The sequence below is a fragment of the Rosa chinensis genome, chromosome 4 (genome assembly GCF_002994745.2).
Source record: "Rosa chinensis cultivar Old Blush chromosome 4, RchiOBHm-V2, whole genome shotgun sequence".
NCBI classification, from domain to species: Eukaryota; Viridiplantae; Streptophyta; class Magnoliopsida; order Rosales; family Rosaceae; genus Rosa; species Rosa chinensis.
In genome coordinates this window covers 17425606-17496954 of record NC_037091.1, presented here as the reverse complement: position 1 = coordinate 17496954, position 71349 = coordinate 17425606, and the positions used below count along the sequence as shown (strand labels likewise).

At 41.0% G+C, this 71349-nt stretch overlaps 5 protein-coding genes across 8 annotated transcripts; 4 read left to right on the top strand and 1 right to left on the bottom strand.

Moving 5' to 3' along the window:
- The first annotated feature begins 2267 nt into the window (after positions 1-2267).
- On the top strand, positions 2268-3294 carry LOC121052644. Its single transcript, XM_040518012.1, has 2 exons — positions 2268-3053; positions 3158-3294. Exons 1-2 carry the CDS (start codon positions 2727-2729, stop codon positions 3263-3265), a joined length of 435 nt encoding a protein of 144 aa, XP_040373946.1. The 5' UTR covers positions 2268-2726; the 3' UTR covers positions 3266-3294.
- An 890-nt stretch (positions 3295-4184) lies between these two features.
- On the top strand, positions 4185-5061 carry LOC121052631. Of its 2 annotated transcripts, none has more exons than XR_005809678.1 (3): positions 4185-4303; positions 4450-4520; positions 4684-5061. XR_005809678.1 is itself a non-coding variant. In XM_040517981.1 (3 exons), exons 1-3 carry the CDS (start codon positions 4206-4208, stop codon positions 4942-4944), a joined length of 420 nt encoding a protein of 139 aa, XP_040373915.1. In that variant the 5' UTR covers positions 4185-4205; the 3' UTR covers positions 4945-5061. The 2 variants fall into 2 exon arrangements, 1 of the variants encoding a protein (XP_040373915.1); XM_040517981.1 differs by having other exon boundaries at positions 4694-5061.
- Positions 5062-14054: 8993 nt separating this feature from the next.
- Positions 14055-21804, bottom strand: LOC112198911 (ninja-family protein AFP2-like). Its single transcript, XM_024340005.1, has 2 exons — positions 21655-21804; positions 14055-14567 (listed from the first exon to the last, which is right to left on the bottom strand). The coding sequence occupies exons 1-2, from the start codon at positions 21802-21804 to the stop codon at positions 14055-14057; spliced, it is 663 nt and encodes a 220-aa protein (XP_024195773.1).
- A 3295-nt stretch (positions 21805-25099) lies between these two features.
- LOC112200102 (polyketide synthase 5) lies at positions 25100-27455 on the top strand. The gene is made up of 2 exons (XM_024341119.2): positions 25100-25383; positions 26232-27455. The coding sequence occupies exons 1-2, from the start codon at positions 25206-25208 to the stop codon at positions 27230-27232; spliced, it is 1179 nt and encodes a 392-aa protein (XP_024196887.1). The 5' UTR covers positions 25100-25205; the 3' UTR covers positions 27233-27455.
- A 7505-nt stretch (positions 27456-34960) lies between these two features.
- LOC112196016 lies at positions 34961-49078 on the top strand. Of its 3 annotated transcripts, XM_040518845.1 has the most exons (10): positions 34961-35148; positions 35863-35990; positions 36483-36557; positions 36626-36730; positions 38020-38079; positions 38148-38210; positions 46833-46895; positions 47573-47999; positions 48829-48897; positions 49017-49078. In XM_040518845.1, the coding sequence occupies exons 1-8, from the start codon at positions 34983-34985 to the stop codon at positions 47756-47758; spliced, it is 846 nt and encodes a 281-aa protein (XP_040374779.1). In that variant the 5' UTR covers positions 34961-34982; the 3' UTR covers positions 47759-47999; positions 48829-48897; positions 49017-49078. The 3 variants fall into 3 exon arrangements, with proteins under 3 accessions (XP_040374779.1, XP_040374780.1, XP_040374781.1); XM_040518846.1 differs by lacking the exon at positions 46833-46895; XM_040518847.1 differs by lacking the exons at positions 48829-48897; positions 49017-49078 and having other exon boundaries at positions 47586-47721.
- The last annotated feature ends 22271 nt before the right edge of the window (positions 49079-71349 follow it).

Here is a 71349-nt window from a genome sequence, read left to right as displayed (position 1 = left end):
CGTTAACCTTAAGCAAATAAATAATTGCCATTCCCAAACAATTTGTTTCTCAAACTCGTTTCGGGATATGGTAGCTATAAAATACTTAATTCAAACTTTTGACCCATTCTCAATAATGTCATTCACCACACTAATTTACTTGTCATAACTGGTAGATTTTTATTCACCACTTTTCTCGAGTATTTGACCTTAATAAAATATATTCTTAAGTCAAATTTCATTTGTATGTAGTTTCTAACCATTCAATCAAAAATGATTCAAACTCAATACTTTCAATCGATAAACCACACCTACAAGGTACAATTTGAACAGCACTACACCAACATTACTCAGGCAGCTAGTGATCCAAACCCTTACCATGTTCCTTAAAAAAGAATTCCTCGACTTGGTGCAGTGGTGGTTTCGATTTACTGTCCTTCATCCAAACCTCAGGTCTCCATCTCCACAACAGAACAACAACTTAATTAATGAATCCCAACGTCCAAACAACAATCAAACTCATAACTCAAAGGCCTGCATTCCTTACCCATTTTCAGTTATGCCGTGACCACACCCTTCACCTTGTATCGCACCCATTTCCCATTTCAATCGAAACTGACCCAGGAGCTTCTTCTCTCCAGAAATCCCAAATTTGCAGACTCCACAAAACCTCACATAATCCAAATCAAACAACACAAAATCAGGGTTTACTCTATTCACACCAGAAGCTCCAGCTAAAGGGGAAATCATGGAAATTACCTAATCGAGAAGTCCTGACGATTCCGGCGACTGTGAGAGACGGAGCTACGGTGGTCCACGCGCTATAACTGGCGTGTGCGACTAATCTGGTCAGAGTCATATGTCAAAACTAGGGGTTTTGGCGGATTGCGAAGTGGTGGTTCCATCTATGGTAGTGTTGTAGCTCGTACCTAACTGGAGGTTAAAGATTGAAGACATGCAGAGGCAATAACTCCAGTGACAGTGTGTGCGGTAGTCTTCCGGCATCCATCGTTGCAAGGCTTCGGGGTTTGAGTGAGTGGCTTGTTCTGAATCAATTTGTGGTGGCAATGAATGGAGAAAGTGATCAGAAGTAGCCTTTCCGGCTAGGCATGGTGGGGGAAACTATGGTGGTTGCATGCGGTAGCTGGAGACGGTGCATGCCAGTGGTGAGGCTCGGGCTGAGGTCAGATTTGGGTGCTGGATCGATTGGTGGTGGCGGTTTTGAGAGGTGGTGGTCGGAGATTGTGTTTTCTAGTGATGGCAGAGAGAGTGAGAGGAAAAAAGTGTTCGGGGAGAGAGTGAGAGAGAGAGAGAGAGAGAGAGAGAGAGAGAGAGAGAGAGAGAGAGAGAGAGAGAGAGAGAAGAGTACGGTTGAGGGAGAGAGAAAAATGAGGGGAGTGCTAGGTTTCCTCAAGTTTATAACCCGTGTGCATTGATGATTTTACCCTTTCGCGCCGAATTATAAAACTCCTCTAACAAAATGCTTTCGGTTTTGAACTCGTAACTTTTCTTTTATTCGTTTTTCGTCGGAAACTTCCTAAATTATTTCTTAACTTCGTCCTAGGCCCAAAACTCGATCTCGTAAAAATTAAAAATCTAAAACTTTGTTACAACTCAATTTAACGTATTCGAAACTTCAACAAACGGTCGCCTCACTAAACTTCGGTAACCTTCTAGGCCCAAATGAAAGAATCTCGGCCAAAACTTAAATCATAAGGCCCAATAGGTGGTCTCGATACCAAAAAAACCTCTAAAATCGATTTCTTCACCTTGCGAAAATCATATTGGCAAGAAATTACTTTAAGAAATTAACTAAAATTTTTAGGGGCTCACAGTATAAGTATGATATGATATTTTTATTTTCAATGTAGGACGCCTTCGTGGTGCATAAAGTATGGAAGAAACTGGTTATTACATCAGCCGCAAATAAATGAAGAGAGTTCAAGAGCAAATTAACCAACTGGTGCATTATGCCTTATTTGGAAACCCCTGAAATGTTGGAGTTTCCACCAGATGATTATTGATCCATTGACAAGGATGATTGGGATATCTTTGTTGCTGATAGGACTTTAGCAGCATTTCAAGTTTGTCAACTATCTTGGCTCTTAGTCAAAGTTGATAATGCTATTGCATTCTTGGTTCATTCAATCCAAACCTATAATATAGTATATGTTATTGCATATGGTCTTGTAGGAATTGTGCGATAACCAAATAAACAAGAGGAAGAGAATAAGTAGCCTCATAGAATGGCGTGCAAAGGATACACTAATTTACAAGAAGAACTTATTAGTATTCGTGTGAAATTTAATGTACCTTATATTTGAAAGCATTGGGTTTAGCATGATGGAATGATGAATTTACATTCTTTTCATATAGGCTGAAACAATACTTATTGAAGATTTGGATCGTGCTATAATGTGGGTAAAGGCACGACAAGACAAGGCTGGCAACTTCAAAGGGCTAGCAGTAATGCAGGCTGCTTCCAAAATTTTAAGTTCTAAATTGATGTTCTCACTTTGGCTTTGGGGAACCATGAGGCTCCTGGCAAGGTACGAGGTGTTGGTAGCTTTGTCAAGCCGGCTACATACTTTAATCTACCAAAACGCCGAAAGGGTAGTGTAGAAGAAACTGTGAGGGCAAGTGTGAAGAGGACATTAGCAGAGGAGAAAGAAAGTATCATTGCGAGCGAAAAAGCTGAGTGGAGGCAGGAGCAGGAGAAGGAACAACATATTGAGAGGGAAAGAGCCATGTGGGAGGAAAGATTTAGGAAGTTAGAATCAAGGATTTATGGGAAAGATTTGCCGGATGATTCACCTAAACCAGTGACAACGTTTAATGATAATGGTTCTGGACAAGGCAGCTATTCCCAGCAAAATGAAAGAACTTTAAAGGTTTTTGACGTTGAGACCAGCAAAGCTGTGAAGAAGTTACTTTTGGGTCATGAAGCTCCGGTTGTAGTTGAAGAGGAGGTTATGCTGAACAGTAAGGGGAGCAAGAAATTTATGTCAATTGTTGAGGAGGAGATTAGGCCTAGAACAGTTCCCATCAAGTTTAACTTTTGGGAAGAAGTTCCAGTAAACACCCTACTACCTTACTTTACTTGGTGATATAGTTACACTTAGCTTTGATAGACTATGATTAATTAAGTCTAAACCTAAAATGTTCATGATGGTATTAGGTACTCTCAAGTAATCTCAAGTCAGAATTTAAACTGGCAATAGATTCTTTGGACAACATAGTTGCTTTTGGAACTATCATCCAAGTCGATGTTGAAGGCACACAGTAGACTATACATGGTGTTCTAATGGGAGAGGAAAATGCACGTGTCTTAGTCACCAAAGCTATTGTTCCTGATGCCTTGCTACCATTTTCAATCAAAGATGAGATTGTAAGAGTCGGCGATCCGATTGGTACATGTGTTGCTTGGCCTAGGAACTGGATTATACCCCCTGAAGTTGATTAAAAAGTAATGTCTTTTGCTTATTAGCCTATTTCATATTGACCTTTGCTTTTACCTAATAATGCATGTGAGTGCAACACAATGATTTGATGTTTAGAAACACTAAACATGCCATGATGATAATGATGACCTTCACACCCTGCCACCCAACCTGCGCGTACCACTAAAGATGTTGTGCAAATGAACGAATACATTCTTGTATTCTTGAAGAATGGGGTCACCATCCACACCACTTTTGGCGAGGAAATTTTCAGCCAGCCAAGGAAGGTAGCTATCTTCATGAGGGATGTGTATGCCATGACCAACATGAAGGAGATATCTAGCAGCAGCATTGTCATGTATATGAGGTTCGTAATTACATTTAATCTTTTAATTTTATTATATTGTATGCTTTCATATTTGAAGTTATAATAGAGCTGATTCTGCCTTAATACTGTTATATTCCACTAGCTGCCTTTATCAACTGTTGAAGAATTCCAAGATGCTGGACATGATTGCATTCATAGACCCTGCTCACACCGGTGTGCTTGCATGTGGAAATCCAACAGAAAGGGCACGTCATATGTCAACTCGTTATGCAAAAGGAAAGCCTAGTCAGATTTTTTGTTGCCCTATAACTCGGGGTATTCAAGCTTCATTTTGATATTTATGTTTATATATATATATATATATACGTATTGTTTCCTACTCAGACTATAGTATATAGGCTGCATACATTAGTTTGTTTTGGTACTGATTCGATCAATTTGATGTTAGATGTCATTAGATGTTAACGGTTGTGAATCCCACTGAAAAAGTTGTGCAGTTCATGGATCCATTAAAGAGGCGATTTATCATCAGTGAATGGAGAGCTATTGTGGACAAGTAAGTGACTTAAACTTGCATTTTCAGTTGGTAGGAGGTAAAAATTGCTATTTTACTAACATTTTTACTGGAACTATCTATTGGTCGCTAAATTTTTTTTTTCATCTGTTTTCTGAAAGTTTGTTGTTGTCATCATGATTTTGTAGCTCCATCAAAATATACAATGCACAAAAACATAAAAAAAGGCAGAAAATCAGTTATGTGGAACAATTGTGCGGTACGTGTTTTGGATCCAGCTAAGTGTGTTATTTGATTTGATTTTAGCTAAGTGTTTTATTTGATTTGAATTCAGTTAAGTGTGTTATTTGATTTGAATTCCAGTTCATGTATTGATTATTCCACAGTACTAGCTAGGTAGTTGATATTTTTATATGTGTCAGGGCATTCCAGAGCAGCGAGGTGGTAAAACCTGTAGGTTATGGATTATACATTACATGAAGGACATAGTGGAGGACAAGAACCAAGAATGGAGTGCTAAGGTAATATATGTCAACTCATTTAAGTTCTTCATACTGGTTAGCATTCCAGAAAACTTAAGGCTAAACTATAATTTAACTTTCACATTTTTTATTGTTGCACTGGGAAAGAAGTGTAGATATACCTCCACTAGCATGGCTCATTCTCTATGTCACCATGCATAAGCAACACCCTCTTAGTAGGCCCACAAGCCATGGTGGGGCCCAACCATGACATACAAGCCGTAACCCGACATACAACCTACCCCGTGGTAGTCGGAAGCGGCCAAGTCCTCGCTGGGAAGCAACCTTCCCGGCCTTGCCAAGTTACCTTCACAACATGCTTTCTAAGACTTTGTGGTTTTGCAACCCACATTGAAGAAAATGTAAAGGAGAGGGTTCCTTTACCTATAAAATGGACCTCCACCCAATTAGATAGACATCCCATTACAAGACTTGTAATCCTATTGGGTCGCAAGGCCCAATACACTAGTTAAAGCTTTCAAGTGGACATAGTCTCTCGCTAAGGCGGGAGCCGAACCACTATACATCTAGTGTCACATTCTCTCTCTCTCTCTCTAAAGCTAAATAGAGCCTTCATTTCTAACGTTAACATTGGCACCGTCTATGGGAAGCCAATACAATGGCTTCGTCACTTACCATGCGTTAAGTCACCTTAATGGAAGTTCAAAGAAATTTTCTTTTCTTTTTTTATTTGAGTTCATCACCTCCTTTGATGTGCAAACCCATCATTAGCGGTAACAAAAAACAATTTTGGTTCTCTGCACAAGAAGCTTGCTCCGCCAAACTCAAAATTCAAATATCTTCTTGCTCCACTAGGCGGAAGCTCCTATTTCAAAAAAAAAAAAAAAAAATAGCAGCATGGGCGTCTAGCCTTGCACCAACCGCCCCAACATTCAGCGGCACACTAGCCTCTAGTGGCAAAGGGTACCCATCTTCAGCGGTAACCCAAAAAAAAAAAGCAACTTTGGGTGCCCATTTACTCTGGACACCTATTTGTAGAGAAGCTTGCAGCACAACACCGGCAATCCTCAGCTAGGCAAAGACCCGCTTCTGCTGAAGAGTCTCCGCCGAGCGCTAGTTCTCCGCTAAGCACCAAGTTTCCGCTGAGCACAAAAAAAAAAAAAAAAAAAAAAAAAAACTCCACTACCACTGGCCAAAGCTCTGCTCCGCCAACCGGCAACTGGTGGCCAGCCGCCGCTAGCATCCTCCGCTGGGCAACATATACACTAGACATCCCCCGCTGACAAAGACTCCGCTGGCCAAAACACCATTGGCCAAAGCTCTGCCACGGCTAGCACACGCCCTCGCTTAACAAGCCTAGCGGCCAATACCCGCCAACACTCTAGCCTAGCTCCAGCAAGCCTCTGCTTAGAGAGGCTAGCACCCACTGCCAGCGCCGACATCAAGTGCGCAATTGCAGTAGCCCCCCTAGGATCCTCCGCCAAACAGTTAAGGAACGCTCCGCCAAACCGCCAGGCAAGGCTTCGCCAGTCCCCCATGAAGCTAATGCTCAATCTGATCGCAAAAAGGCTCACCTAATCACTGGTTGTCCGCTCATCAAGCGTCAAGTAACTTTAACGTTGTCATCAAGCATCAATGGTAGCAGCTTTAACGCGGTCGTCACCTTGTCTACACCTTCACTCGGTCCTCGATCAGTTCCGAGCATAAAAGAAAATCTGCGGACCATTGGGTGCCTGCAATCAACCTTTCATTTTGGGCAATCACAACTACTATGGACACCCATGACTCAATATACGTCGCCGCAGCAGCGTCACAAGCAACTAACTTACTCGTCACTTCTTGAGTCCCACTTCACCCATTTGCTTGACGAGTCTTTCAACCGCAATTATAAAACAAAGAATGATCAAACACTAGCTCCTACAGTCATAACTCAGCGAGCACCGACAAGCTAAGCTTTTCTTACTCTTTTCTTATTCCTTCATTGAGCTGTCATGAACCATGTCAAAACTAAACGTACATGCTAATCATCATTCACACAAGTGCCCTTGTATCTAATAGGGTGATATGTGTGTTGCCATATACGTGTTCAGTTAACCGCTCATGCATGCTAGCTCTGCTATATATGAATACATATAACATTGGTTAATTACATATGGTTGGCTGCATGCACCAGTTTTATTAGCTATCGACACATATGGCTACATCATTGAATTTAATATGTGCATTCTCTTATCAGGATATCAGCCAAGTCATTGCACAACGAATAATCAATTGACGTGATAATTATTGTATATATATGCTCGTTGAATTGACTATGGACGATGAACATATAAAAGTCTGCATGTCTCTGTTTTCTAATGGGCTTAGACCCTTTGCCGCTTATAGACTCAATCATACACATTATTTGATTATTAAATAGTGAATACATGCTCCATGCTTCACTTTTTAGATTATATATGAACGTTGTTGATATATGATTGCATATATACTAGAACTAGCTTGCTCAGACCAAAATGAGTCAAATGCTCCAAGTTCTTCACAATTACCAGCTAGTGCCATGTATTAATTATATGCCTATATACACTTATCATTACTTACTCCACTTGCAGCACACGTAACCTTTCTATTTTGGTATACCACGATAAGGTGGATCCATGTATAACCACATACAAAAATGTCTATTAATCAATGGCAGCGTGCATATAGTTAGCTTGATACTAGTTTGCAGCTTGTCTACACGATAAAGTTGATTCTCCACAATTTCATTGTCAATTTGAATTCATATCAGTGACACACAATCACACATGTCATCTGTCAACTAGATATAAACATGGTTTGTACACTTTGCTCAATTGATACATATATTCAAATAATTTGTCTACCTTATCAAAGTACATACGCAAGGTATTAGTGTTGATTTTACATACTCATCACCTATTTTATTTCAAGGAGACATAATCACCGATCATCACTCCAATTAACGAAGTCATCATCCTTCTACTAAGGTGCTTTGCCAGAGCAATGGAGCGTTATGCTTGGACATCTCCAATATGATTTGGGTACTTATATCAATTCCAAACTCCAACTCACTCCAAATCGGCATAAGATAAGTAAGTATATCTCAATACACGCTCTTGCGATTAGAGCTATTGTTATGCCTTTACATGCTTTTACTACTTTTAAACATGCCCACAATATATCACACTTGATATGTCTTTACATGCTTCCATGAATTTAGGCATGCTTACAATATGTATCAATTTAATTAGCACACCTACGAGGCTTACATACTATTGCCATGCCTTAATATGTCTCCATGATCTCTAAGCATGTTTACAACAATTCAAAAATGTTATTAGCAACTTTACTACAAGTACTTGCTATACACATTTCATGCTTAAATCAATTTAATGTGACACTTACTTAAACAAACTATGCCATATCTAGAACCTTGTGACACTCATGACTTAATTCAACAGGCTCGGATAACGACTTTCTTGGGTTATGACTTGCTTGGATATCTAGCATGGCCATGACTTGCTTGGGCCACACCCCACATGCTCGCACAGTGCCTACCCGCTCAACTACACCCAACTTCCTCAAACACAACCTAACTCGCTCAAACATATCCAACATGCTTTCGTTAAGCTCTAGGTTCACAACACTTCATAGCTTTCATCGAGAGCTATTCCCAAAATTTTATATGGTCACCCATCACACTTGTAATTATCTAATATGCATGTCACATGGCCATAAGATCCATATATTACTTGCTATACTTATTTGTCATTGTTCATACAATTACAAACTTTACATGTACTCCATATGCAAATATGTTGTCCAGCCTTTGGGCATCATATTTTGTCAAACTCTCCCCAAGGGAAAGAGACCTAAATGGGTCTAGACTCCACGAGTCTATGGTCTACGACCAGCCGCTACGACCAGCCGCTAAGCAGTAAGGCAACGCCTCACAAAGACAATGATCTCTACACGGCATTGCAGCCGAACTTTTGTTGTCTGAGAAAAAGTAATGGGAAGGTTAACACAGCCCACCGCAGCTATTGATCCGGTAGTTAACCCCAGACACTTGGGTATCAAAGATTTGGTTCGCTACCTAATGAGCACTGCTTTAGGGTTTAGCTCCCCTCATCAAACAATTTTCCGACCATGCGGAGGTCTATAGCCAGGAGTGGGGGACTCCTTGGAGGGCCTAGCAGGGGCCCACCCGAAAGGGCATAAGCGTTCGCTCCAAAAAATTCTAGATGAACGACACACTTGCACTAATTATGCTTGTTATACGACATAAAGCCACGCTTTAGTATCAACCCCGGCCCGCAAGAAAACCTCCTTGATTGGGGACTTCGGGGACTTGTACATATAGCCCAGCATAATTAGCAACTGTCAATCTCACGCCTCCGCGACACCCCCGAACTTCCTATTCATGAGCTTTAACGCTCACGCCTTCGAAGCACCCCCGAGCTTCACGCTCTTACCTTCACGGCGCCTCCAAGCTTCCCACTCACGAGCTCTAACGCTCCTACCATCACAGCATCCCCGAGCTTCGCTCTCTTGCCTTCACGACACCCCCGAGCTTCACTCTCATGCCTTCCCGACACCCTCAAGCTTCCCACTCCCGCCTTCCCAGCATCCCCGAGCTTCGAGCTCTTGCCTTCACAACGTCCCCAAACTTCACACTTACGCCTTCCCGACACCACAGAGTTTCCCACTCATGCCTTCCCGGCACCCCGATCTTCCAGCTCATGCCTTCCTGGCATCCCCGAGCTTTACACGCACGTCTCCTCGATATGATACACATTAATGGAATATTGAATTCTTCTACCATTTGTCGTTTGCCACAAATTTAATTCTTTTCACTTTCCATTAATACGAGCAAAAACCAAACAAATACAAACGTTTGCGTATTTATTGTTCATGAGTTACAAACTCTTGCCTTCACGGCACTCATGCAACTTACACCTCACGAGTGTAACCTCGTCAACTAGACCTCATCAACTCGACCTCGTTCGTTTTCTTGTGCGCATCACGCATTCATCATATGCAATCCATATGCTTATTCTTGGTATGCTCACACAACCACATGCGTTCTCGAGTTTATACGTCATACTCGATCATACTTGGTGCGATTCACATATATACATCATAATATATCATGCACCTCGTACATTCGTATATGCCAATGCATATCAATGCAACTCACATACATTTCCCAATACAACAAGCATTCTACATATGCGCGCTTTTGTGTTTGTTGTGCAGGTTAACAAGTCCCTTCTTGCTTACGGAGTTCAGGGACTTGTAGGGGCTAGGCCCCTCTCGGACATTACTTATGCTTGATGACATCATGTTTATAACTGCCCAACTAATAAGCTCCTCTTACATGGGGACTTGTAGATACCTCCACTAGCATGGCTCATTCTCTATGTCACCAAGCATAAACAACACCCTCTTAATAGGCCCACAAGCCATGGTGGGGCCCAACCATGACATACATGACGTAGCCCGACATACAACCTACCCCGTGGTAGTCAAAAGTGGCCAAGCCCTCACCGGGAAGCAACCTTCCTGGCCTTGCCAAGTTACCTTCACAACATGCTTTCTAAGACTAGAATAGTGGTTTCGCATTCCACATTGAAGAAAATGTAAAGGACTTATAAAAGGGACCTTCACCCACTTAGATAGACATCCCATTACAAGACTTGTACTCCTACTAGGCCGCAAGACCTAATACACTAGTTAAAGCTTTCAAGTGGACATAGTCTCCTGCTAAGGCAGGAGACGAACCACTATACATCTTGTGTCACATTCTCTCTCTCTCTCTCTCTCTCTCTCTCTCTCTCTCTCTCTCTCTCTCTCTCTCTATAAAGCTAACTAGAGCCTTCAATTCGGTTCTAACGTTAACAAGAAGAGCAAACCACTCTTACACACAAAAGGATATTGATCAGGTTTGGGGAGAGTAGGCAAAGTATGTTCTTCAATTTCAAGGAAACTAGCTCGTGCCTAGATATATAAGTATTCTCATCTACAACCCATATTAGGCTAGCTAGTTGCTCTCGGTGCTAGTTTTTTGCCTTACATATATGGTCGATACTGAGATATTTTTTGGGTTTTCTTTATCGATCAAGTTTTTGGTTTCATGGATGGGTTGTATTGAACTGATGCTCATTAGGTAGGTTATATATAGTTATGGAACAATGGTTGTTGTGACAGGTTGTACATGGCTTTTTGTGGATATGAGCCTAATGGTTTTCCAGATTTGATGAATATGGTATGGAACAATGGATGTAATGACATGTTCTATATGGCTTTTGGTTGATATAAGCTAAATGGTTTCCCAGATTTGATGAATATATGTCATTTTTCTACTTTCCATGCTTTACCTAATGAACAGTGATTGTCATCTAAGATACCAAGCAACAACAATATCAGACCTCAAAATATGTTGTTGGAGCAAATGAAAAACAACATAAAATGACAAAAAGTCTATAGTTGATTTTATGCTCAGACAACAGAAATTTGTAGTGTTAAAACCAAAAAGAAGACACATATATTAGAAAAACTAGGGTCTTAATGAGGCACTAACCACACAATAGAATGGTTTAAATAATGTTAGAGAACACAAATGAAAGAACTTATGATCACAAAAAATAGTGAAACTTTGTTAGCCATTCAACTAAACAACTACATAACTATTTAAAATACTATCGTCTAGAAGAGGTAGTATTGTCATAATGATATGGTTAAATTGAAAGACACACAATATACAAGTGTTGAATGAGCACAAGTAAAACAACAAAAAACTAACTTCCTAATGTCATTCAGACAACATAAATGTTTTTGGAATAGAAAGAAAACAACAATAAACTATTGTAAAGAGTTAAGATAGACAACAAAATTTTAGGACATAAGGATATCATTTACTGTTTAATGTAATTTCAGACAACATAAAACTGACTGTTGAACATTATTTCAACAACAATTATTTGTCACCTTTTTCGACATAGAACCACACTTAACTGTCATTACATATTTATTACCACAACAAAAAACTATTGTTAAAGCTTGATCCAAACAACAAAAAATTTATCATTATTTGTACTTTGGTTCATTCAGACAACATAAATACCTTAATACCATGATTGTTGTCTTCGAAATAAGTTTCAAATGATGGTAGTCAAATTTTGTTATTGTCTCTTTTTAGTCTTATCTACTCTTTTCTGTTGTCTAATTTCACGTTCAAATATCTTAGAGTTGTGATGATTTTATCAGATAACAAACGACCAAAAAATTTTTTGTCATCTGATTTCTCAAACGACTGAGAATCTCTGTCGTCTGATCACTCAACAGACGGCAGCCGCAAAGACGACAGTTTTGTATTCATTCAGATGTCTGATTAACTTTCTGGCATTGTGAAGGATGAATGGATAAACAGTTCAACATCCAAAAACTAAACTACAAACTCTTTTGAAAAAATGCATGCTCTATGATAAATTTATAACAATATATAACTTGGATTCATTCTCCATGGGCCATAACCTTCACTTATTAGCAAAACTTAATAGTATATTAGTTAGAGGGCATTGTCTTAAAAAAATTCTACATAGGTTGTAGCCCCAGTTGCCTACAAGCATCCTCCACCCTTGAATGAGTTACGATATAGTAGGGTAGGTCGGCAAAAGTTAATTGCACCTACCCCCGGTCACCATTGGCAGACCCAATTAAGGACAACCGGGGGCTTATGCGCCCACTAACTCTTTGTCATAACTCCTATAAGCATAGTTATACTAGCACATATAGATGATCTAGCGTATAGATGCCCCCACAGCCCAATGTTTTCAACTCTAAAATAAGATATATATACCCCAATGCTTCAAATAATATATTAATATATATATATAATACAAATTGATCGATATAACAAGTCCCAAAGTTGCAGGCTTGCAGCAGCCAAAAAGACTTTCTTTTGAATAAAGTGCTATTAAACAACTTTTAATCAAAGAAGAAAACCAAATAAGGCCTACAAACTTGACTATATTTATTACCTATTAAAGGCTTCCATATTTTCAAAATGACATAGAAGAATAGGGAGCCACAAAAGTTAATACCATAAGAAAATTTGGATTTGTAAGGTGGAAATGAAGCACTATTAGAAAACAAAAATCAAAAGCAAAAAAACATTTCCTCTGTGAGTATGTGTTTCTACTTTTGCGGTCTGAACAATAGTGAAATTGTCATCTTCCCACAATTTTACAATTATTTCTTTCTTTTTTTTATCTGGTTGATTTTATCTTTAAATGTTTGAGCTAATTTTTTTTTTTTTGCTAAGACTGTAAAGCGATTGTATTTTTTTTTTTTACTAAATACTTACTCGAATTGTTATGAATTTCAATGTTTAGTTGTTTACAAGTTGTGCTAAACAACGAATTATCTCTAATTTTCTTGTTTAAATTTTTTAATATATTTTTCATTAGGGGAAATGATCATTTACCCAATTTTAGCTTTAAAATTGTCCACTTACCCAAACACTCTAAGAGATTGCCCACTTACCCAAACACTCTAAGAGATTATATCCCTATTACCCAATTAAGTATTTTTTTTAAATAAAAAAATTTTAGGACAATTTTGCCCCCTCCTTCTTTGTCACTTAGAGAGAGAAGTAATATGAGACCTTGCCGGACTCAAGTGACCAGTGGCCGGCCGCGGACTCAGGTGACCGGACTCCGGCGACCGATGACCAGAATCCCACATTCGGTGACCGGAATCTCGAATCCGGCTACCGGACCAGTGACCAGATTCCCGCGTCTGATTTTATTACCCCCCAATAATACCCAGTAATCATATTATTGCCCTCTAATAAACATATTATTGCACCTCAATAACAAGTTTATTGGGGATCAATAATTAGTGAAAAATAAAGATGTTTTGAATTTTGAAAGCTTTCGGAGGTTTATCCCAATAAACAATCTTATTATTGCCCCCCAATAAAAACATTACTGTCCCCTAATAATATGATTATTGCCACCCAATAATGTGATTATTGCCCCAGTAGAAACATTATTGCCCCTCAATTAAGCATGCAAATACCAACAAAAAGCAAACCTCGTTGATCCAAACACTAACACCACTTCAAATTTATTCCAAATTTATTCACAGACCATCCAATAAACCCTCATCACAATCCACTTCAAAAAACTCAGAGCTAGAAGCCAAAATCAAAAATCAACTTTTTTCGTCTTCCTCACATTGCATTCTCTCAAACTCCCACCGAAAAAGGCAGTAGCGTCTTCTCTCAATCATGGCGGATCTGTACAGAATGCCGCCGGACTCGGAAGAGGAGGACAACTGCCACCATTGATGGCCTCTACTCTCCTATCTTTCTCCAAATTCTCCCAAGTCCGGCCCCTATGCAACTTCGAATAACTCTTCTGCTGCTTCTCTGATCGCTTCCGCTTTGCCTCCATTCTCCTCAAGCTCTGCAGCTCCTTCCTCTTCCTCCACTCATCCTCTGTCTCCGTCGGAAGTGAGCAAGTCCTAATCAGAGGCACCATACACGGCCGGGGTACGTGACACGTCGTTGCCTCCTCATCTCTCACCGGAGTCCTAACCGCAGGCGAGAAGTCTGAGACTGAAGACGATCGTTTGAGTTGTAGCCCCACCTTGGCCTTCGGGTCCACCCCAAACCGACGGTTCAATGACAGCCCCAGCCCCAGGCTCAGCTTAACGTCGTTGAAATCTTGGACCTGCTCGTCAACGACGGCTTTTCGAGATAAATCGTCACCGGAAACAATTCTCCTCAACAGATCTCCCTGAAAATTACTCACTGGAGAAAGGAGAATAGAGAGAAAGGGGAGAGAGGGTACCGGCAGCGTGGAGAGAGAGAGAGAGAGAGAGAGAGAGAGAGAGAGAGAGAGAGAGAGAGAGAAATTGGAGGTGGAGATCGGGGAGAGAGAAAAGAGAGAGGGAGCCGACGGCGTGCAAAGTGAGGAGAGAGAGGAAAAAGTGGCATCTATACATTTTCTTAATCATACGAAGGGCAAAACTGTCATTAAATGTTAAATAGGGCAAATGAGATTAAAAAACTCTTGCCAGAGTAAGTGGGCAATTTTTAGGCTAAAATTGGGTAAGTGGTCACGGCCCCTTTTCATTACGCCCCCATATAAATTAAATCATGAGTCCGCCACTGCCGGCCACCCTTTAAGAAATTGGCAACACTTAATTAATTAGACTCACACGCAATGCGATGTAGATGATGTACGACGTCGATTCATTTTTTTTTAGTCAATAAGTTCAATCATATAGATGTGTTACAAGTGGTAATATCTATACGATTAAGGAGCCACTAATGACCCACCTATATATCGTTCGTCGTCGATCATTAAGATGCATATATGCATATATGGTGTGGTAGTTGTACCAACCTCTGCTATCATCTCTTAGGGACCAAAATTAATATGGCACCAATAGTTTAATAATAACAATTAGGGCTAAACATTGGTTACTACCATGTGGTTTGGGTCTAAAGCCAATTCAGTTCTTGAACTTTTAATTTAATCAAAAACACCCATGTGCTTTCAATTTTGATCTAATAGGTCTAATCTGTTAGTCTTCCGTTAAATGATCAGTCCGTTAACTCGCTGACGTGGCTCCTGTGGAACCAATGTTTTATGATATGGTGTTGACGTGACATGCATAGTCAGTATTGATGTTTAAAGTTCAGCGGTAACTAAACCTTTACTAACGCTGGTCCGATGGGCGGACCGCTATCAATGATACTCAAAGTTCTCGCTACATGTCAAGTAAAATACAGAGGGCGTCAGAGGGGAGACCGCGCTGGGCGGTCTTCTCTTATCCGATGCCTAAGTTAGTCAATGTATTTATGTTGACAAAGTAACAATAGGTAAGTATTAATTGCGTAATCAATGAGGAGACAGGAGATAACCTTTTACAGGTGAAGAAGGAGCTGATCTTCTTCATGTTTTCGATGTGGGACTGACATGCTTCAGTCCCCAGCTTCTGGAGCTTCTGATGCTGTCTTGGGGCGGCGTGTGGCGGCGCGTCAACGGTGATCTGGGGGCAAGCCGGGGCTCAGGCAGTGGCCTGCTTGGCTATGTTCCCGTAGGTCACTCATTTGGCGGGAGTTGGTACCGCTAGTGGTAGCATCAGCGTGGCTCATTATAGCTAATTATGCTTGCAAATGCCCATGTAAGTACAAGTCCCCCAAGTCCCCAGTCAAGGAGGGCAATCTTGGTTGGGGAGTTGCTTAGCGGTTCAAAGCATTGCTTCCACCAGTCTTGCAAAAGCATAATTAGCGTCAATGCGTTGTCAACCATGGACCTACTGAGTAAATGCTTTATACCCTTATGGGTGGGCCCCTACTAGTCCCCCACTCCCCAGCTAAGATAGACCTCCGTTTGGCTGGTGTATTGTTTGTTGAGGGGAGCTGCGCTGAGCAGAGGGTGTTGGGTAGCGAACCCACTCTTTGATACCCAAGTGGCGGGGGTCAACATGCCTGATCAGGGCCGTCGAAGACAGTGTTGACACGTCCCCCTATCTGTCACGGAGGACCATGTTTTAACTGCAACGCAGCGTTGCGATCATTGTCAAAGTGAGGCGTGGCCTCGGGAATCGCCACTGGCAGAAGTCCCTCCGCTGGTGATAAGTGGCCAGAATTGTCAGTAGGACCTGCCTGGCGGTAGCCTGGCGCATGGCGTTGTGGTCAGCGGCGACTGTCTTCCCAGGTGTTGAGGGAGGAGTCTTGCTTGTAAGATGGAAAGGGAGAAGTTCCGCTAGTGGAGTTGCGCTTAGCGGAGAATGTCTCGCCTGCCAGATGGAAAGGGAGAGGTTCCGCTAGCAGAGTTGCTCTTAGCGGAGAATGTCTCGCCTGTCAAATGGAAAGGGAGAAGTTCCGCTAGCGGAGTTGCGCTTAGCGGAGACTGTCTCGCCTCTAAGATGGAAAGGGAGAAGTTCCGCTAGCGCAGTTGCGCTTAGCTGAGAATGTCTCGCCTGTAAGATGGAAAGGGAGAAGTTCCGCTAGCGCAGTTGCGCTTAGCAGAGAATGTCTCGCCTGTCAGATGGAAAGAGAGAAGTTCCGCTAGCGGAGTTGCGCTTAGCGGAGAATGTCTCGCCTGGTGCTCCACTGATTGATTTTTTTTTTTTTTTCAATAGTTATCTTGGACAGACCCTTCGTGTGATGGTGTCTGACACGTGGCGTACTTGTATTGGATTAGCGTGTGTGATAAAGTTTCTTCAACACGCCCGTCACCTCGTCATTAATGCGAGTAATTATTGATTTTGTAACCGAGGCGACGCCTCGGTTAATCCGGAGAGTAAGTGCACCAGTGGGGCTCGTGTACGGTTGTGGTGCGATGTCATTTTTCAGCGGACGGCCGAGATTAACTTGATGTGGACATAAAATGGGGGGAAAATCCGTAGGTTTGACACTTCGTAACTTTTGCTTGTTATCGTCGTCTTCAAGCTTGGCCCTGTGTTCTGAGAAGCAGACTGCCAGTACGTCGTGAAATTATCGATCGTCGAAGCACGAAAGTTATCTGAAGCAGAGACACCTTTGATTTCACCACAGCCTTCATCTCTAAGGTTGGTACTCCGAATCTCACCCCTGTTCCATTGAATCTGTGCTGACTTTTTATTTTTATTTTTTTTTATTTTATATATATGTCGCTACGGCTTATTGTAATTGAACAATATTTTTGGGCGGGTAGTTCCGACTTCTAATACAATTGGTACTTTGCTACATGTGGATGTGTTTGCTGATTGCAATGTTTGCATTTTTACGAACCGCTAGAGTTTTGACTGTTGTTTTGTGGCTCACTGAAACATTAAAGGGATTAAAATTGTTCCAAGTACACGTCGTAGCGGACGTAGTCCGCCAAATATTGTTAGCGTTGCCAGTTGATTCTTGTGTTTGGACTTGGCGATAATGGTTTGAATAATTCCTCATTTCATTGATAGCTGCTATGTTAGCGTTTACAAAAAGCGGGGTTGTACCGTTAGGTAGCTTCCCTTAGCTAAATGTTGAGTCAAAAATTTAGCTAAGCTAAGATGTTCTAGGGTAGCGGTGAGACTACTTGTAGTAATATCGGAGGTGTTTGGTATTCCAAGGGTGGGTCGTTTTGACGCCATCCTTGTCCATCAAGTAAAAGGTGCCGGGGCTAGCAACTTTCACAATTTTGTATGGACCCTCCCAAGTTGGGCCGAGTGCCATTGGCGGTGGAATAACTTCCTTCATTACCCAGTCCCCCAGTTGTAGGTTCCGGGCCCTGACCCTGGCGTTGTAGAAACGCGATACCCGCTGCTTGTTTTGCAAATTGCACAAATGGGCCTTGTGTCGTTTTTCTTCTAGGAGGTCTCTGTCGAGGTTGACTCCCTCGCCATTAGTCTTGGGGCAGTAGCTTTCGACTCTGGCGGTGGGTTGAGTTACCTCTATAGGTAAGACGGCCTCAGTTCCGAACATCATGCAGAATGGTGTTTCACCAGTGGTGGAAGTTGGGGTGGTTCTGATGGCCCATAGCACTTCCGGCAGTTTAGCGTCGTCGAGCTTCTTTTTTAGCAGTTTCTTGATTATTTTATTTGCTGCTTCGACCTGGCCATTTGTTTTGGGGGTGAGCGACAAATGCAAAACTCATCTTGGTGCCCAAGTTAGCGGTGAAAGATATGAGTTCTTTGTTATTGAACTGCGTGCCATTATCTGTGATGATGGTGTGGGGGACACCATAGCGGCAGTAGATGTTCTTCCAGAGGAAGTGAGCTACCTTGGCGGTGGTTCTGCCTCAATCCACTAGCTATTATAGTCAATGGCAACAATGATATATTTGAACTGGCCTTTGGCGGTTTGGAATTTGCCCATCAAGTCAAGGCCCTAGGTCGCGTGGATCCATAGGCCAATGATGATCGACAGTGGTTCCGCTGGGGCGTGTGGGAGATCAGCATATTGTTGACATTTGTGGCAAGATTTTGATATCCTCCTGGCGTCATCGCCGAGTGTGGGCCAAAAGTAGCCTTGTTGTATTGTGCGGTTGGCCAAGGACCTGGCATCTGAGTGGTTGCCGCATTCTCCGCCGTGTATCCTAGTCAGCACGACCTTTCCCTCCTCTGGGGTTAGACACCGGAGGTTAGGGTGGGTGAATCCCTGGCGGTAAAGCTTACCATTTTGGATGTTGTAGCGGGTTGCTCTCCGCTTGAGCTGTCGGGCTTCGACCTTGTCTTCTGGCAATGTTCCATTGCGCTTGTATTCGATGATTTCCTTCATCCAACCGGGATTGACCTCAATGTTGAAGATTTCCGCTAGGGTTTTTGTGATGCTAGGCCTGTCAAGATACTCCACCCTTGTGTCTGCTGGACTCTGGTGTGGCTGAGCGGTTGCTAGTCTTTCCAGTGAATCAGCCCTGGCGTTTTTTTCCCTGGGGATCTGTGTGATGGTGTGAAATTTAAATTTTTTTAGGAGCATCTTGACGTATCCCAAATATGCCGCCAACTGTTGGTCCTTGGCCTGGAAACTGTCGTTGACCTGGTTAACGACAAGCTGCGAGTCGCTGAATATATTGACGCTGTCAGCTCCTAAGTCTATGGCGAGGAGTAAGCCGGCAATGAGGGCTTCATACTCCGCCATGTTGTTTGAGGCTTTGAAATTGAACTTCAACGCGTACTCCACGTTTAGTCCCCCTGGTCCTGTTAGGATAACTCTGGAGCCGCTGGCCTTGGCGCAAACGGAGCCGTCCACGTGTAGGTTCCAGTTTGATTGTTGGGGGGCTGGCTCCTCGGTGGTTGTTATTGTTGTGCTGGGCTGTGCCTCTATGTTGGGATCATCCTGCCGCTCAGTGAGCTCAGCAATGAAGTCAGCCACCGCTTGGCCCTTCATTGCGGCTCTTGGTTTGTAGTTAATGTCAAACTCGCTGAGCTCGATGGCCCACTTGCTGAGGCGCCCCGAGTGCTCAGTGTTCTGCATTACTTGCCTCAGCGGCTGGTTTGTTAAGACATGAATTGTGTGAGCCTGAAAATACTAGCAGAGGCACCTAGTGGTGTTGATGAGTGCAAGAGCGAGTTGTTCCAGGGGTGAATATCTTGTTTCGGCCCCGTTCATGCCTCTGCCGGCGTAGAATACCGGGAGCACATCCTGGCCTTCCCGCCTGACAACGGCGCAGCTTACCGCTGTCTGTGATACCGCTAGATATATGTATAGTGTCTCCCCCTGTACAGGAATGGAGAGGAGTGGTACTACTGCCAAGTACTCTTTCAAGCTCTGGAACGCCGCACAGTCTGGGTTCTAGTCGATGACTTTCTTGTGGGTTGTTTTTAGGACTTTGAAAAATGGGAGACATCTGTCAGTGAGTCTGGACATAAACCGAGAGAGAGCAGTTAGCTTGCCCTGGAGACTCTGAACTTGCTTCTTCCATTCTGGAGCCTTCATGTTGAGGATGGCTTGTATCCAGTTAGGGTTGGCCTCTATGCCCCGCTCACTGACTATGTAACCTAGAAATTTGCTGGCGGTGACGCCGAAGAAGCATTTTTCTGGGTTAAGGCGCATACCGTAGGCCAAGAGAATGGCGAATATAATTATGAGGTTTGCTACGTGTCCGCTGGCCTTTATGCTTTTTACCAACATATCGTCCACGTAGACCTCATGATTTTGCCCAGATGTTCCTCAAACATAGCATTCATCAGCCGCTGGTAAGTTGCTCCGGCGTTCTTCAAACTGAATGGCGTGACATTGTAGTACTATAGGCCTTTGTCGGTGGTGAAGGAGGTGTGTTCTTGGTCACCAGGGTGCATCTTGATCTGATTGTAGCCGAAGAAGGCGTCCATCATGCTGAGTAGCTCATGGCCAGCGGTTGCATCGACCAGTTGGTCTATGCGGGGTAGTGGGAAACTGTCCTTGGGGCATGCCTTATTGAGGCCCTTGAAGTCGACACACATTCGCCACTTTCCGCTGGTTTTTTGACCATGACCAAGTTGGAAATCCACTGCGGGTAATTTACCTGGCGGATGAATCCAATGTTTTGGAGCTTGGCAATCTCCTCTCCTATAGCACGGTATCTCTCTTCGTCAAAGGCCCTCTGCTGCTGCTTGGTAGGGTAGGCGGATGGTTTGATACTTAATTTGTGAGTGATGACTTCGGGGGAGATGCCTAGCATGCAAAGACGGCGGCGTTGTCACGTAGAGACTGGGTGAGTTGAGCCGCTACCTTTGGGTCGAGCTGAGCACCGATGCGGACTGTTCGCTCAAGGATGTCTCCGGGTTGACAGGCTCCGTTTTGACATACTTCTTCTCTTCGTCTCTGGGGTCCTCGAAGATGTCTGGCACCGCTACATGATTTCCCAATGTTAAGATTTCATGGCGGCATGCTGATCGTGCCACGGTTGTGGAATAGCACTCTCGTGCCAACTGTTGGCTTCCCCTTACACAGCCTATTTCGTTGGGAATGGGGAACTTCATGAGGATCATGTACCCGGCAATGATGCACTTGAGCTTGTTAAGTGCCGGTCGACTGATGATGGCATTGTATGAGCTAAAACAGTCCACAATGATGAATTCCGTGTGGATCTCTGCCGTTCGTGGACTGGCGCCGATAACCAGTCGCATATAGTCAGACCCCAATGGCGGTGTGACGTCACTGGAGAAGCTAAGCAATGGCTCATGATCCTACTGTAATTTTCTATTCCGTCGGAGTTTGTCGTAGCACCTGTTGAAGATGACATTTACAGCGAACCCGCTGTCGACAAGGATCCTCCCTACTGACCATCTATCGAGTATGGCGTCGATCAAGAATGGATCGTCGTGGGGCAGATGTAGTCCGCGCTCCTCCTCCTCTGAGAAGGTAATGCGCTCTCAACCAGATTTAGGGAGCTTAGCGGATCTCTCATACCGGATATTGCACACCTCCTTGGGGTGGTTGGCAAGTGCGTAACGCTTCTTTGCCCTGTGAGACATATTGGTTATTGGAGCACCACCATCGTGGTTGTTGATGCGGCCCAAGGGCTCAATGTTAGCGATCACAGGTGGTGGCTGGTGTACCTTGACTTGTTCCATTTTACCGTCTCGGTATAAGGTTTCAATGGCTGTTTTGAGGGCATTACAATTGTTGGTGTTGTGGCCGCTGTCATCGTGATATTTGCACCACTTGCCTGTATTTCTGGGCTTTCACCAATTGTAAGCGGCGTTGGGATGATTGTAGTTGAGGTGATAGAGAAATGGCCCCTTGAGGAGTCCCTGCTTGAAAGCTGCCAGTGCCATTGTCTTGTCGAGATCGCGACACTGGGATGTTGCCGCTCGCTGTCTGGTGACAAACGCCTTCAATGTTTCCTCCGCCCTCTGCTTGAGGCTGAAAAGCTGAGTTGTATTGTGGTGGCCCGTATCCAATAGGATGAACCGCGAAAGGAAAGTATTTGATAGGGCATGAAATGAGTCAATGGATCCTGGCGGGCACTCAAAAAACCAACTCATTGCCTCACTGTCAAGCGTTTCGCTGAACAAGTGGCAGAGGGTGGCGTCATCGAACCCCTTGTTATTGGTGACTTTTTTGAAGGTGTCCATATGGATAAAGGGATCAGTCATGCCGCCTTAATGGGACATCTTTGGTGTTTTTGCTTGTGCCTAGAGGATGGTATGTAGGATTCTGGCGGTGAGTGGTCCTGGTCTGGATGCAAAGAGTGGATTTGGTATTGGCGCTGGGGCGCCTGCCTCGGCTCGGATTAGCCTTTGTTCTAATTGTTGCATTCGCTCTAGTATTATGGCAGTTGCGTCTCCATCGGGTCCCTTCTGGATGCTCCGCTCAACCAGCTCTCGCCTAGGGACAGGTATATTACCCTCTGTTCTGGCCCTGAATGTTGAGCGGCTGGTATGCGGCTGTGACTCCTCCTCCTGCTCCAACATTAGTCGAGGTTCAGGAGGTGGTCCCATTCCCCGTAGCTCTGGTGGGTTCAACAGTACTTGCATATGCATGATTGGTCCGTGTACCAATCCGCCGGTGGTGGGCTGACTGTGCCTAGTGCTCCGCGACTGCTCGCTTTGTGTTGGGTTAGCGTTCTCTTCCAGCGCCTTCTTTAGTTCATCAAATTTTGACATCAGCGTGGCTACCTGCTTTTGGGCCTCGGCCTTTTCTCTGCGTTCATGCTCGCGTTCTCTATTTGCCTTGTGAAAGTCCGCTAGTGCCAGCTCATACATAGCGGCGAATTCTTGTACCGGGTGGCGGCTGCCCCTCGACTGAGCCTCTGCTGTAGTTTGAGTCGGCGGGGTCAGGTAACTAGCCTGGGGTTCCCCGCTGGGGTTGACTGGTGTGATGAATAGTGCACGGTTAACGTTAACTGCTGGATTAACACTGATCGTGGGGTTGGTCCGCTTGCTCCTCAGCGTTTTTCCCGCTACCGTTAATCATGGTGGATGTGGTGGGATGGCCTTTTGTTCAAGGATTCCCACAGACGGCGCCAAATGTTGATGTTTAAAGTTCAGCGGTAACTAAACCTTTACTAATGCTGGTCCGATGGGCGGACCGCTATCAATGATACCCAAAGTTCCCGCTACCTATCAAGTAAAATACAGAGGGCGTTAGAGGGGAGACTGCGCTGAGCAGTCTTCTCTTCTCCGATGCCTAAGTTAGTCAATGTATTTATGTTGACAAAGTAACAGTAGGTAAGTATTAATTGCGTAATCAATGAGGAGAGAGGAGAGAACCTTTTATAGGTGAAGAAGGAGCTGATCTTCTTCATGTTTTCGATGTGGGACTGACATGCTTCAGTCCCCAGCTTCTGATACTGTCTTGGCGCGGCGTGTGGCGGCGCATCAGCGGTGATCTGGGGGCAAGCCGGGGCTCAGGCGGTGGCCTGCTTGCCTGTGTTCCCGTAGGTCACTCCTTTGGCGGGAGTTGGTACCGCTAGTGGTAGCATGAGCGTGGCTCATTATAGCTAATTATGCTTGCAAATGCCTATGTAAGTACAGTCAGCTTAGGAGTGGGTCCCACTATTAAAAATCTATTATAAAATGTTTTTCAACGAACAATCTAACCATAACTTGGACTCACATAACGAAGACTATCAGATTGAACCTATTAGATGAAAATTAAAAATACAAAGTTGTTTTTTGATGAAATTAGAAGTTCAAAGATTGAATTGATTTTGAACCCAAATCACAGGATATTAACCAGCATTTATTTTAGCCCTAATAATGATTAAGCTACCAAATAATATCCAACTATTTTCACTTTTTTCTTTGAATAATATATTATTATATTTCTACATTTGGATCACAGCTTAGAACACTAACACTGCTATTGTATCACTCTGCCCACCACCTCAAATATAAAACTAATATTTTTTTTTTTGCACCAAATTATTGGTACTCTTCTCTTCTCAAACCCTTGTTGCAATCAAATCGTTAAGTGTATACTTATAAGTATATTAGGTTCGATAGATCACTATTGATATCTGTTGGTATTGATTTGATATTTGTATACAAGGATGACGTCCTATTTTGTTTGTTGAGATGACGTCATCAAAGGAAGATGGTTAAAATTATTTTCCAAAACAATGAATCCTTGAACTTCAAAATCACTTGAGATTGAAGTAGGAATTCAATAAAACTCACTCATATTACCAAGAGATTCTAGACCTTATGTTTGGTATAGGTGAAAGCTTCACATATGCTCAGTGGTTAGAGCACCCACTATCTAAGATCCAGGTGATGGGTTCGAGTCACTATGGGGGTAGGAGTGAAATCATTTGATCCTCTTTAAAAAATATATAAAAAAATTAAAATAAATAAATAAATAAAAAGCTTCACATATGCTACCAATAGAATTGTATTAATCAAGATTAATATGGTACTGTTGCTCTACCAAAATGAGAATTAATATGGATTAGTCTTGGATGAATGAAAAAAAGTGATTTTTGGTGTTAGGCAAGACAGAGAACAAGCAGATTCCAATTATGTGGATTTTTGTAAGCAACACATACACCACACAAAACACAGTGCGCGTGCCATTGGCTGGGGGTTTTCTAATAGGCAAATTGGGCAACCGCGTGATCCCCTACCTACCTGCCCTTTCCTTTTTAACCAATGATCAAAATATCGAGTATTGAGGAAATATCAATAGTTCGAATAATATTTGGTACTTTCAATATAGGGAATTCTATTTAGAGATTTAGTAAAATTGTAGAACTATTCAATCAATAGAGATTCTTACATAGAGCAAACGTACCACGTGTCTGGTAGGACTGACCAATCAGTTAACATGTAGGGGGAGTGTTTTGGGTATTTTATTTTAATAAGTAAAGATCGTTTTGAAATACACTTAAAATTTTATGGATTTTGATTGGGCAGCCCCACTGCCAGGTGGTACGTTTGCTCTATATATTAATATGTTTGCATTACAACATGACACATTCCCCATCCATCCTTCTTCCTCATCACCACTTTGATTTTTTCCCAATATCGAAATGGTGACTGTCGACGAAGTCCGCAAGGCTCAACGGGCTGAGGGTCCGGCCACCATCTTGGCCATCGGGACAGCAACTCCTCCTAATTGTATCAAACAAAGCACATACCCTGACTACTATTTTCGTATCACCAACAGTGAGCACAAGGTTGAGCTCAAGAAGAAATTCCAGCGTATCTGTAAGTAGCTACAGCTAGCAACGTACTGATTTCTCTTATCCGTTTTACTTACTTTCCAAATAAAACTTTTGTGCCATCAAATAGCATTCATAAATTTGATGGAATGGAAAGTGTTTAGGTCCATTTTCAGTTGGAATTAATCATATAAATAGCATACCCTATGTATAATTTGGCATGCAATCCTTTGTTAGGTAAATTAATCCCCTGCCACGCAAGTACTAGAAGTAGAGATAGAAAGAAGAAATAACCAAGCCAAGAAGACAACAAGATTTAACGAGGTTCAGCCAATATATATCCTTGCGTACGTCCTCGGAGAGTTTCACCTTCACTAATGAGAGAATTACATAAGTACAAGATTACACCACTCAAGTTTATGCCAAACCCAAACCCTTGTATCCAAAAGGATACTCCTTGTACACCCTCTCTCAACTTAGAAAATCACTCTACCCCAAGGGTTATTCACACTCTTGAACACAACTCACTTTGCTTCTATACATGAAGATCCTTAGAGTTGCTCTTGACCTCTGCTCCCTGCTAGCCTCCACACAAGCTTCATCTATTTATACCACTGATAGAAGTCTCTAGAGTTACTTCATCAATGCTCATTCATGAATCAACCACCCATCTCCCACATTAACTCTCTAGGAAGACCAAAAGGTCAATACATGTATTTAACCATGCATTTATTCCAATGCATGCTCTAATCCATACACCAATTTTCCATGCATAAGTTATCACCTTAAATGCACAAACCATAAACACCATGCATTCATGCCATGCAAAATATCTCCACCAAGAAGAAAGAGGCACCAAACCTTACATCCTTAACATATGGATGTGATTTTCAGGTGATAAGTCCATGATCAAGAAGCGCTACATGTATTTGACTGAAGAGATTTTGAAGAAGAATCCTAGTATGTGTGAGTACATGGCACCTTCACTTGATGCAAGACAAGACATGCTAGTTGTTGAAATTCCAAAGCTAGGCAAAGAGGCTGCAACCAAGGCCATTACGGAATGGGGCCAACCCAAGTCCAAAATCACCCACTTGGTCTTTTGTACCACAAGTGGTGTTGACATGCCAGGGGCCGATTACCAGCTCACTAAGCTTTTAGGCCTCCGCCCGTCTGTTAAGCGCCTCATGATGTACCAACAAGGTTGTTTTGCTGGCGGCACCGTGCTCCGGTTGGCCAAGGACTTGGCTGAGAACAATCGGGATGCACGTGTTCTCGTTGTTTGCTCTGAGATCACTGCCATCATTTTCCGTGGGCCGCCTAGCGACAACCATCTCGATAATCTTGTAGGCCAAGCCTTGTTCGGTGACGGTGCTGCAGCCATTATTGTTGGGGCTGATCCGCTGCCCGAGATTGAGAAGCCTTTGTTTGAGGTTGTCTCGGCGGCCCAGACTATCCTTCCAGATAGTGATGGGGTCATGGAATTGCATCTTCGTGAAGTTGGGCTTACATTTCACCTCCTCAAAGATGTTCCCGGGCTGATTTCAAAGAACATCGAGAAGAGCCTCAACGAGGCCTTTAAGCCTTTGAACATCACGGATTGGAACTCACTTTTCTGGATTGCACACCCGGGTGGCCCTGCAATTCTTGACCAAGTAGAGGCAAAATTGGGCCTGAAGCCTGAAAAGTTAGAAGCCACAAGGCACATATTATCCGAATACGGAAACCTAACCAGTGCTTGCGTTTTGTTTATTTTGGACGAGGTGAGGAGGAAGTCTGCAGCAAATGGGCACAAAACCACTGGAGAGGGCCTGGAGTGGGGAGTCTTATTTGGGTTTGGGCCTGGGCTCACTGTCGAGACCGTCGTGCTTCACAGTGCTAGTGTCACTGCTTGAACTTGAAATTCTTGGGTGATCCATTTCATATGCTCCCTATTCTATTATGTATATGATTTGCACTATTAGCTTATAGCTAGTTTTGGTTTTGGTCATTGTAATTTGTTTTCTTAAAGGCGTGTGTGGGCATCATGGGGTAAGCTTAATTGTTGCTATGTTTACTTTCATGTTAACAAAAATGTAGCCACTTATATAAAATAATGCAATAATATAAGCTTCCGTTTCGTGTGATGTTATAACTATTTTTGATTTGCTTTTGTTTTGTATAATACATGCAATGAAAAGAAACTAACCAGGTTAGTTAGTTTACCACAAGGGCTTTTTAGCTTTCATCATATCATGCTCATTCAACTTGTCATTCCCATTTTCATTCTACTCTTGAGAGGACTTGTTCTTCTTGACCCCCATAATGTCAAGTAAGGTGGAGAGATACTCATTTTCAGTCTTATAAATTATAATTACTGCTAAACCAAATATGCATATTCATTCACACAAAGCCAAACCTAGTGGTTCAAAATTGGGTTGTGTATATCAAAGAAATATCATCACAACCTTAAAAATCCGAACCCAAAGGCTTTCATTTCATTAATTAAAAAATCTGTTGTGGTACAAGAAAAGGTCATTTTAAGATAGAATATTTTTACATAAAAACATAGAAAAAATTCAGAGATCCATCATATCTAGCTAAAATCTAATTAGAGACTAAAGATTCATTCAATCTACATATTAAGATCTCCGAACCCAAAAACAAAAAAAATGAAACATAGCATCTGAAATAAGATTGTATTTACTAGCATACATCATTTGTCTTACTAGACTTTCCGTGCAAAGTTTAAATGAAGTCACCTTTTATTACAACTCTTGGTTTCTACATGAGAAGATGTGAAGACATATTCCCACTTTTCCAATTGGCTATATCTATATTTGATTTATTTGTTCCCCGTGATATATTGATTCAAGCAACTCATCTAAATTTTAAGGATTGAAATGGCTTTTTTCTGCCTTTACATATGGGATGGACATGATATTTCATGACTACAGACTCTCCATTAATCCCATGTATTTGAATGACTGAATAGTGGTATCAAAATATATGCAAAGAGATGATTTTTTTAAATTTTTAAATTTTTAATTTTTAATTTTTTTTGGAAAAGATAGCATCGTATTAACATTAATCAATGCCAAAAGCTAGAATAATGCATACATCTAACATAGAATCTTTAATCTAGTAGCTCAGACAGACTTTATCTTTGACAAATACTACTGACTGTCTGACTACAAACATATTGAAGCTCGCTTTAGCAAGCTTCGTTTTCTAAGACAAAATCATAAACTATCTATTACTTTGCCAAATCATGCAATTGTGGGACAAGAATAATAAATATTTCTTGAGAAAGCTCATATAACAGAATTTAATGAACCTAGACTCACTAAACCCAAGAGAACTAGAAAATTGAAAAATAACGAACTCTTTCCCCATATAGTTATGGCAATTTTACTTACTTAGAATGAAGAAATTTAGAAATCAAATACAACCTGAATGAGAGAAAATTTAATTGGTATCAGAATGAATCATTTTGATTATGCTGTTTAATAACGATAAGCGATATTGTTTACAATTTATCCTGACTCGGAATCAAGACTAGTAGAATGACTTAAACTCCCTTACTAAGGTAAGTGCTTATTCATACCACATGCGTACCGAGCACAAACACCGAAAATATAAAGCTCAACAACCATCGGAGACCACCTCCTGGTCGACCGGACTTCCTCAACAAGGAGTAAAACAGATCACCAGCATCCATGTCGATTAGAGCCACCTCCAGTGGCCTGCAAGAAATGGGTGCAGACCAGCCTCCAGGTCAGCTACAAGACCTTCACAGTGCCTGCGAGGAGGGCACACACTCCCATGTAGAAACCCCTTGGGCACAAAACCCAAAGTCTCCAATACATACAGGCAGACACTTCCAAATCAAGTAAGTGCAAACTATACCTATTTTTATTAGATAGATGGGTATGGTTTGGTTAAGTAGAATCACAGGATGTCCTGCTACTATTGCTCTCGGTCTCGTTTATCTGTAAAACAAACAAAGGTCAGAAGGAAGACCGGGTGTGCCGTCCTTCAATGCTTTGATGCCTAAGTCAGTATCGTTATAAGATAAAGATAATAGAAAGCGATAGTAAACAGTTACGTCTTTAGGATGTTGGGGATGACCTATTTATAGAGGATTTAGGGGGATGTTGCATTGCTTCCAATGTGGGACGTTTGGGTTCGCGCTACTGCCTTAAGGGGTATCGTGATCCCTGTCTTGGAGTGTCTTTGTTACTCTTTTGTGACTTCCGTACAATCACTATCCCCTCCCCCCCGCCCCTTGCCCCTTAAGTCCCCCAAGTACCCGGCTAAGAGAAGTCTTGATTGGCTTTTTTTTTTTTTGGTATCGCTATCAGGATATTGGAGTAGCATTTGATTGGGGTCTTTTGGTGTGTTCTCTATTCCCTGGCAACAAGTGTCTTGCCACTATTCGTATTTCATATGCGGGAAGTCTGATGTACTGGAGTCCATAACAGGTAATAATGGAGTAGTGAGGGGTAGCCGAGGCGACGACACACATTCACTGTTAATCTCAGACATGTCTGACACGTGGCACGATCTTGTGCTATTGTCCTTTCACGTCCAACGGTCCTTGTGCTCTCGCAAACCTTATATATAGATGGAGGAGAGAGACAGGGATGGCTACTATTCTAGAATTCTGACAAAATTTTCAAAGAAAAAAACTGGATAAGGGTTGGGTTCTTGAATTTCCAGAAAGTTTGAATCTTTCCCGTCGTGAGCATTCTTGAGGTTTGAAGAAACTTCCCGGTTTGCAACAGCCGTTTGTTTCGACAATTTCGATCAAGCAATACAAACAGGTATGATTTCTTTCTGTTTTCTGGGTTTTTGTTTAGGTTTTATTTGTTGTGAGAGAATGGGGTGTGAATGGGTATTTACTGTGGTTTGACGAAAAAAGATTTAGTCTTGGTGTCGCTGTGGTGGGTTTTGAGGGAGTGGGTTTTGGGTTTTAATGGGTGTCTGGGTATTATGGCTTCAAAGGGTTGTACTTTGGAGTTTTGAAAATGTTGTCGTGGGGTGGGGTGGAGAAGGCGATAGGAAGTGTTGACTAATTGACTAACTTTAGGTGTGTCATTCGTAGTATGGCTATAGAATGACATGCTCGTGATTTTGGTGGGGGGGGGGGGGCGGCGTGGCACTAGTGGTGCTGGGCCTTTCGGGGAAGAAGTGGATCACGATTGTTTTAGTTCTAAGGAGTATGAAAGTTGGAGATTCCTTACTTGCTAGGTGGTCGATTGTTGCTTGCTCCTGAAGATATGCCAATTGATCAACCGGGCTGAGTATGACAGAAGAGCAGATTGACAAGATGAGGGTAACTTGGGGAATCTGGGATGATGTATTGCTGCGCCCCCTCAAGGAGGGCGAGTTTTTTAGCCATCCTGAGTTGGGATGGGCAGGCTTTTATCCGTATTAATTGAAGTGTGGGCTATCATTCCCTATACCTATACTTAACGAGATGCAATATTTATTGTCCTGTCTCAACATTTCTGTTGGCCAGCTATCTCCCAATGTGCTGAGGCAAATTTTGGTAGTCTTGGTGTTGTGGAAGGTTAGTTGCTAGCAATGTCCCAGCATAGATGAGTTTAACTCTATGTTTATGATGCAGTACTTGACGAAGTCTGGCGATAGCGGTTGCGTGAACTTTAGGGCGCGTACGGGCGTGATTATTGAGGACTTGCCCTCCAACATTTATATATTCTCAGTGGAGGGGTAAACCTTGTCTAGTTGGTGGCCGCTGGCAGAACCTTGATATGGTTCATCGGGCTCCTACTCGGTTCCAGCCTATTAGTGAGTACATGATCAAATCTTTTTTGGTGTAACTATATTATTGTCTCAGTGAGGCAAGAATATAATCTTAGTCCGATATAGTGGAAGTGCATCATGAGGGTGCTGGGAAAATTTCCCTTGGGGAAGAGGGGGTTTTATCTCTTGTGTAGGTTGGTAGTGTACGATAAGCAAGTAGGGAGGTGTCCTAGTGAAGTTTCTTTATCGTATTGTTGGCATTGTGTCGGTATCTCTTTGTTCTGACTTTGCTTTTGTTTGTTACAGTTAATATGCCAGCCGAGAGTACTAGTAAGAGTGACGCACCCTATGATAGGTATATGATACCGAGCATCGGGTTGCCCTGCACTTGCCTTGGGATGTGTATGATAGGTTTCCTGCGAGGGTTTTGGAGTTTCGTAATCGTCAGGTGTCGGATGAGGAAAAGGTCCCAGTGGACGCTGAAGGTGCCTCTCTGCAAGGCGTGGCTGATCATATTGGGGAAGCAAGATAATCTGCCATAATTCAAGTGGAGGGGCCGAGACAAGCTCCTGGAGAACAGGTGGAGTCGACAAGACAGTCCCCCCCCCCCCCCCAAAAGTCCAAGTAGAGGAAGTCAGGCAGTCCCCCTGATTTCATGTGGAGGAGAGTCCTCTCACTGGTTGATTACACGCATTTCTATGCATGTATTTTGATATGAGTGTTACCTTTGCTTGAGTAAATCGGAATGGACCAAATTCATTTTTAACCGCTGGCCAGAATGATATACTCAAAATTTCGAGTTAAAGACTACAATCCATAATAAAAAGTGACTTTATCACGTGGAGAACCTCAAGTTCTGTGTCACATATAAATGTGTGGTCATAAAGAGGATGGACTTTAGGCCCTCATATAATTGGAGATCCAAGAATCTTGAGGTTTCAATTTCTTTTCAATTTATAACAACCTCTTAAGGAACATTAAGTTCCTAGATAATCAGAATAAGAAACATTTAGTTTCAATGAGAACTCAAGAGGTTACAATAAAACTAAGGAATAGCACAATAGTGCTTTCAACTTTGCTTATTATAAGCAAAAGACATCAGGGATGTGTGATAATCTCAACATTCTTATTAGCCAACGCAATTTAATATTAACAATGCCTTTTTTGAAAAATGGCTTGATAAGGATCCATCATATAGTATATTGTAGACACACATCAGATCAGGATCAGGCTAGGCCTCTCCTGTTGAGCTGGGCAACGGGGCCTTCAATGCCCAATTCTTCCTCACATGTGTGGACGTTAGGGCAGTATTTACATTGACTCATGATTTCTCTCTTGCCATGATCCACTTCTAGTGGAATTTCATTGTGTAGCCATGTCAATCGGCTTTCTTTCTATACAATGAGACCATGATAGTGTGAGATTGTACATCATTGGTATTAATATTATGTGCTCTTCTGGAGCCAATAATCAGATATGTAAGATCTGAGATGATTAGCTTTACGATCATACTTTATAAGTGAGGGAGTTTAGATTGTCATCTAGTGAGTATGATCATTGAGGAACTTCAAGTCCTCATGTAATTAAGGATCTAGAAACTAAAGGTTCTGATCTCTTTTAATTACGAAATCCACAATCACAAATTTGGGGTATACTCATACTCATTCGTCATAAACCAACAGCTAAATATCTGCTTACTTTTAAATTGGTGTCAATATAATTCCCTCAAAACTTCAGGTTTGAGGTTGACCGAGATTAAAACTCTTCGATAAATTGTCCATATATCCACTCGAAACTTAAGGCTCAAGTCTGCATAATTAGAACTTCAGGTTTTAAGGTGGAATGCTTTAAGCAAGCATAAAGAAGAATGTATCAATCGACATCTGAAAATTTACTCGAAACATCTAGTTCGAGTTGACATAAGGTCAAATAAACTATGAATGAATTATATGTGTAATCGAAGCTTCTGGTTCGAATATTTTTTCTATGAACTGCAAGTTCTAAGATTTCATAATTTGAACTTCGGGTTCAAATACATTTGGTGCTCTAAACTTCAGGCTCGAGGTGACTAAAGTGAAGCTTCAAGTTCACTTTTGACTAATTTATATTTTATACTCAAAACTTCAGGTTTGAGTTTTACTGTTAGAACTTCAAGCTCTACTATGAAATTTTGAACTTCTGGTTCAAAAATATTACACTCAAAATTCATATGTTCGAGGTATAGGACTACTAGACTACTGGTCCGTATGAGTAACAAAAAAAAAACTTAATGAAAGAAAAGAAATTAATAGAATGCGAGCAAATAAATAAAATAATAATGGAAACTTCTGGTTCCAGTAATGAAGAGAATACACAGAACTTCTGGTCTGGTTCATGAAAATCTTCTATATCTCTTCAAATTGCACAAGAAAGCAATATTGTCTTCTGGACAAATTCTCTTTATGAAAAAATGTATAGTCAAGAGGCTTCTGGCATTGACATAGTGTCCATCCTCGAACTACAGCTTCTAGAGGTGGTTTGAACCCCATTATTGAAAAAAAATTAGAGCAACTTCAGGCCCTCTTATAATTGGGGATAAAAAAAATATGTGAGTTCATATACGCAATTGTATAGGTATGAGGATCTTCTGGCCCTCGTCATGTCGTATTGTATATCCTTTGTAGAATTGCAAGGTCTCAATTTTTCATTATGTACATTAACCTTGAGGGACTGCAGGTCCCCTTGTAATTAGATCAAGAGACTTCAGGTCTCGATCTATTTTGATTACAAAATTACTACTAGAAAGAGTTGTAAGTACACCATTTCGATTTTTAAATCGAATGAAAGAATAAAGTGAATCAAATGGTCAAAATATATAAATACATACCTGAAGCTCTTTCAATTAAAAGATTGATATATGCCCAGATCATATATATGCATAGAATTGTGTAACTGGATAAGTTTTTCCCTTAAAAATTATACAAACTGGAGCATGCCAAAATGTTATAGCCTACAAGACAATAATTAATCATAGTAATGACATCCTCAGGACTGACAGTGCTATAAAGCCAATACTTTATATATTGAATAATACAAATTAATCCATTAATTTGCTGTAAATCAAATTGAAAAACATCACCCAGTGGCCTTTCGATATGAAAAAAATTGGCATATAAAGAAAGGAAACATATAGGCACGCCTAACTATATGAATAATTATCAAGGTTTAGCAAAATCGTGCAGCATATGAATTCAAAATATAAGATTAAGAAGTAACAGAATAGTCAAAGTAAATAAATGGAGACCACCCATTCCGTCACAAGTCCCAAACCAAGACCACCATGAATCTTTAACAAACTGATCAAGCCCAATTAAAATTGGTAAATTTGAAAAATGCGCATCGATATGAAAACAGATTTAATAAAGAAACGATGCAAGTGGTATGTGCAATAGAAATACGCGATCATGTCAAGAACAAAATTGGGAGATTAACTTCCACAACGCATAATGAATATTAACATCCACATCGCACAGTGAATGAAGATATTAAACTCATAGATCAAAGTTAAGGTCAAAAGCAACAAGGCTGCACCAAAAACTTTAAGATAATCATGGAGTCTAAAAAATAGAGCAAGCGTGCTGATAACGTGTTATAAAGTAGAGAGAAGATAAAGAGAGAAAAGTTAGGAGGAAGTAGAAGTATACTCATTCAGTCTCATTAGCCTCCTTTATATAGAGGTATGGTTTATATCAAAATACATAACATAAATATGGACATCCACATAGATAGTAATATTTACAACACTGAGACATATTACCTCAGTTGGCTCTACATATTGTTTATAATAAAAATTTCAGCGCCTCTCCGACTCACTTTGAAAAGCGTCAGAATTCTTGAGTGATCGCTCAACTCTTGCCAATGGCAGCCTCCATGCTTTTCGTCTTCTCCATATTCTCAGTCCTATTATTCAACGGAATCACGGCAGAGCCACCGCTTCTGAACGACGGGTCTCCGGAGGTTGCAGATTCGCCGATAAGACACCAACTCCAACTTCGGTTGCTGGAGACCAAGGTTTACCTTCTAGGTGATCATCTCTTCACACCACCCTGCTTTCTGAGATTGTTTGATGGTCATGCAAAATTCGGGAAACAAAGAAACGAAAATTCTAGTTGATGTTTTTATTTTTTAATAGTTGTTTTGCAATTGTGATTATTTTAGTTTGAATCTGAATATGAGTACGTCCTTCAAGTCTTCAATGGATGAATATACAATTCCATATCAGTCTTTCAACTTGATTGTTGTTTGGTGTTGTTATTATTCTGCTCCATTTACAGTCTCACTACTTGAAGTTTAGGATTGAATATGTAATATATATAGGATACGAATTTACACAGTGGGAAGTGAGAATACAATTAATTCAGCCTACGAGATTGGAGCGTTTTCGAGTTTTAAGGTAAATTACAACATGTAAACTGACAATTTAGTTTCAGCGTCTAAAAGAGGGATTGAAAGGGAAAATTAACGTGTCTGTAGTAGGAAATGTGAATTATTAGCTCAGTCCTCAACGGGACACTCCCGGATTCAGTGATCTTTACTGTCTCCTGATAACCAAGTCTTGTCTTTTTTGGACTGTGATATGATGTCTTATACCCTTACCAAAATAAAGAATGAGCAGAGAATTAGATTGTCGCAAGTGGAGTAACTTCACACTGACTTATATATATATGATTCACTGGTATTTCAGATAATTAACTACTTTGTCTATCTTAGAAAAATTTATATTCATGTGTTCATGTAGAATTAAGCATTGATGAGAAAAACCGTGAACTGAGGAAAAAGGATGAAAAAATTAGGCAGATGGAGGAGATTATTCAAGGGAAATCAAACAGCAATGCATTTTTCCAAAGTGAGACAGAGGCTGTCCAGGTGAGGTTTTAGTATTTTAAATTGCTTTTCTTTCTAATTTCAAGACTAGAACAATTATCTCATACCCTATGGCTCTGTCAAATCATGAAGCTACCCTATAGCTCTGTCAAACCATGAAGCTACTGTTTGGTTTAATTACATTTGTGACGAGAATGTACAGTGGTTAATCAGTGTTTTCTTCTTAGTTAAAATAATAGTAAAGCTTCATCCAAAAAAAAAAATAACAGTAAAGCTTTTCCTTGTCACAGCTATTGCTCTTTTAATTTGTACCCAAAAAGAAAAAAAATATTGATCCTTTACTGGATGCATCATTTCTGTTTTTTACTCATCTTTCTGGCCTAGTCAATGCTGAAATGTTGCTAATGTCTTATACATTGTGAAACCCAATAATGTCTTGAGTGTAAAGAATCTCAATGCTTGCCTGGTTGAAAAACATGGGCTTGCTATACCCAAATTGAGAAGTTTTAGCTTTATCCATTTCCTTTTTTCCAGGGAAGAGAATTTTTAGATGCTATGCAATTCACAGATGAGTTACGTGAGAAGAATCCTGAGGAGCTAGTGAATCAGGTTATTTTTTCTTAAACTCTCTAATATTCTGTCTTCTTGCATGCCTAATGTTTTGGTCTTCCTGGCAGGTTATTGAGGAAATCATATTGCAGAATAAGAAAAAAAATGAACTGGAAGCCCAAGCAAGGGTAGCTGAGCAAAAACTCCAGGGATTGAAATTAAAAGTAAAAGATGTAATTAAGAACTTATTTCTTCTTCTTCTAAGGCCTACGTTTCTATTTCTGTTTTAGTTTCTTATTGTATTCTATAATTTTACTTTGCTTTTCAGTTTCTCTGTTAAGACTTTCATCTATGTTTTGCAACCATAATTTGTAAAATGCAGAGAACATAGCTTTATCTGACAGCTGACGAGACTGTGGGTCTTAAGAAATTATGAACAGTATGTATGCTGTCATGGTGCATATAGTTTACCTTCTGAAAGCATTGGTTTACAGAGATGTTGGGCATTTAATTCATGAAAATATATAGGTCTTGATAATGTGTTACATTTAATTTAGCTGCCCATCAAAGTTAAAATTAATTAGTCCATTTAATGCTTTTCTTTGTGACTAAAAAATGGTTCGAACTTTACTATGGGCCTAAAATAAGCTCTTGACAGAATTCTGATGAATTTTAATGATCTTTTTGCTTGAACTAATTGGACTAGTCAGTAATCAATACTTATCTCAGTGATCTAATAAATTAAGCAAAAAGTAAGAGCTGTCATATCATGTGTTAGTTTTTAATCAAAGTCCCAACTTATCTTTTATTCTAAACTAGTATGGGATTAACAGATAACTGGAATTCTGAAACCCTCCTTAATCCAAGGTTAGACCAACTGTGTTAATATGTATATTATGAGTGTACCATCATATGAAGTCCCAACTCCAGTTGCAATCCATTTCTATTTTCTTTGAATACATGATTTCCTTATAAAAGGTTTTGTATAAGACATGTAGCTTTTCAAATGTCTCTCCTGTGAGTCCTCTTTCTCCATCTTTGGAAGTTAATAATAACAGAAGATCAGAGTTTGCAAAACTGAGCATGCTCTTCAAGGGTTGTAAAGGTTCCTAATCATTTATTTACTGCCTAAAATTTTATTTTATTTTAAGATGATGAAAGATACATTCATGACTTCCTTAATATCCAAAGATTTTCTATTACTTTGGAATAGGTGCACTACAATATTTCTTCCCTAGCCTCTGCTAGGATGGAAAGCCGTTGTGGTCTAAGGTTTTTTTGTTGATTGAGGTGCTTGTTTACAGCCTAGCTGCCTTTGATGTGATTTTCTTTTTAAATCTATTGTTCCTCTAGCTTTGGACTCTTGTAACATCTAGTATAACTCTAAGTAGAACCAAAGTTTTTCTTTGGAAACCAACATAACTGAAGCAACCCATCTAATTTTTATCCATCTATATTCAATTTCTTAATCAACTTTACAAAATGATTGATAGTTACATATTTTGTTCTGACCTGTAATCAGATCCATGGAGGATGGCTTTCAGTTCTACATTCAGTTGCAGTTCATATAAGCCATTTTCAGGTAAACTTATGCAGTTTAGTGGAATATTACGGCTGGGGCCAATTTAAAACGTACAAGTTTACGTGCAGTCATACATAGTGACTTACTGGAATGAGTGTGGGAGACCAGCCTTGGATGTGGCAATTGAAAAGGTGTGCTTGTGGTTTCCACTAATTTAATTAGCTACCTTTCTGTCAATTACAGATGTTGTTACTGTCTTGTAATTGGAATAGTCAATCAGTTTATTTTTATTTTTTACAAGATGTTGTAAATATTTGTGGATAATCATGTAAATAGATGATGAGTAATAGGTGTCTATCCCTATAGATTGGTGATTGATAGGTTGTAATTGTAGGAGTGATTGGATTGTAATTAAGCATTACCCTTTTGTGTGCACCATGCAGTCCTATATAAGGCTCCCCATGGTGAGATGAATAAGACACACAATCTGATTCTCTGTATCTAAACTCTCTCTCTCAATCTCAAAATTTTTCTGTTTTACAACACGTTATCAGCACGAAGCTCTAACCAAAGCTCTAGCTAGAAAAAAAAAAAAAAAAACTCCTGCTGCAGCCTGTTTGCACACTCCGAAACCTCTTGATCGGGAACTCAGATCAAAATATTTCCTTCATCAAAGTTATTCGTCTCTGCCTCTTCTATCTGCCCTCCAGGGCCGGCCTTGCCCAAGGGCAGGCTTGGCGACGGCCCAGGGCCCAAGTGAGAGGGGGGCACAAATTTTTTTTTTAAATAAGGTTATATATATATAAAAAAAAATTATATATAGTATATGTCGACGGTAAACAAAAAAAAAAAATTTGCTTTGTTCCCAAACGCAGTGTCTTCTCTTCTCCTCTCCTCACTTCGAAATGGTTTTCTCTTCTCCTCACTTTGAGAATTGTATACACAATTATAGCAAACGAATTTCAAGAGTCTCTTAACTCTCTCTAAAACTTTAAAAACAAACAAATTTCTCTTGAAATATTGGGGTTTCAATGGTTATTCAATCAAGCAATTTATTTTCATCATCTGTCACTTCCTCTCAATCTTTCTCTCCTATATTTTTCTCTTCTTCTACGGTGATCAGACACAATTTTTGGCATTCCATCGATTCAGGCTGCAATAGAGATCGATCAAAATAGGTATAGTTAAATTGGGTGTTCTTTAAATTTTTTTTATTTTTTATGGTGGGTGTTCTTCAATTTTTAAATTCGTTGAAATTTTGGACATTATAAGTTCTATTACTGGCATTTTGTGGTATTTGTTGATTATTCTAACAACTATTATAAATTTTTATGCCTGTAATATCAAAATCTCGACTATACTGTCATCGCTGATGTTCAATTTGCAGCTTTCAACATCCTTAATCAGTTAATTACAGGTTCAATCTATACTAAACACTAGAAGATCGACTTTTTTTTTCCCCTACAATGGAATTTTTTTTTTTTTTTTTTGCTCTCTTTCTCTACAAACATAGCATCTTTAGATGCATTAATTGGAAGTCAGAAGTTGCAGGTTGACATGTTGATGCATACGTCTTTACAATTGCTACATCGCAATCCTAGTTTTATTGTTCTGTGCTCGAATGTTTATCGTTTAAAGTTGTACTGTTTTACATATGAATATATATATATATATATATGGGTAGTTAGGCACCAAATTTTTTTTTGCCCGGGGCATCAAAAACCTCAAGACCGGCCCTGCTGCCCTCCAAATTTCAGCCTTATTGGAGTCGTTTTGAGACCTGTACACCATTCGAAGTGGGAGCTGTCCAGAAGAGGCGAATAGCTCTTGGATTGGCTGAGAAGACAACCTTCTCAGTTCTGCACACATAAGCTGAAGATTTATCCGCCTTCATCAAGTAATGTTTTCCAAAACCTAATTTTATATTCATGCTTTTTGCTTATTGAGCCTATTGATTGAATATGAAAAATCACCATAATGCATGAACCCTAGCAAATCCTACATGATTTATTTACTTGGTATACGTATTTGTATATATTTGTTCATGTGTTTGGGATTGTTTGATTGGAAAAGAAAAGATAAAAATTTATGGACTGCAACCTGTACCAAATCAATATCAGTAACATCAATTCAACCTCCAGCAGTACCAAATCAATATCAGTAACATCAATTCAACAAGAAAGAAAAAAACAGATTATGCAGTTGCTGGGATTCGAACCTAGCTAAAATAGGTACCAACTCAACATGTTGTCCGCTGTACCACCATGGCAAGTTAGTATGTGTTAACACTGTTTAGTATTAATTCTGCCAGAAGCAGATTTGAGGCCAATTAATTGGTGATTGATCAACCCGTGATTTGATTTTGATTGATTTTATCCAAAGCAATTACCATTGTAATTTATGCTCATTACCACAATCACTTCATTATCACATTGAGACAATTCTGAATTATTGCGTGAATTATGATAGAAGAATTATGGGCTTAATTTTTGGTTACACAAATTTGAATCTGCCATTATAATTCTTTATGCTAGAAGCATTATGGGCTAAATTATTACGCAATTATTACATAAACATTGTGCCAGAAGCATTTGCCAAATTTATTACCTGTACATAATGCCAGAAGCATTAATGGGATTTGAACCCATTTCCTTAGGTATATAACCGCTGCATTAATTTATTTATGTTACGATTTAATAACATATATTGAATTTGGTTATGTTATAATTGTGAATATTAATAGAGGCTGAGTCAGAAGCTCAAATCAAGCCCAAAGTCATAGCAATAAATTCGAGCCAGAAGCTCAGGCCCAAGTTGCAAGGCCAGAATAGAAACTTACTACATGTTACCATGACAAAAGTTATGAATCTTCTCAAACTAGGCTCATCCAGTTGGATGCGATGTCTGGGAAAGGTTCAGATGAGGCCGTGTACTTAAGCGAGCCTCGCTCCAACTAAACCTCATCTTTCCTTACCTGGTCATATTCAATTGGAGTTACCGAAAGGATTGAGTAATAACTTTTCATTCCTTGGCAGACTAGCCTGAGCCCAGCAGGCCCACTCTCCCTCTGCAGGACCTAGCAGCCCAGCAGGCCTCACATACTCTTTGACTAGTGCATGAAAGCCTAGGTCACGAGCCCGCAGACTAAGCTCGATAGGCTTCACTATCAATCCCACCCCTTCTTTGGTCCAGCAGAATCAAAATAAAAGGAAAAATGATTTCATATTGTAAATAGATTCACCATATCTAATATGTGTAATTAATTGCCAGAAGCATTTATTCACATAATTGTGTGATAGTTAATATGTTAAATTACTAGCATGCAATTAATATCTCAATTGATTTGTGATTTTTATTTATCCAATTTGTGAGATATTATTACTATTTACTTTATTCAATATTATTGTGTTATTTGTCTAAATTTTCGCACTAGAATATATGTGTAGAAAATGCAGGTACCTAATGAACTAGAAGTTCTAAATGAACCCGTAGTTCATACATATATCGAACTTGTAGTTTCGATAATGCCGTTTAAGAAACTTGAAGTTTCCTTTCATAAATTCACCACACATGATAAAACCAGTAGATTTTACATGTCTAATCTGATTTTTCATACCATGTTATAGAACCTGAAGTTCTCATTACTTGCTTATGGATGATATTACCCAAAGCACTAATATTATTTGTTCCTTTCCTGTAAGAAATAATGTCAAATCTCAACATGTTTGACTTTGTTGCTTTGGAGGTCTCTAGAACAAACTATCTAAAGTGAACTCAAGGTGTGAAAATTCATCTGACTGCAATGAAGATGAGATCAACAATCAATGCTAACAATGTCGTCATTGAGGCTTTTAATATGAGTGCCATAATTTTCAAAAAGGAAACATATGGAGTAAACACTTCAAGTTGAGTATCCGATGAAGAGGATATACAGACTCTTTGGGTTGCTCTGGAAGAGCACTTTCACCATCAGATGACCATTTCTTGCTTGAAGCAAGACATGATTGGCAGAACGAAATTAGCCCATATGATAGTCTGCCACTTGGCCAAAGCCCAAGAGGCCATGTAATCAAGCTCTATGTGGCCAAGGCCCATGTGGTAGGAACCATGATGTCATAACTCAGCAAGCCCGAGTTGAAAGGAACACTGGTCCGGCCCGCTGCCACCAGAATCAGCATGATCTTTGTTATCATTGTGGAGGAATTGACTGCTGGTCCCGCACTTGTTGTGCGATAGCCGAAGCAGTAGATGAGTATTACACCGGTCGCGTAACTCGAAATACATTGATGGGTAATTTTCTATCGATTCCACACTAGAGATCATGGATTTTCAGGCAGTTACTGAACATACCGAGGATTAGAACTCGAAGACATGGGTATAATTGGTCCCTTGTGTCATATCTATTTCATCTTAATAAATGAAACATCTTCGGATTATTTTTGGTGATTTATATTTTCAATCATTTTGGATTATGAAAATGTGGTTATGTTCGAATGTATTTAATTCAATAAACTTATTTATACATGTGATCCATTGAATTAAATAAATGAATAGACATATTCTGTGGGGAAGTTTGTTGTCTGGTTAAAAGTGCTATTACACACACCATACTCCCAGATCGGAGATGTTTTTCAAACTTATTGTCTATTCATACCTCTGTGACAACCGTATCAGGGCAATCCAACCTGATAGAGGGCTATGGCAAAACCCACTATATGTTGTCCAATGGTACTGAACCTACCATTAATGAAGCCTTATAATCTCCACGTTCCAGAAGAACGTTATTGAGTATTAAGGATATTCGAACCCACAGTTACCACGTTGAAACCACTGAGAAAAATGCGTGGAATATCTTTGCATAACCTCCGAGTGTGCGGCCAAAAGCGTACATTGGAGAAATTGAAATTTGTTAGCTAGAAGCTAACTAATTCAAGCAACTACTTGCTATGGCATGACCTTTTGGGACACCCAGGTCAAAGTATGATGCACAGTATCCTCAATTCATCATAGGTGCACCCCCTTCTGAATAAGGGTCTTGTATATGCCATACTAGACCATCATATGCAAATACTAGTACATACATCACCATTTTTCTGCACATAATGCAAGGGAAATTTGTGGACATATCCAACCACCATGTGGACCAGTTAAATATTAATGGTTTTGGTTGATGTATCGACAAAGTGATCACATGTTACACTATTGTCCACAAGAAAACGCTGCTTTTGCTAAACTCTCACCCAGATCATGAAATTGAGAGTTCACTACTCGGATTATCCCATAAAGTCTATAAGACTTGATAATACCGGAGAGTTTACATCGAAGTCTTTCAATGATTATTGCATATCTCTTGGGATTGATGCTGAACATATAGTTCCCTATGTTCACACCCAAGAGGGTCTCGCAAATAGAATCTTGGTAATGCGCACCAAGCTCCTAGTTTTTGTGTGGGGCTATGCAATCTTGCATGCAGCTATGTTGGTCCCGTTGAGGCCCATTGCTACCCAACCTTACTCCGTGTTACAGTTGGTGACTGAGTACGAACCTGATGTTTCGCACTTACGCGCATTTGGGTATGCAGTCCTCGTGCCAATTGTGCCGTCACAACGTACAAAATTGGGTCCTCAACAAAGGATGGGCATACATGTCGATTATGAATCCCATCCATTATGTGCTCTTTCGAGCCCTTGACAGGCGATCTCTTTACCGCTAGATTTGCGGATTATCACTTTGATGAGACAGTCTTCCCGCCGTTAGGGGGAGATAATAACGTTACCGTTCCTGATGAACGACGTGAATTGATGTGGAATGTCCCCACTATGTCTCATCTTGATCCCCGAACCGCACAATGTGATAATGAAGTGCGGAGAATTCTAGATCTACAGAGTGTAGCCTAAAATATGCCAGACGCTTTCTCTGATCTAGCTAAAGTGACTAGATCATATATACCTGTTGCAAATGTGCCTGTAAGGATAGACGTCCCTGTAGGATGTGTCGTCCTAGATGGACGAGGTACGACCATGGCGGCTAACCAGTCATATGTCCCTGCCCTGAAGTGAGGTAGATCATTAGGTTCAAAGGATTCTTATCCCTAGAAGAGGGTAAACTTGGCACAAACGAATCCTCTTGACATCGCAATCTCAAACCGATTCATCTCACGAGATAAATCCGGATTATGGGTATGTCCTAGAAGAGACTATGTTGGGGGACGCTCCAACATTTGAACCCACTCCCGAGAATAAAGAAATCTCAGTAAATTTAGTGAGTTTTGGAATGGGGTTGAGATTATCATCGATGATATATTAGTATTTGCGGTGGCCACCGAAACTATAATATGCGATGACCTCGAACCTTGCTTTGTTGATCAAATTCAACGAAGGGACGATTGGCCAAAAAGGAAATAAGCAATCCAGGTCGAATTAAATTCCTTGATAAAGAGAAAGGTGTTTGGACCTGTTGTTCCTACACCTTCCCATGTTAAACCTGTAGAATTTAAATGGGTATTTGTAAGGAAGCGTAATGAGAAAAACGAGATTGTGATACACAAGGCTCGTCTAGTGGCGCAAGAATTTTCTCAACGCCCTGTGATTGATTACGAGGAGGCGTATTCTCTAGTAATGGACGTCATAACGTTCTGCTACCTTTTCAGTTTGGTAGTTTCCGAAAAACTGAATATGCAGCTTATGAATGTGGTCACAGCTTATCTCAATGGGGATCACGATACAGAGATATACATAAAAGTTCCAGAAGGACTTAATATACCCGATGCAAATAGTTCTAGACCACGGAACACGCTCTTCATTAGTTTTGAGGCGTTCACTTTATGGATTGAAACAATCCAGACGGAGGTGGTATAACCGTCTAAGTGAATATTTAATCGGGATGGGATATGTGAATAATAAACTATGCCCATGCGTGTTTATTAAGGAAACAAGTTCCTAGTTTGGAAATGTGGCGGTCTTTGTCAATGACATGAATTTGATCGATACTCCTGAAGAGATCAAGGAAACCGCAAAGCACCTGAAGTTGGAATTTGAGAAGAAAGGCCTTGGGAGAACAAATTATTGTCTCGACCTGGAGCCGAGCACAGTGCAGATGAAATTTTGGTCCATCAACCAAATTATATCTAGAAGATGTTAAGATACTTTAATGAGGATAAAAGCAAGCACACTCATGGTCGTCTAAAGTCTAGAGAGAACCGTATCGTCCTGCAGATGATAACGAAGAGATATTGGTGCCAGAAGTCCCATATCTAAGTGCAATAGGCGCATTATTGTACTTGGCTTAATGCCCTAGACAGGACATCTCATTCGATGTGAACTTGTTAGCTAGATATAGCTCTGCGCCAACACGCCACCACCAGAATGGCATAAAAGACATTTTTCGCTACCTTAGAGGTAAGGCGGATATGGGCTTATTCTATCCCTACGCATCAAGGAATGGATCAAACCCCCTGGATCCTCAGAATGATGCTTGCCTTGTTGGATATGCTGATATAGACTATCTATCAAACCCGCACAAGGCACGTTCCCAAATTGGTTATGTCTTTATCATTGGGAATACTGCAATTTCTTAGAGGTCTACAAAATAGACACTTGTTGCTACCTCTTCGAATCATGATGAGATACTAGCTCTTCACGAAGCAGTATGTGAATGTCATGGCTAAGAGCCCTTACAAACCATGTTCGAAGCACATGTGGACTGCATTCCACCACTGATGAACCAACCATTATCTACGAGGATAATGCGCTTACATAGAGCAGATAAAGATGAATTTCATCAAAGGAGACAACACCAAACATATTGCATCGAAGTTCTCCTTCAATTAGCAACAACAGGAGCATCAGAAGATTGAAGTTAAGAATATTTGATTTGAAGATAATCGTGCAGACCTCTTTAGCAAGTCACTACCAAAGTCTACATTCCAGAAGCATGTTCAAGATATTGGTCTACGTAAACTATCTGAATTACCTAACATGTAATTTTCAGGGAGAGTATCTTGAAGCATACCCACTTGACCATCGTGTACTCTTTTTGTCCTTCGTCCAGGGTTATTTTGTCCCACTGGGTTTTGTTACCTGACAAGGTTTTAACGAGGCACATCTTTAGCATGGTCACCCCACTTATACTACATCTTGAAGATGCTTTGATTCGACATATACATGCATTTGCTCATCTTTTCCCTTCGACCACGGGTTTCTCCCACTGGGTTTACCAGGCAAGGTTTTGGTGTAGCAACTCTAGTGCATACCTCTCGTAGACATACTACCTACTTATGGTGCTGATAAGAAGACTTCACCTATCTCTAAAGCTGTGATACTGCTACTCCACACTCAAGCGCGTTGTGCTCTTTTTCTCCTTCGACCAAGATTGTTTTTTTTCCCACAGGGTTTTTATTACTTGGCAAGGTTTTTGACGAGGCAACTTAGAAGCGCTCAGCCTATGCAACACTATTGACATGGAATATCCAAGGGGGAGTGTTGTAAATATTTGTGGATAATCATGTAAATAGATGATGAGTAATAGGTGCCTATCCCTATAGATTGGTGATTGATAGGTTGTAATTGTAGGAGTGATTGGATTGTAATTAAGCATTACCCTTTTGTGTACACCATGCAGTCCTATATAAGGCTCCTCATGGTGAGATGAATAAGACACACAATCTGATTCTCTGTGTCCAAACTCTCTCTCTCTCTCTCTCAAAATTTTTCTGTTTTACAACACAAGATACTAATTCTCTTTCATTAAAGAAAGATAGAGTACTAAACTGGAATAACTAGTTAGTTATTAATTTATCAATTTGCATTTCTCAGGCATTAGAAATGAAAGCTCAGGTTAATATTTTGGCTCAGCTCAGCACTGAAACAATCAAATCTGTATGTTTTCCTCAACATTTCTTATAAATCTTCCACAATTGATTTGGCATTGTCTTTGCTTATGAATCTGTATTTATTGTTTGAAATGCACATTCTCATATTTTTTAGAGGCTTGATGCATTACAACTGTTAATTCTTAGTCAACTTTTTCTTGAGCTGCTAGAACATATTTGAAATATCATGTGGAGCTTTTTGTTTCAGGTTATATATATTTTTAACTGTAACTTGTCATGAGTAAGGATTGGATGCATACTATAAACCATGAAAATTGGTTATCACTTGGCACTTTTACAAGTGTGAGAACTGAGACCTATTGGAAGGAATTTGGAAATGGGAATACATCAGTTACTGGCATTAGCTATTATTTGCTTACATATTATTTTCAGATGAAGATAATTTCGTCCACCTCTGAGGGTGGTTAAAGGATGAGATTCTTCGTTAATGATCTCGAATTTTAAGTCTTTTATATGTGATAAAACCTTTGTCATGGACTCTTGGGAACTATATCATTGAAACATTAGAAGTATGAGAAGGGACCTAAAAGGTCAAAGTTCCGAGGTCACTGTCATAATTTATAATTGGTGTTTGATGTATTCCTCTTTTCTGCATAATGCGGTGTATTGTTTATTTCCTGCAAGTTGATAGCCTTTCTGATTGATTTTAATTTTAATTTGAAGAAATGGATACCAGGTTTGAAGAAACAATCTTTAGAAATTGTAGCCTATCTTGATCCAAATATTCAATTACTCACTGCAAAAACTGTTGATATCTACCATTCGTCAAAGAGTTCTGTAGCACCATTTGTTTTCAAGGCACAAGAAATGGCAAATCCTCACATTCAGGTGCGCCAACATGAGGTTTAGTTTACTGAATTTATAACATTACTTCATTCAATATCGGTCTTATGGCATTTCTATGTTGTAACAGGTAGCTAAGAAGTTTACCGAGCCATACATAGCTCAGCTTATGATGGCGATAGATGAGGCTACAATGGTGACAAGAACCCATTTAGCTAACATACACGTTACCTTGAAGCCATATACAAAGCAAGTACTCCACGCATGCAGAAAATTCATCAAATCTGCAACTTTTTACCATCATGAGGTATTACTTGCAACTTTTTATAAATTATAAATCATTAAAAAATTTAAAGAATTTACACTTGAAACACTTGTTGGGACATGCTGCATAATGCATGGTGGTGGCTCTTGGGCAATTGAAACATGATGCAAATGGACTACTGGATCTATATTTACTGAAACTGAATGAAATAAAAACTAGGAAGCAAAACTTTGATGAACACAAATTTTTTTTAAAGAATAATAAATTAACTGATTGTTCTTTTTTTCAATCTTGAATTACTAGTTAGGCAACAGAGAAAAGAGAGGGGATGGAAGTTTTGTCCATAATGCACAATAGTTTGTTCATCTGCTTAATATTATATCAGCTCTGCGAATAAAGTAATTGATGTTTATATACTTGGGGAAAGGGGGTCAATATCAGTGCCAACTAGTACTTCTTTCTTTGTTTTTTTTCTTCCACGTTGTTGCATGTTAAAACCCAATAAGCATGTTGATTGATTTTTCATGGCCTTTCCATTTGATAGAACAATAGTGTTAAACATCTTAATACTAAAGGGCAATCATGATTTTGTTTATAAAAGGAAATAGAGAAGGAATTTTGGAAACGTTAGAATTTACAACTGTCCCATGTGAGTTCTATTGAATTTATTCTTTTCTTTAAAAAAAAAATCTATAATTGATGATGTTGTTTCATTGAATGTCAAAAATATTTGACTTATTAGCGTGTTGCGAACATATTATGCTAACTAAACATCATGCAAGTAGGTAAAACTTCTATAGCTAACAATCTGGCTACCTGTTAGAGCGAATAGCTAAGTATCTCATATTAGTTTCCAAACTTCCCATTACAGGTCCAAGAAATGCTCAAAAACAATACGTTGACACAATCACTTGCAACTATCGAACTGGCATGGCTTCTGGTAGGTATCTAACTAATTTAGTTTAAGTGTAACATCAACCAGATTATAGTTAGGTTATCAAAAGAAATGGCGCTGCAATTCTTTTCACTTCTAACATTTTATTTTTTTAATTGATAAAGGCCACTGCTTTACTGGCCCTGCCTGCAGTTCTTATGTTTAAGTTGACTTCTGTTATTTTCAGGTTAGTTTGATTCAGTGCATTTATCTTGTTTTTGGTAATACAAAATTTGTAGTTTCTTTAGAAGGATGTTTTAGATTAAGTGTCAAAAGGTCTGTCCTTTTTACTAATGCAACCAAGGTTGAATTGTGCAGAAAAAAGGCAAATAAGCGTATTCCTAGATCCTATGCATATCATACATGCCGCAAGCTCAAGCGTGCTCATCCTGACAAGTGAAGGACATGAGGTAATTGGATGCTTTTGCAATGTTTGCAAAATTCTACTTATATATGTCCGTCGGAGATTAATTATGAATTCTAATGGGAATTCTTCGATGCCATACTTATCTTGCTTGCATAACTATTTAAATGTGTATGCTTGTCTGTCTGTGTGCTGGCTTTTACCCTCTCACTTTACTGTCTGAAGCTCCTACACCAAAGACAATTAATCAAAGAGTATCTGTTTGTTTTAGTAAAGCCATGTTTATGCCTATCCTTTATGTCAATTTTTGGCCATGTTTAGTTTGATTTTGACAGTAAATAAAATGCATAAATATAATTGGGTAATGTCTAAGTAAAATCTGCAATGCCCATGTTTGGGACAAAATCAGACTTAATGCAGGTCATCTAAATTTGATGTATGGTTTAGAACACAAGTCTCATTTTGACCGTTTGACGTACTCATTTTCATTCATAAAATGCCTATATTACTGATATATTAGCTTTAGGGAATCTGTACTCCGTCTCTTATTGTACTTCATATTTAAATTAAGAAATAGATGAAATATCTAGTCTGCTCACTTTAAGTTCTATTAAATTATAAAACAAGTGATGTATGAACAGGTCCTGTCTTCTTTTGTATTGAAATGGTAACTGGCCCCCGTTAAATAAAGATATGCAGATTGACAAAATATGCAGAATAACTGACTAACAAGGGGTTAGTAGGAATTATGAGTCCCCTCGCGTGCTCCCATGCGGTCTGTGACTTGAAAACCATCACAGTACCTATATAGCTAAAGTTTCCTGTCCTAAAATTTTAGGGTTCACCAGTCTGCAAAGTGGCTTTGGCAGTTCTGGGTAGCAAAAAGAGGAAATAGCACAATAACTATGCCAACGCATTTGTATTTCTTGTTAAATGTTAACAGAAAGTAATGGAACTTGGAGAATAAATTGATACTATCCAAACCGCTGAGTCCAGAAATCATAGAGATCTACTTTAAAACTAATACTGATCTGAAAAAGGAAGTTGAAGCAACTGGAACGTAAACTGTCATGATGTTAATACTTATTGCGGTTGCTTGTTATATATTCAAACTTGATGGAAATTTAGGTGAATAGTCTTCTATTGGTGTTTCTACACTTCAGGAGAGAAACTTGCTTGGTTCTCGGTAACTTCTCCAAGGTTTTCATTTGATTGTATTAGTAGCTTATGCTGTTGGATATCTTGCTATACATTTAAAGTTTTAAACTTTGTCAGTCTAGTGATCATTTTGCAAAATGTCCATTATTTAATGCCTCGTTTCACTTTGGGAATTTGAGCCTAACATATTTTTACATCCATTTTTCCATCACTGCAGATGAAAAAGTTTCCATTTATTGAAAACTGATGGCCTGGGTGGCAGTCTCGTCGTTAAAATCAGAAGCTACACTGTACACCAAAAACTTAACAGAAGACTGAAAAGGATTTGAAGTTCCCTTAGTTATACAGCCAAGAGGTTCAAAGTCAAAGGATTGCAGATGTTGGTAATCATCGGCCTGCCTCCATTCAAATAGACGACTATGATGTTCTAATATTTTTCTTTCCTTTTTTTTCTTTTTCTTTTGTGAACATAGAAGAATTTCATTGAGACTGAATTTTCTTTTGTGAACATAGAAGCATTTCATTGAGACTGTAAAGCTAAACATTGGTCACTCTAATATCTTTGTCAAAATTTTGACTAATGAATCTGAAGTAAATACCATTGGATATGCCTTTACATCCTTTTAGAAATCTGTTTGTTGCATATCTTCTAATTTGTCTGAATAATCAATTTCCAGCAGGCCAAGTAATTTGTGGTATATATGGGCGTGAGGATGAGCCTCTCAGCTTGACTGGGTTCCAAACCCAGCTATTTCAAAAAAAAAAAAAGGGTAATTGGTGGTATACTTTAACATCGCTTCACAAATTGATCAGCAGCTATACAAGTCTCAAACATATATTGGCAGTTACCTAATTGACTAGCCTCACTTTTTCACTGATTTAATTGACTAGCTAATCTGATATCGGATTCATGTGGCGGTGGAGCAGCAGCTTCAAGCGAGCTTGGACGTCCATGGGAGATTACCGGCGGCGGTGGTCTGGTGGTTTGCTTCTGGATGCAGGCAGTGACAGCGATGGTTTGGAGAAGACTGAAGACGTCGAACATGGCAAGGCAGGGCTAGGGTCTCTGGGCTCGGGTTTGGGGTTTTTTCCTCAAACTATTGGACCTAGTCTTTGGGCTCCGCTGTTTATAATGGCTGGTATGGGTCTTAGGCCTGTCCTTAAGGCTTGGGACTCTTTTAATAGTGTTGTCTATTTTCTACTTGAACTTGGGGAAGCCTCCTCTGCGTAGAGAGATCCTGGGTTCTGTCAAATAAGTTAGGGGTTTTTTTCTTTTCTTGCCCTCACATTGTCTAGGTTTTGGTTCTTGGTCCTATTACCATGGTGATTTCATTTGGTTGCTTTAGGGTAGCCTGCATGGCTTGATATTGACGTGGCCCTTTCGGGGGTAGGTCATGTTGTGTAATCACTTATATTCGAATATATAAAAGGCTTGACGTCCTATTTAAAAAAAAATAAAAAAAATCTTTTTTTTTTTCATTTTTTTAAAGATGATCAAAGGATTTCACTCCTACTCCCATGGTGACTCAAATTCATGACCTCGATCTTAGGTAGTGGGTGCTCTAACCATTGATTTAAGACTTTGAATAGGAAGATATTTCCTTTCCAATGTTTGATGTACGGAGATCAATGTTTTTAATTGCTCCAAGTTATCTGAGCTATAGTAACGAAATAGAAGGGAGCTCGATGATGAATTTTTTATTGCTCCCGGAAATTAAGTATATGCCATTTCCGGGGAACCTAAGATCCTCATCTATCCGGGAAATATAGGAAAGACCTTCAATCGAACATTATCTAGTGTTCGGGTATATGATGCAACTGACAAGAGCTAGTACTATTTGAGCATAATGATAAGGCAGTTAGTTGAGCGAGTGTCGAATTAGATGGCGCCATCCGTTCAGAAAAGATGATTGCCTCTCAGTTGAGTGATAGCTAATTTCATTTTTCACTTCCCCAACTATATACATATTTGGACATTACAAATCCCAAAGCACATGCTACAACTGAGTTTTGATTGCATATGTGCTCAACTGTTCAACTTGATTACATATGTACCGATATATTTGGGCCTTAAAAATCCCAATGCAGATGTTACAATTGAGCTTGATTGCTCAAGCGTTCAACTTTCTAAATTACATATCAGTTCTGTCTCTATTGCGGACTCCAACAAATTCAAAACCTGATATAGAAGTTTTTTGGGAGCAACTAAAAAACCTGGCATGTTTTGATTAGGGATGCCACTTGGTTTGGTAATTACCAAACCAACCGAATACCGGTCGATATTTTAGGTTTGGTAAATTAATTATTTGGTAATCGAGACCAATCAAACTGAAATAAAAAATGACTAAAAAATTCGGTTTGGTTTTGGTAAATACTTAATCTGCTGATTACCTAAATAATAGCTTTATATACTATAGTTTTCAATACACATACATGTATATTAAGAAATAAATATAAAAAAACTCAATAAACGTATGAATTTTACTACATATACTACATTAATAGTCCATGTATTTTAAGTAATCTAGTCAAAGATGGTTAAATAGCCTAGTTTTATTGAAAATGGTTAAAACTTGATGTCATATGTATAAAAGAAAGCTATAATAAAATGTAGGGTTAATTACAGTTTACCCCCCTGAGGTTTGAGGGTGTCATCATTTCACCCCCTCTACTTTTAATTTTGACTTTTTACCCCCTAAACTTTCCAATTTCAATCAGCCGTGTCCAATTTCTCCTATTCAGTCCAAATTGGACGTTAAGTCTGACTCTTGAGGGCTAAAATGGTCATTTCAACATAAAATAAAATAAAATAAAATAAAATAAATTTTTTTTCTTTCTGTTTTTTAGTTTTTTTTTTTCTGTTTCTTTGTTTTTTTTTTTTGGGTCTTCAACGTATACACCACAAGTTATAATTGGTTTATAAAAACAAAAAAATACTCTAGGTGGTTGAAAGCCGCTCGCTGGTCTACGATATTTGTGATATATCTCCAATAAAGTGAAGAATTTTAGGATATATCCCCAATAAAGTGAAGAAATATTTGTAAAAAATAATTTTACACTTTATCTGTAAATAAATATATTTATATACCCAATAAAGTGAAGAAATATCTGTGTAAAATCATTTTTGGTCTACATATTTGTGATATATCTCCAATAAATTGAAGAATTTTAGGATATATCCCCAATAAAGTGAAGAAATATTTGTACATCCCCAATAAAGTGAAGAAATATTTGTGTAAAATCATTTTTTACAGATATTTATTTACAGATAAATTGTAAAATTATTTTTTTACAGATATTTCTTCACTTTATTAGGGATATATCCTAAATTCTTCACTTTATCGGAGATGTATCACAAATATTGTAGACCAGCGAGCGGCTTTCAACCACCTAGAGTATTTTTTTTGTTTTTATAAACCTATTATAACTTGTAGTGTATAGGTTGAAGACCAAAAAAAAAAACGAAGAAACAGAAAAATAAAAATAATAATTTTATTATTGTTTAAGGATATCTCTATTTGTGTTTGGCCCAAACTCTAGGTTACTTGCTCTAGTGGTAATAGGGTTAAATTAGAAGGATTTAGATTCCTATACAATGTACGATTATTTTCCTTGTATGATTGAGATTCTATGCATTGTAATCCTCTATATAAAGAGGCCCCTATTATCAATGAGAATACACAGCAAATTTCTCTCAATTGCTGATTCCCTAAAACACGTTATCAGCACGAAACCCTAACCCTGAAACAAATAGCCAAACCCTGATTCAAGAATCTAAAAACCTTGAATCCGAATACAAAACCTTGAAGCCTTTTCTGCTCCACCTCACACCTTGAAGAACTCGATCCCAGGAGTCCAGAACTGGCGACCCCACCCCAAGAACCGGCCGGAAACCCACTGAACCGGCCACCGAAAGCTCCATACAACTCGTAGTAAATATTTCACCGGTTCACCACCTTCTGGACTTCCAATTGCTACCAAATTTTTCCAGCAGTAGCATATCAAACCCAGAAATCCAGAATCGGAAGAAATTCCCTGAAAACCGACCTAAAACTTGCTGAACCAGCCAATTGAATGTCCGGCAGAAAAACCGACAGAAGAAAAGAAAAGAAAAGAAAAAAAAAAGGAAGAGGCAGCCCAAGCCGCAGCCCAAGCCACGACCCACTGACGCAAGCCACGTCAGCAGCACAGTCAGCAAGCGGTCAGCAGCCACGTCAGCACCTGTCAACTCAGGTCAACGCCGGTTGACCGTTTCATGTCAACTTTCCGGCCACTATTCCGCCGGCCGACGACTTTTCCGGCCATTTTTGTGGCGACTTTTTCCGGTCAAATTTTCCGACGACCTATTTCAAGGTATTTTTTATTAAACATTCCCCTTTTTTTTTAGAGTTTTTAAATTCAATTTCTCTTCTTTTTTGGGGACTTGCAACCTCCTTTCTTCATCATAGGGGAGACCAAATTAAGCCGAACTATAGGGGTTCGTGCTCACTCCAAGCTTAGAGCTTGTTGAGATCTCCAAACTTAGAGTTTGTAGAGAATTTATGATCGACCACTTACGTCATTGTTTCGATCTAATCCAATATCTCTTGGAATCAAATTTTTTGGAAGCGATTATGCTCAGTAATTTTATATGTTTTCGTGGTAGCCTATTGCGCTCCGAAACTAACCCTATTTTCTTGTTCTCTTTCAGGATGAGTAGTCTAAACAAATTGGAGTTTGCTCCATTGGGAACAACTGGCTCTGAATATCACAGGTGGGTTCGTGATATCCGCCAGCATCTCAAGGCCGATGGAATCTTAGATACGATTCTCGAGCCTAGCCAGGACGTGCTAACTGTTGAGCAACCTCAGGCTTTGGAAGCAAATAGAGCAGCCTTAGAGGCAAATAAGGCCATAGCCATCATTTCAATGACTCGTCATATGGATGATTCGCTCCAGTACGAGTGTATGAAGAAGACCCCAGAAGGCTGTGGGTCTCACTCGAAGATAGATTTGGCAACGTCCGTGACTCCTTACTGCTTCCTGACCTAGAAGTGAGATGGCATAACCTCCGCTTCTGTGATTTCAAGTCAGTTCTTGACTACAACTCGGAAGCACTTCGCATTAAATCCTTAATGGAATTCTGTGGTAAAGAGATCACAAATGCGATGTTGATTAAGAAGACTCTCTCTACTTTCCCCGTCTCTGCATTGATGGTTGCTAAGAACTATCGAATCGATGTTAATGCAAGACGAATCACAAGGTTTCATGAGCTCATTGGGACTATGAATGTCGCTGAAAAGCATGACAACATCCTTTTGAAGAACTATAATTTGAGATCCGTGGGAACATGGCATATTCTGGAATCCAATTATAGTCGCGCCCCTAAGAGAAGGCGCCAAGAGCAAAACCCTAATCTTAGGGATATTTCTGGACGTCCTAGTCCATATAATTGCTCTACTTGGGAAGGTAACCGCCAAAAGAGGCGAACACGGAACCGAAGAGGTCAACGTGGAAAGAGAGAGGGAGGCAACGCCTCTGGCCATGTTGGTGACTCCACCAACATTAGAAGCCATCTAAATGACGCTTTCAAAGCGCCTCAATCAATGGAGTCTGAGAGAAGAGATATATGTTCTCGATGTGGAGTATCCAATCATTGGGCACACATTTGTAGAGCTCGTGAAGAAATCATCACTGCCCACAAAGCATATTGTGAAGCAAGATAAGCTCACTATGTGGAACAAGAAGATCATGAAGATGATCTAGAGTGAAGGGTCAAAGACTACAAATCTGGCTGGGATCAATAGATCGCCAATTTTGTTTAAGTCTTTATTTTTCCAAGAGATGTAATAAGCAATTGCCATATATATACTTTGTAGTAAATGCCAATGGTGTAGTCTTTCTTCAAAGTAGGCTCACCCAAAGTAAGTTTGATGTCTAGGAAGGTTCTGAGATTAGTGGTACATAAGCTAGCCTTGCTTCATCAACATCTCTCTACTCACCTGGTCACATTTATTTTGGAATTACTTAAAGAAGTTAGACGACTACCATTGTTTTGCATTAGCTAGCATTTGGATTAGATTCTCCTAATGGTTAAGAGACAATGATGTACTCTATTGGCTTATGAATAAAATTTCGAGTTCTTTATGACTCTATTTTGATTCTGAGCATATGACTTTTGTGACTACGATGGCTGGGCCATCAGTATTAATTCAAGGACATGGAATAGCCCAAGTTCCACTTGCCAAATGGCACCTTAATTACTGTCATAGAAACTCTCTACGCTTCTAGGGCGAATCACACCTATGAACAGCCAACGGATTCCATGCGAAAACGCATGTATAGAACGGAAATGAGTTCCATTGCAATACCTCTAATGATTGCGAACAAAGACGCACCTTAGAGAAGTTTATGTGTCTCTCTAGTGGATTCTATATCACTATTCGAGCAATTAATCCAATAAAGTTATGAGAGAAGATCTCTTGGATTTAGACACATATTGGCTTTGTCACGACAAGATAGATCATCCTAGTCATAATATGATGATCCGTCTACCAAAGACTTCACATGGACATCCTTTCTCTCGAGCGAAATGAAGTATGAATCAAAAGTTGATTCCAGGACTAAGTGTGACCGACGCTGCTGCCTAGGGCACTGACTCCGTTCACCACCAGCCTAGGGCTGGCGCAGTCCCTATTCATGATGCCATGGATGGCGTCCATCATTGTGATGGCGTCCATCACTGCAATCACCAACTTGCTTCGAATAGCGTTTAAGACGCTCAGGCCCAACCAAAATTCTCATTGGTTGCTTCTAAAGCCTCTCGCTCGTTTTACAAAGCCCGTTCCTTAGGGAAATTAGGACTGAGACCGTCCTATGCAAAGGATATGACAATACTCATTATGTTCTTACATAGAATCCATGGGGATTCTGTGGATTGATTCAACCAACTTGCGGACGCTTAAATATTTCATGATGTTGGTTGACATGCAAACACGCCGGTCACTTGTTGTGCCATTGTCCACCTATAAATGCTGCTTATGCTACACTCCTAGCATATATCATATGACAACAGGCTCACTCCCCAAATCATCCTATTCAGTCAATTGGATTTGACTATGTTAGAGAGTTTACATCAAAAGACTTTCGATGGATATTGCAATGGGACTGATGTTGGACATCACATTCCCATGTACACCCAAATGGTCTTGCGGAAATGACTACGATGGTAGTCCAGACATTAGTAATGCGCACCAATCTCCTTATCTCCGCTTGGGGTGATGCAATATCGCATGCAGCTATGCTACTTTGTCTACGACCCACCGCCACTCAATGTACCTCTGCGTTACAGCTAGTGACTAGGTATAAGTATCGTACTTACGCATATTTGAGTAAGCCATTTATGTGCCAATTGCGCCACCACAGCGCTCTATGATGGGTCCTTACAGACGAATGGGCAACTACGTTGGATTTGAGACTCCAACCATCGTCCGCCACTTATTGCCCTTGCAAGGTGATCTCATTACCGCTAGCTTTGCGGGTTGTCCCTTTGATGAGACAGTCTTCCCGTCGTTAGAGGGAGATAAGAACACGGATGTTCAGCAAGAACGACATGAATTTTCATGGCCTATCCCCACTATGTCGCATCTCGATCCCTGTTAAAGTGACGAGATCACACAAATATGCTGCAAACAAGCCTGCAAGGAAAGACGTCCATACTAGAGGACGTAGTGCCACCCTACATGGAGGTAGGCATGGCGCCAACGCCAAAGAGAGTGGCACTCTGGCGTTATAGGTCATGGCCCCAGCTAGGATGCATGGGAGGCCCGTAGGTTCGAAGGATACATTGGCACAAACCAATCCTTGAATCATTAACACTCAAAATCCGTCTCATGAGAATCTTCCAGGTTATGGTTATCGTTGGGGGACGCCTCAACGTCAGAACCTATTCCTGAGAATATAGAGCTCTATGAAACTTACACTAGTGTACATGAGACGTGGGATAGAAACTCCATCATAATTGATGATGTAGTTGCGCATTTCGTTGCACATGAGTTTGTTGAGATGATATCAAACCACGCTCCGTTGATGAATGAATGCCAACGTAGAGAGATTTGGCCTAAATGGAAAGATGTGATCCAGGTTAAGATGGATTCTCTAACGAAGAGGAAGGTTTTCGAGCTAGAGATGCCAACACCTCCTAACAGAAAACCTGTTGACTAATAGGTCTTCGTTAGAAAGCGTAGTGAGAAAAAGAGATGGTAATCTAGCCTTATGGCGCAAGGCTTCTCATAAAACGCCCTGAAATCGACTATGATGAGACAGATTCTCTCTTATTGGATGTCATTGCACTCCACTACCCTATCAGTTTGGTAGTTTCCGAATAACTGAACATGCAGCTTACAAATGTGGTCACTACGTATCTCTATAGGGATCTAGATACGGAATATACATGAAGGTTCATGGTAACTTCATTTACCCAAGTCAAGTGGCTCTAGACCATGGAGCGCGTTTAAAAAGAGGTTGAAACGCTCGCTAAAATGACTAGTTGATTGGGAGGGGATATGCCCACGCGTTTCCATAACAAGTTTCGGATTCCATCGCGGTTCATGTTGGACATGATCTTCATTAGAAGCCCTTAAAGAGTTAAGGGAAACCGCTGAACACTTGAAATCTAATTTTGAGATTAAGGATTATGGGAGAACACGATTATGTCTCAGTTTGGAACTTAAGCATCGTGTCGATAGATGCTTAGGCATTTTGACAAAGTCAAACCTTCAAGCACCCCCATGATTGTCCGTAGTCTTGATCCTGAAAATGATCCTCTTCATCTAAAGGATGATGACGAAGATGTGCTAGAGGCCGAAGTGCATGAAAAGGCTTTACAAATCAAACAAAAAAAAAACACAAAAACCAACCAATCTATATATTCGATAGATAACCGTGTTTCACACCACATATTCAAAATCAGCATATACAAAAGTTCAAACATTCGTCATGACATAGGTAAATATTTGGATAGGCCACCTGCATGTTTATACTACTAGAATATTGCATGAAGAATATCTTTTGAATTAAAATGAAAGTATCTATCCTCGCTCTTGATTGCCCAGCTACTAAATGGGCGATACATGAGGATGCTCATATTCTTTTCACCCTCGCAGGGATTTGCAAAAACACTTCTATTCCCATTTCACTGAAGCCATTGAAAAATCAAAATGGTCTGTCATGGACAGTCGTTGCTCCTGAAACAGGGAAGATGAGGGCAACTCAAATATATAGAATTTACAAAATGAGATATCACAAACAGGGACACTCAAGTTTGAATTACTGACTTGAAATTAGATAAATTGAAAATCTTGACAGGTGATGAGAAGATTACAATTTGTATTCCTTTTGAATAAGAATGAAAAACAAATAAAAGTAGCTCAGATTGTTGGAATATTGTTTAGCCTGGCTTCATATTCTTCACCAGAATATACTGCAAGCAGAACATCACGAAAATAAACTTATTATAGCAAGCTAACCCAGAAACAAAAAAAAAAAAACACGATGAAAACCCCCCAAAAAATAAAAGCAAATGCCACAAAATCACATACAATCCAACAAAAAAACATAAATATATAATTCAAATTAACCATATTGCATATATAAGTCTCGTTTGAACTGAGAAGCAGCAACAATATTGATCGAAAAACCTCAAATTGAACAGCATGACCAATTGATTCACCAAACCAAGACGCAAGCCATAACGATCACAGAAAACGCACAGCAAGACCTTGCTTGGCCAGTTCCATCTTGAATCTGAGCTCTGATGAACTTTTAGTTGTCGATGAAAATGTAGAAGGGAAGTGATGGAGGTTTTTTTTTTTTTTTTTTTTTTTTTTGGAGAATAAGGAACCTTTATTGATGATAACCAAAATTACATAACATGGGAATGACCGGTGGTGGACAATAACTCCCCATTCTCCTCCCTAAAGCCTAAACCAGTTACGGGTCCATCATCCAGAATGACCTCCTTAAGCCGAAAGGGCCGAACCTAACCACCTATATCGCCCAACCTTTCGGGCTACAGAGAATCCCGAGAATCTCGATACTACCTCATAGACAACCGCCATAAAAACTAATGCCCTCTTCCACACCGTGTCCCAATGATACCAGACCACGTGCAAGGATCGTTTGTCAACACATTGACCATAAGATAAAATCAAAACTAAATCAACTCTTCTCTAGGAATGACACCAAATTCATGGCACCTCAATTTGACCCAACCCTAGCTCAAACGAGTAGGGACATACTAATGACCAGAAAAAAAAACTAACCAAAAGCCTAACCAAAAATAAAACTCTAAACAAGACCAGAACAAAGCTATTGCATTCATCTTCCCTCTCTCCAATTTCCCCGCTGGCAGACCACCGCCACAAGCCTTTCCCTTCGAGCTCACCTCCTCGGAGATACCCAACCAATACCACAAGCCATACTGATTCACCTACCTGCCATCGGCCGGATCCAGATCTGGTACCAAATCCATTCCAATCCAAACCACAGAGAAGCAAGAAGGGAATCACCATGCCCTTCCACCTCTTAATGAAATAGCTCCACCTATTTGTGTCCATCCTCCTTAGAGCCCGAACCCACCTTTGCAACCATCGTCGAGCGACCCACCTCCGAACAGAGACCAGTGCCATACGATCCATGGCATGACGCCGCCATGATCTGGCCACTAGCCCCATGCTCCAAGCCTGCGCCGCAGTCGATTTCTCCATCCACGCCTGTGCCTTGGCCTGAGAGTAGAGAAGAAACGTGCATAGCCCAGACCAATGAAAAGAAGACAAAACCGAGAGTCTTGAGACCCCCATCCTCATCTGGCGACACCTGCCACTTGTCGCTAAGGCTAGAAGCCACGGTCGACAAGGAGGCACCGCCGGACGAGCAGCAAACTCTCCTTCGCTCTTTCCAGAACCTAGGTTTCTCTCCTGTTTTCTCGATGCTCTAGTTCGGGGACACTTAAGATATGTAGCGGTAGAGGTTGGGTAATACTCTACACGTGGAAAGAGTTTGTAACGTGTACTTACATGAGCATTTGCCAAGCATAATTAGCTCTACTGTGCCACGCTCATGCTACCGCCAGCGGAATGACCTACGGAAACACAGCCAAGCAGGCTACCGCCTGAGCCCCAGCTCACCCCCAGATCGCAGCCGACGCGCCGCCACGCGCCACGTCAATATGGCATCAGAAGCTCCAGAAGTTGGGAACTTAAGCATATCAGTCCCACATCGAAAACATGGAAGAGATCAGCCTCTTCCCCACCTATAAAAGGTTCTCTCCTCTCTCCTCATTAATTACACATTCACTACTTACCTACTGTAATTATGTCAACATAAATACATTGACTAACTTAGGTATCGGAGAAGAGAAGACCGCCCAACACGATCTCCCTCTGATGCCGCTTTGTATTTTACTTGACAGGTAGCGGAAGCTCTGAGAAAGTTGCAAGTAGCGGTCCGCCCATCGGACCAGCGTTAACAAAGACTTGGGCCACCGCTCAATCTTAAACATTAACATTAAAATTGTGGAAGTCGTTAGCCCCGGCACCTTCTACTTAATGGAAAAGGATGGTATCACAACGACCCACCCTTGGAATACCGAAGGTTTTCGGTATTACTACAAATAGTCATGCCACTACCCAAGAGCATCTTGACTTAGCTAAATTTTTGTTCAATATTTAGCTAAGGGAAGCTACCCAACGGGTACAACCCCGCTTTTGTAAACGCTGATCTATCAGCTATCAATGAAACTAGAAATTATTCAAACAATTGTCACCAAGTCCAAGCACAAGAGTCAACTGTCAACACCAACAATATTCCACAGACCACGTCTGCTACATCGTGCACTTGGAACAATTTTAATTCCTTTAATGTTTCGTTGATTAACAAAAGCAACGTCAAAACTCTAGCGGTTCATCAACATTCAAACAACGCAATCATTAAACAAATCCACACTTCAAAAAATTTCAGAGGCAAATAGCAAATGCTTCATATATTCAGGGTCGGGACTCCCCACTCAACAATATTGTCAAATTACAAAAGAGGCCTTAGGGGCTTTACAATTAAAAAAGAAAAAGAAAAAAGGAGAGCAACAGAAGCAGGAGCACAAGGCTCAGGTAATCTTCAGGGATTATGAGGAGCGGTTGCTACTTCTTCATTGGTCACCGGCGGCTAGTTTGGTCAGACCTAGGAGCAGTGGGACTCGGCGTTACAATGGTACCATCCGGCTGAGTATGCGCCGCCATGAAGTTGGCCCGGGAGACTTCAGAATGGGTAGCTAGCGGAGTCCGCTGACCATCATCCTCTGGACCGTGATCACTCTAGCCATTGCCAGAGCGGGCATCTCCAATCAGAGCAACAGCAGCCCCGCCCGCTAGTACAGGCGGCTGCCTCGACGTACTGGAAGACTAAGACGCTTTGACCCAGTCAATGGCGCCTTTTTGCTTCCGCAACTCCAGATTAACGACGGCACACGCTTTCGCTGCCTCAGTCAGGGCTTGCTTATATGTTGCGGATTGCTTGAAGGATTCCACGACAGCGGCCTCTACATGGCCCTTCTCATTCCCCAGCCGAGCAACCTCGGCCTCCAACTTCTTCAGCTCCGTAGTGGCAGCGGACTCCCGTTGTAGGATGTCTACCTTCTTACCCTCGGCCGCCACTTGCTCCTTCAACAGAGATATATCCTACTCTAGTCGTGATACGTGGTTGTTCCGCTCGAGGTCCCGATCAACGGTGACATTCAGCTTGCCGCAGGCATCCATCGCATCGCACTCCGCCTCGGTCAGGCGCCGCTCAATGTCCGCCAGCTTGTCTTTGGCCTCCTGCAACTCCCTCTGGAGACCTTTGATTTCCTACTACAGCTGCCGCTCAACTCAAGGCTAGTTTGACGCGGCAAGGAACAGCTCATGCAGCCCGACGAACAGATGGCCAAATGCAGAGCAGAATGGCGACTGTTGAATAGCGGTCAAGCGGACGGTCCCATCCAATCCGCCAAATCCTAACCGCTCAAAGAGGTGGAAGAGAAACTCCCTCTCAGGGTCAGTCAGGAATTCAGCATACGCGCCAAAGGAATCTAGATCGCTCACCTGCACATCCCCGACAATAGCCACAGTCACCTTCGGCGGGGCTTGTTTTGATCTCCGCATCGTCTCCTTCCTCTTCATTGCGTCATTCTATCACCGCTTCTTCTAAAGAACCACCTGTGTGGCACCGGCGGTGACAGGCCTCGAGGTCACCTACGGCTCCAACACCGCAATGGTAACGGGTTCCTTCCACGACACCACTCCGTCTTTTTGGGGCCCACGACGGTTGGCGGGCACTCTTTCCCTCACCTTCTCAGGGCTGCCTGTACCCTGCTCCCGCCGGCAGCCTCGCGATCTGCGCCAGTTCCCGCCTAAACCACAGGTGAACCGTCGATGCCAAGATGAGAGTGGTGCGGCATCGGCAGCACCACTGGAGTCTCTGATTGGCGCACCGCTAGTGTCTGGGGGTCAACGACAGTTTGTTGGGCTGCCAACCCAGCGGCATACATGCCCTCTAAGAAGTTTGCCAATTCTGCGTGATCCATGGATTCGGCAAAAGCATAGCGGCTCGCTTTGTTACTCAGCGGAGAATCTACACAAACAACGAGTCAGCCTGATACAAACAGAGCTACGGCACACATTAAAGGAAATTACTTACCAAGGGCGCGCGTCAACTGTAAGTCGACCAACAGCTCCCAATCGGTGAGAAGACGAAGGTCAAGCAGGTTACAATTCTGCCAACAGCCTCTAATCCTTGCCACATGACACTATTCCTCGCGCGTCAGGTTATAACGCAAGCCTGCTACAAAAAAAAATGAAATAATCATTAGAACAAAATAAAGGAATCATCATACAAGGAAAACGACCAACTCTGGGCAGTGGAGGCTAGCGACAACCTCGGATAGGTTGGAACTCCGACTTAATCCTGAATGTCAGCGCCTCCTCATTCGACCCCGCTTGGTATTCCCACCCCACGGTAGCAATACAGAAGGTCCCCTACTAAGGAGACATGGAATCCTTCAGATTCTCGATTAGCTTCAACGCCCCCTGGCGGCGGCTCGGTTCACTTGCCTGCTGCAACCTTGGCGCTTCACATACACGAGTTCGTAGAAGTAAAGTACCTCCACCACGGTCGGCCCTTCACATCCCGATAGACGCCAAAGTGAGTTCATTGCCATCAACAACCGCCACATGTTAGGTCAAATCTGCCTAAACGCGAGGTCGAAATCGCAAACCAAAATTTGGAGATTAGGCAATAGGGGAAAAGTTACTCCCTGGTGGAAGATCGCCTCGTGCATGGTGGCGCGCCCTCTGGAATAATCGACCCTCTCTCGTCCTTCATCAACGGCCGCAGCTTCACAACCCCAGGGAAGCGAAACACCGGCTTAAGTCAATTCATGGCGACTACAGTCATCGGCCCGCCCGCCTCGTCCACTGGGGTACCATCGTGAAGGACCCAGGCTGACTCAATTTCCACCCCGCCAATATCTCTCTCATCAGCGGAACTGCTAGCGGCGCTATTACTCGCTAGCCTCTCTTCGCGCCGATAGCGGGCGGCAACGTCCTCCCTTGTCCTAGAACTCTCTGGTCGCCCACCTCGAGCCATGGCTACGTCCCAGGGTATGGTTTGTAAAGTTCAATGTCTAGCAGTTCCGGCAGTGAGGTTCCTACAGGAGCAGACGGACACAACGAATCAATAAAAATCCTATCCGCAATGTTCAGCGACATGTCAGACCTTGAATCCTCACTGCTCGAGATCCCTACGACGCTAGCCATCACAAACCCTAAAACCCAAACCAGTCAGTTCCAATAAGATCTAAACTATCCCTATGTTAGATTGTAGCCAGGAACATCAAGAACACCCATACCCAAAAAACCCAAAAAGTGCCAAAACAAGAAACAAATGCACATACATTCAAACCCAGATTCGACCATCTAACAAAGAAAGAAACCTCAACCCCCTGTCAAATGCCTAAACCCATCCCTAAACATCATTCTACACCCTCAGAACACACAGAGGAAGGGTAGGAATCACTCTAAATACCAAAAACAGAAACTGACAGAAGCAAACAAACAAAAACCCAATAAAACAGGGACGAGATTCAGGCTACCAACCTCAAAGAAGGAAACTCCAGTACGCTTGAGGGTGCTCTCCTTCACTTCAGGAGGTCTTCGTTCTCCAAAGATCAATAACTTCACGGAATTGCATAATCTTCTTCTCAGATCTCAGAGCGAAGCTTGAAGACGACAATATTAGTTCAAAGTGCAAAGTGTTAAACCACTGTGGTTTTCCTCTCTTTTATGTCAACAGCAAACAAATCTAAACCGTCTGCTGAAAAAACGACATCGTACGACAGTTGTACACGTGCCCCACAACCTCACTTACCCTCCGGATTAACCGAGGCATCACCTCAGTTACAAAATCAATAATTACTCGCATTAATGGCGAGGAGGCGAGCGTGCTGCAGGGACGTCATCCCACAAGCTAGCCCAGTACATGACGGCCACGTGTCGGGAACCGTCAGACGAAGCGTCTGTCCGAAGTAACCTTAAAAAAGGCAGGTATACCAATCGTCAATGCTCCGCTAAGCAAAACTCCACTAGCGGGACGTCTCCCTTTTCATCTTGCAAGTGAGGCAGTCTCCACTAAGCGCAACTCCGCTAGCGGCAAGGACTGAAAAATCGAAAAAATCAGCGAAATTTCGTTTTTTTTAAGGCCCGATATATCCGTAGCATACCATGACAATTTCGGCCGAAATTTTCGATATTTTCAGATATTTCCGATATTTCCCCGAAATTTTCGATATTTTCCTATATTTCCCCGAAATTTTCGATATTTTCCCGAAATTTCCCCATACATTTCATCTCCACCAACAATTCTCACATGCAAAGTCAATCTTCGTGGGCCTAGCACCAGTTGGCATAAAATTCAATCAAAAAAACCAACAACAACACCAATGATTGAACCTTAGTCATCCCACTACCTTTTGAGAGGGTTTGCTAACTCTGCTGCACATACATTTATGTATTAATCACAACATTCTAATATATATTCATTTGCCTGAATCTGAAAACTTAGTCCAATCAATAACTATCTTGAAACACTTAATTAATAATTACTATATTGAATTTTTTTTTACTAAATGTTCAAAAATTTTATAACAACATTTCAAATTATAACTTCTATAAATAGTTCAAAATAATCTTCATACCTTGCACCAAATAATCTTCATACCTTGTACCTTATAGGTCTTCTACGTGGTTCTAAGTTACTTATGTAATTCAAGGTGTAATGTATGATATGTACAAAAAATGTATATAAGGCGTGATGGCCTAGTCTCCCATTGAGTTTCCAGCCATAAAAAAAAAAAATTAGATGTTTATTTCAAAAAATTTCAGAGTTATCGGCGATTCAGCATTTACCGTTTCATCTTAAATTATTACAAATTACTATATAACAAGGTTTATTCAAGGTTTTCTTTCTATATATAGTAGACAATTGATAAAATAAACATATCTAAAAGTTTCACTTAAAATTTCCATGTTTTTCTTCAAATTTCCATCATTTTTCTTGATTATTTACTGAAATCGATATATCATCGATATTTCCGTCGAAATTTCCGTTTTCAGGACCATCGATATTTCCTCGAAATTCGATATTTTGGTCCTTGGCTAGCGGGACGCCTCCCTTTTCATCTTGCAAGTGAGAATCTCCGCTAAGCGCAACACTGCTAGCGGAACTTCTCCCTTCATCTTGCAAGCGAATCTCCGCTAGGCGCAACTCCGCTAGCGGAACTTCTCCCTTTATCTTGCAAGTACGACAGTCTCCGCTGAGCGAAACACCGCTCACTGGGCTACCACCAAGCAGGTCCCCGCGACACCGCTTGCCTCTTACTATCTGAGGAGGGACTTCTGCCAACTGCGATTCCCGAGGCAACGACTCATCCTTACGACGACCTCCAAGTGGCATTACAGTCAGGCTACATCCCTCCGGGACACGGGGACATGTCAACAGACTACGACGGCCCTGATCAGGCACTTGACCCCAGCCACTCGGGTACCAAAGATTGGGCTCACTACCCAACACCCTCTGCTCAGTGCAGCTCCCCTCAACAAACAATATACCGACCAGACGGAGGTCTATCTTAGCCGGGGAGTAGGGGACTCCCTGGGGGGCGTAGCAGGGGGCCACCTGAAAGGGCATAAAGCGTTTGCTCAGTAAGTCCATGGTTGACAACGCACTTATGCTAATTATGCTTTTGCAAGTCAAGCGGAAGTAACGCTTCAAACCGCTAGGTAACTCCCCAACCAAGATTGCCCTCCTTGACTGGGGACTTGGGGACTTGTACTTACATGAGCATTTGCCAAGCATAATTAGCTCTAATGAGCCACGCTCATGCTACCGCCAGAAGTACCAACTCCCGCCAGAGGAGTGACCTACTGAAATATAACCAAGCAGGCTACCGCCTGAGCCCCGGCTCACCCCCAGATAGCCGCCGACGCGCCGCCACGCACCATGTCAATATGGCATCAGAAGCTCCTGAAGCTGGAAACTGAAGCATATCAGTCCTACATCGAAAACATGGAAGAGATCAGCCTCTTCCCCACCTATAAAAGGTTCTCTCCTCTCTCCTCATTAATTACACATTCACTACTTACCTACTGTTATTCTGTCAACATAAATACATTGACTAAGTTAGGCATCAGAGAGGGAGACCGCGTTGGGCGGTCTTCTCTGACGCCGCTTTGTATTTTACTTGACAGGTAGCGGAAGCTCTGAAAACTTTGTAAGTAGCGGTCCGCCCATCGGACTAGCGTTAACAAAGACTTGGGCCACCACTCAATCTTAAACATTAACATAACGTGTAAGGAGAAAAGAAGCTATGATAGAAAGGTAAATATGGCAAATAAGGAAGGGTAAAACGGTCAGTGAACTATTCATAAGCCAATCTACTGTTCATAAGGGAGTTGCAACCTGGATCCAGAATTAATTTTTTAATAAGACAATAAACTCGCTCCAAAAAATCCAGACGATTGAGTTTTAGGGTTTGAGAATTTCTTCTCGTCCAGCGGCGCTCAGTGTGAGACCCGAAAAAAATGTATCGAGCTTAGTTGATCGTGCGAGGAATTGTTTAATGATCTCAATAATCATCTAAGTGCTCGAGGAAATTTTCAGAAATTTTTATAAAGTGAAATCCTGGATTTAAGAGTTGGATGATAAAGTACACGACACAACGAGTTTGTGGAAATTTTCAGGGAATTTTCCGGTTACCCGAGCTATTTATAACGATTTTCCGAAATGGTGGAATTTTAGAAAATAAATTAAAGAAATCAGATTTTCTGCTGTGCAATCCTAGCTGTTGATCTAACCACTGCTTCATCCTAGCCCTTCATTTCAATTTAGGTTGGGTTATTTATATTCCTTGATCAAATCAAGGATGGGGATTAGTTGCAGAAAACACGAGAGAGAGAGAGAGAGAGAGAGCTGGGAGCTCTGACGTGGACGCCACCGACCCGAGAAGGAGACCCGACCGCCGCGCCACCGTCCGGCCACCGATCGCTGATGAACAACCACCATCTACTTCATCTCTGCGTCGCCTACCTCCCTACATCCTCAGATCGTCCATGCACCGACGATGAACGGAGCAGCAACGACGGGAAGCCCCGAGCTTTCTCCGGCCACCTCTGCAACTTCCGGCGACCGATTAAGATGCATTTGGTATGGAAACTCACCTCTTCGTCATGCTCAACACCCTAGTAAAATTAGTTTTTCAATTTAATCAAGTTTTGACTATTTTTGCGTTTCTGGGTAGCCACGGCTCCGCCGTGTTCTTCAACTCCGGCGACGTTTCCGGCACTTCTGGGCTTGGCTTCTGGTTGGAATGCGTCTGTAGGTGAGGGCTGACCTTGGTTTGGGAGTAAAATCTGGAAATTTTTTTGTTGGTGACCGAACTGAGAAGTTTGGGTTTGCTGTGTTCTTCGTCGGGTGCAAACTTGCAAATTTGGAGTTCTGATCTTGATCAAGTTTGATCACATGGTGAGTTGAAATCTAGTCAGTATTGGTCAAACTAGAAAAATTGGTCGGACGATAGTTGATATCTTAATTTCAAGTAAAGTATCCGATAATCGGTATTTTTGTGAAACTAGTCAGTATTGGTCAAACTGGAAAAATTGGTCGGACGATATATAGACGAAATTGAGCCTTTATTTCCTTAAGGGAAAGTTATTAATATTATTTATGTCGAAATCTAGGACTCCAGTTACCCGAAGAACGGAAGGTTTGTGAATTTCGGATAACGTGGATTAGTAAAGCTTCGGAATCTAGGTAGGGGACTCGGGACTTATCCGATTAGTTGTTTTCCGTTTTGAATTAAATGTTTATGCATATTTGAGTTGCATGGTTTGGTTATTGATGGCTTGAGAGTGAGTGGAACATAGCGATTCCTTGGGCTTCGATCCCCTAAATCTCCGTAGGGGCTGTATGGACGAAATAGTGTCTGACATCCTCTAAGGTGTGGCACTATTTCTAGGTGATATGGCGTAAGTGGACACTCTCACTACGCTTACCTGGTGATGATTTTATTTGAGGTAAGGCCGTGTAGTTGGTCCATGGGACCGGCCATCAGGTATTATGCATTTCTTTGAGTTTTGTGCATTGGATTTTGAGTCTGAAAGATATTTAAAATTTGTCGTTTTTTAAATACATGATTTAACTTTTTCATACTGGGATCCCAAATTATTATCTTATGTGTCGATTTTCAAACCTAGTTGGGTGAAGCCTCTATTGAGTAGCGAGGACAAAAGCTTACCCCTACAACAGTGTGGTTACAAGTACTGTGCACTAGGAACGGGATTGGAGCGGATGGAGCTGGGTGTGCAGATTTCAATAGAAATCAGGTTCTGGGTTCCAATCTTATTCTTGTTCCTTAAAACTGTATTTTCGGAACTTGTCACAATTTGTTTGTTAGATGCTAAGTCCTTTATTCCTTGGTTGTCTGCAACGTTAAGTCCTGGACGAACATTTGAATTTAAAGTTTTAGAAAGGTTTTCACCTCAAAAGAATTTAAAAGCTTCCATTGCGAATTTTTGTCAAAATTTATTTCGAACAAATGCCTAGCGAATTTCTAGAATGTAAATTGAATTTTCGGTTTATGTTTTAGAGACTCGCGGCACTGTAACCTACTCAAGCTGGTGAGGTACAATTTGGGGCGTTACACTCAGGGCCGGTGCTGGTTCGCCTAGCCACTTATGGGGCTGCTGCCGGACGGGTATTTGAATGCTATGTACTCGAGGAGTTCTAGAGAGAGTTTTTGACTCGTGGTTTTGGCTAGATGGCTCGACGGCAAGTTTCAGGTGTGATCTCTAGGTGTTTGGTGCTATGTGCAGAGACGGTGCTCATCGGCGGGGGATTTTTCTGAACTCTCCGCTGCATGGGGAGGAAGACCTAGCGGGCAGTGCGTGGTGTCTAGTTTTCTCCATGTTTGGTGCACTTCGTGGGATGTTGGGTTCTGTGCCGGAGCGGTTTGTTACAGCATGGAGACTACGCGGCAGGGTGCGATGGACTGGCAGCATGGATTGGGGTGACAGGATCTGGCAGAGCTGCCTAGAATACTGTTCAAGGTGGAGATGGTGTCTGGGCTTGTCTCACCCATTCCAGCTAGCCATGCGTTGGGCCTTTCTTCTAGGGCTGCCCTTTGGGCCTAAGGCTTAGCTTGCTTTGAGTTTTGGGCCTGTACTTAGTTTTTTCTTTTTTTTCTTTTAATTCCTTACTTTTTAGGATCCTATACTCGTTAGTTCTTAGTGAGCGCAAATAAGTATTAGTTAGTTTGCCTACTTGCCTATAAACTATGCATTGGCTTAGTTATAGGCTCGCTTTAGATAAATGAGC

Excerpts from the sequence above, each read along its gene's own strand:
- LOC121052644 (XM_040518012.1), top strand. The coding sequence starts at position 2,727 with ATGTGGGAGGAAAGATTTAGGAAGTTAGAATCAAGGATTTATGGGAAA. Across the intron at positions 3,054-3,157 it reads ACTTTTGGGAAGAAGTTCCA|GTACTCTCAAGTAATCTCAA; the intron begins GTAAACACCCTA and ends TGATGGTATTAG.
- LOC121052631 (XM_040517981.1), top strand. The coding sequence starts at position 4,206 with ATGTTAACGGTTGTGAATCCCACTGAAAAAGTTGTGCAGTTCATGGAT. Across the intron at positions 4,304-4,449 it reads TGGAGAGCTATTGTGGACAA|CTCCATCAAAATATACAATG; the intron begins GTAAGTGACTTA and ends ATGATTTTGTAG. Across the intron at positions 4,521-4,693 it reads TTATGTGGAACAATTGTGCG|AGCAGCGAGGTGGTAAAACC; the intron begins GTACGTGTTTTG and ends AGGGCATTCCAG.
- LOC112198911 (XM_024340005.1), bottom strand. The coding sequence starts at position 21,804 with ATGGAACAAGTCAAGGTACACCAGCCACCACCTGTGATCGCTAACATT. Across the intron at positions 14,568-21,654 it reads TTGCCAACCACCCCAAGGAG|GGAGATCTGTTGAGGAGAAT; the intron begins GTGTGCAATATC and ends AGTAATTTTCAG.
- LOC112200102 (XM_024341119.2), top strand. The coding sequence starts at position 25,206 with ATGGTGACTGTCGACGAAGTCCGCAAGGCTCAACGGGCTGAGGGTCCG. Across the intron at positions 25,384-26,231 it reads GAAGAAATTCCAGCGTATCT|GTGATAAGTCCATGATCAAG; the intron begins GTAAGTAGCTAC and ends TGTGATTTTCAG.
- LOC112196016 (XM_040518845.1), top strand. The coding sequence starts at position 34,983 with ATGGCAGCCTCCATGCTTTTCGTCTTCTCCATATTCTCAGTCCTATTA. Across the intron at positions 38,080-38,147 it reads TTCATATAAGCCATTTTCAG|TCATACATAGTGACTTACTG; the intron begins GTAAACTTATGC and ends GTTTACGTGCAG. Across the intron at positions 38,211-46,832 it reads TGGATGTGGCAATTGAAAAG|GCATTAGAAATGAAAGCTCA; the intron begins GTGTGCTTGTGG and ends TGCATTTCTCAG.